This window comes from Larimichthys crocea, chromosome XVII (genome assembly GCF_000972845.2).
Source record: "Larimichthys crocea isolate SSNF chromosome XVII, L_crocea_2.0, whole genome shotgun sequence".
Lineage (NCBI taxonomy): Eukaryota > Metazoa > Chordata > Actinopteri > Sciaenidae > Larimichthys > Larimichthys crocea.
In genome coordinates, this window is record NC_040027.1 from 9264757 (window position 1) to 9336639 (window position 71883).

The following is a 71883-nucleotide window of genomic DNA, read 5'->3' on the forward strand; positions in this document are numbered from 1 at the left end:
CAAACTAGGCCCGCGGGCCAAACGGCCCGTCTAAACCTTGGAGTGGCCCACTCAACGATCCCAAACAATCCCTTAAACATGGCCTATTTTTCAAAATTGCATTTTCCTATTATAAAATATCCACACTTAATGATAAGCTTGGCATTCTAATTAAAATCTACCTTATTACGAAATTACAGTACTAGCTAATTTTCATCCCCTCACACAATGGTCCCCTCGTGGGACCTCTCCCCGGCGCTGGCTGGCCTCCGCGGCGGTGCGCTGCGACGCTCTGGGTTGGCTTGGAAAGGCTCGGGGGCGAAGGTGGCTCACGGCTCCGGCCGCGAGCTTTACAGCGCCCTCCTGCCTGGACCTCGCCGCTTCCCGGGGCCGTGGACTTAGTGCTCGCTGCGCCCTTTCCGTGACTGTCGAATCGCAATTTATCGCAACTTTCACTTCCTCCCGCAACAAAAATGTAAAAACAACTTTCACCGCAATTTTTTTGGAAAACCTCATGCAACATCAGACATTTAGGCCACAACTATTTCAAAAAAGCTGCAAAATCCTGGTGGGACTGATATCATTTCAGTTATAGACTGACCCCGGCCCCCCATCACTGAAAGGCAAGTTGATGTGGCCCGCCCGAAAAAGTTTGTGGACCCTGGGTTAGAGACTGTAAACAAAGGGAAACTGATCCACCAGCACCTGAAAGCTCGTTAAATTAAAGCTTTTAATACATCATTTTATTTATATATATATAAATTACAAGTTTGTGGGCGTGACTAAAATGTGCTGTCACTCAATCACTCTTACACGTCTAGTACTCTTGGTTCGTGCACATATTTTAGTAGGGTTGTGTTTGTCTGAGTTCGGAGTACAGCCATTGTGACTTTCTGCAAATGACGCACAATTTGCCTGCTCTCCTTCACAGAAAGTACCTGCAGTATTCACACAACAACATGATTTTTCAGCTGCCATTTTTCAAATGCGGATGGTTCTCCTCTTTCTGCTTCGTAGCCGAAATAACATTTCACACATGTCGCTTTGACCGTTATCAGTGCACCATCTGGGCGCTCGCAGTACGCAGCTTTTGCCCATAACTGACAGTGTGAACGCTCTCATGCCTCAAAAAAACGAGGTGAGTATGGAAGTAGCAAATTTAAGGCACAGCAATGGTCTTGAGAGAGAGAGAGAGAGCTGTTTCTGTTTCCATTCTTCATATGAAAGCTGATCTTAGCAATGTTCTGGCTCTAGTTGGTAATTAACACGCAGACATGAAAGTTGTATCGGTCATTTCTGTCTGAAGTGCTGAACCTTCATCTGCATCATGACTGGCAGATGCTGCAAAGAACAATAAGCCTTTGTGTGTGTCAGCTGATTTCACCTGTATGTAAGGTGCAGACGTGTTTTGTATCTTTCTTTACATTTCTTACTGACTGGGTCCTGGCTTGTATTGTACTCACTTAGGAAATGTTTCTGTGTTTATTGGTACTGATTGTATTGGTGTCACAGTACTTTTAGTGTCTGGCTGGCTCCAGAGCAGTAAATATCCTCTCGTATTCCTCTTTCTGTAGTTTTTTTATGGGTGTGATCTGTCCTTTATGTGTTGCTGACTGACTAAATTTCTCCCTGTGGATCAATGAAGTGTATGTTTTACCACTGTCAATGAGCAAATGTGACTTTTATCATTGTAAGTTGTGTACAACCTGCTGAAACTTGCAAAACTCTGAGCAGAAGAGTTGTTTCCTGCAGTTTGAACTTCATGTAAGACAGCCATGACTGGATTCTGCATCCAGCACGTCAGCCCTTAAGGTGATGAAGTTACCAGGTTGTTTGTGCTAAACAATAGGCTCACAGTACGTAATGTGGTTCTGATTCACTTTATCTTGTAACGGCCGAACATGCTCAGTAAAAGCGTCAAAAGGCAGAAACTGTGCTGCCTGCTCTGATGTGGGAAACAACATAACAGTATGTATCAGTCAACACAGAGACACGTTGACACGCCAAGATCAAGCATTGCCCAGGGCAGGAAGACTGGTATCTACTGTCCTGCCTTAACTGCCCTCATGTTGTGAAGTACGGGAAAAGGAGGTCAAAGCCAAGAGCAACCACAAGCGGTACGTAGAGCATGACGAGGCCAGAAGCAAATAACTCACAAAGGCATACCTTCACATGACAGTGACAAAAATACACCCTTAACTGCACTTCATTGACTGTACTCTCCAGTTTATATCATCCATAATACTAATTTTCAGTTTTTAGTTACAACTTGTGCCGGAAAACATCATACCAACTCTAATTCGGAATGGCAGGGAACCCCCAGAGACTTGAACTTATTTGTGCTGTCACACAGAACAGCTGTGGCTTAGTTGGCAGAATGGATCGTCTACTAACATCTAACGGGTTGCTGGTGTGTTTGGGCAAGAACCGAACCCCAGATGCTGGTCGATGTGCCACGAGTGTGTGTACGGTGAGCTTTGTATCATCGCAGGCACTTGGACAGAAAGCTGCTTCTGATGGGCAGTTGGCACCTTGCACTGCCAACACTGCATGAGCGTTTCGCGTTAAAACAGTTTGAGTGGTCGGTAGAACAGAAGAAGCGCAATGTAAATACAAGTTTAGCCTCTAAGTTCAGCTGTTATTTCATTTTTTTGTGCTTTGATTTGGATTGAAAATCTGCTTACAATTGTATTATTGAACTGGGACACAGCTAATAAGATCAGTCAGTTCCTTTTCTAACACAATGAACTCTGTATTCTAGCAGATATGTAAATGTGAGCACGGGAAGTTGATGATGCGGGGGTGTCATCCTCACGTAGCCTCTAATAACCGTAGGAGGATGTAGTCTTTAAAAGTCTGCCAGCACCTTTTATTTCTTTCAGTGTCTCTCGGGTTCGATAAAAAAACAACAAACCGACCTTTGTCTGATCAATATACAAAAGCCTTCTCGGTTTATACTGTTAATAAAACTGATTTTAAATCACGTTCATGCTACTGTGATTCGGGTTTCTCACGCATACTGCTCCATCTCTGGATAATTACCGGGTAATTACTTTCTTCCTGATGGGAAGTAAAGTAATTGCTGTCAACTGTAGCAGCTGGTGTTTTGGACCACAAGGAAGAAGAAGAGGTTTTTAGGCCCAGGGTGTGGGGGAATTCTGACAGGGAGCTTAGCCAGTGTGGTGCCAGAACTGGAGCTGGGCAAGTGGGCAATGACCGGACTCAGGTGCCTTTATGGACATAATGACAGAGGTAAAGAGGAGAGAGGTGTCCCAGCAGAGGCTTCTGGGACTGGGCGAGAGCTCGGCCTCTTGCAGTTGGACTAGTAAGTAATGTGTCAATCGGAAAAATACCAATTTCTACATAAAGCTGCTTAAATTTGTCTCCTGCCCTCCCTCAGTTGAACCTTGCCTGGCTAAATAAGGTGTTGAAGAACAAGCCCGTTGGTCATGACCGGGAATCCACGTGAGACATGCAGAAACAAGCGCAGCTGTCCTGTTGGTGGGGTTATCCCATGTTTGTTAGTTGAACTTTAATCACAAGTTGCCACAATGGAAAGTAAGTCAACAAAACACAAAAGATTTTAAAAAAAAAAACAAAAAGAAGAGGAAGCCCAGAGGATGATAACTGTGAACGGCAACGAGGGCGGTGGTGATACGAGTAGCAGTAGAGTGTCATCGGCGTATACGCAGACACAAAGTTAGTGTGTCTTAAGTATTGAAATGCAAGTACTTGAAAACAGCTCTAAGCTCTATTAACGTTGTTTTTTGGCTTCATTTTTAGGTTAGAGCAGGGGTCTCCAAACTACGGCCCGCGGGCCACAACCGGCCCGCCTAAACGATTGGAGTGGCCCACTTAACGATCCCTTTAAACATGGCCTATTTTTCAAAATTGCATTTTCCTATTATAAAATATCCACACTTAATGATTAAGCTTGGCATTCTAATTAAAATCTACCTTATTTACGAACTATTTACAGTACTAGCTAATTTTCATCGCCTTACACAATGGTATATTCTGACGTGACTTTGCTCGTGATCAACTTCCGCGCAGATTCAACTCGGTGGGTCAGGGACGGCCGCACGGTGTGGGAGGATCCCCTCGTGGGACCTCCCTCCAGCACTGGCTGGCCTCCGCGGGCACATTTCCTCCGCGGCAGTGCGCCGCGACCAGCTCTGGATCGGCTTGGAAAGGCTCGGGGTGAAGGTGGCTCACGGCTACGGCCGCGAGCTTTACAGCGCCCTCCTGCCCGGACCTCGCCACTTCCCGGGGCCGTGGACTTAGTGCTCGCTGCGCCCTCTCCGCGACTGTCGAATCGCAATTTATCGCAACTTTCACTTCCTCCCGCGACAAAAATGTAAAAAGCAACTTTCACCGCAATTTTTTTGAAAACCTCATGCAACATCAGACATTTAGGCCACAACTATTTCAAAAAAGGCCGTGAAATCCTGGTGTGACTGATATCACTTCAGTTATAGACTGACCCCGGCCCCCCATCACAGAAAGGGAAGTTGATGTGGCCCGCACCGAAAAAAGTTTGGAGACCCCTGAGGTAGAGACTGTAAACAAAGGGAAACTTGATCCACCAGCACTCTGAAAGCTTGTTAATTAAAGCTTTTAATACATCATTTATGTTACACAATCACTCCGTTACACGTCTAGTACTCTTGGTTCGTGCACATATTTCAGTAGGGTTGTGTTGTCTGAGTTCGAGTACAGCCATTGTGCACTTTCTGCAAATGACGCAACATTTGAGCTCCTCTCCTTCACAGAAAGTATACTGCAGTATTCATCACAACAACATCAGTTTCAGCTGCCATTTTCAAAAAGCGGATGGTTCCTCCTTTCTGCTTCGTAGCCGAAATAACATTTCACACTCGACTTTTTCGCTTTGACCGTTATCAGTGCACCATCTGGGCGCTCGCAGTACGCAGCCTTTTGCCCATAACTGACAGTGTGAACGCTCTCATGCTCTCAAAAAAACGAGTGTGAGTATGGAAGTATGCAAATTTAAGGCACAGCAATGGTCTTGAGAGAGAGAGAGAGAGAGAGAGCTGTTTCTGTTTCCATTCTTCATATGAAGCTGATCTTAGCAATGTTCTGGCTCTAGCTTGGTAATTCACACGCAGATATGAAAGTTGTATCGGTCATTTTCTGTCTGAAGTGCTGAACCTTCATCTGCATTATGACTGGCAGAACAATAAGCCTTTTGTGTTGTCAGCTGATTTCACCTTGCATGTAATGTGCAGACCTTGTTTTTGTATTTTCTCTTTACATTTCTGTACTGACTGTGTCCTGGCTTGTATTGTACTCACTTAGGAAATGTTTCTGTGTTTATTGGTACTGTATTTTATTGGTGTCACAGTACTTTTAGTGTCTGGCTGGCTCCAGAGCAGTATAATATCCTCTCGTATTCCTCTTTCTGTATGTTTTTATGGGTGTGATCTGTCCTTTATGTGTTGCTGACTGACTAAATTTCTCCCTGTGGATCAATGAAGTGTATGTTTTACCACTGTCAATGAGCAAATGTGACTTTTATCATTGTAAGTTGTGTACAACCTGCTGAAACTTGCAAACTATCTGAGCCAGAAGAGTTGTTTCCTGCAGTTGAATCTTCATGTAAGACCATGCCATGACTGGATTCTGCATCCAGCACGTCAGCCCTTAAGGTGATGAAGTTACCAGGCTTTGTTTGTGCTAATACAATAGGCTCACAGTACGTTACTGTGGCTCTGATTCACTTTTATCTTGTAACAGGGCCGAACATGCTCAGTAAAGCGTCAAAAGGCAGAAACTGTGCTGCCTGCTCTGATGTGGAAACAACATAACAGTATGTATCAGTCAACACAGAGACACGTTGACACGCCAAGATCAAGCATTGCCCAGGGCAGGAAGACTGGTATCTACTGTTCCTGCCTTAACCTGCCCTCATGTTGTGAAGTACGGGAAAAGGAGGTCAAAGCCAAGAGGCAACACACAAGCTGTACGTAGAGCATGACGAGGCCAGAAGCAAATAACTCATGAAGGTATACCTTCACATGACAATGACAAAAATACACCCTTAATCTGCACTTCCTTGACTGTACTCTCCAGTTATCATCATCCATAATACTAATTTTCAGTTTTTAGTTACAAACTTGTGCCAGAAAACATCAATCCAAACTCTAATTTCGGAATGGCAGGGAACCCTCCAGAGACTTGATACTTATTTGTGCTGTCACACAGAACAGCTGTGGCTTAGTTGGCAGAATGGATCGTCTACTAACATCTAACGGGTTGCTGGTGTGTTTGGGCAAGATACCGAACCCCAGATTGCTGTCGATGTGCCACGAGTGTGTGTACGGGTGAGCTTTGTATCATCGCAGGCACTTTGGACAGAAAGCTGCTTCTGATGGGCAGTTGGCACCTTGCATCTGCCAACACTGCATGAGCGTGTCGCGTTAAAACAGTTTGAGTGGTCGGTAGAACAGAAGAAGTGCAATGTAAATACAAGTTTAGCCTCTAAGCTCAGTTGTTATTTCATTTTTTTGTGCTTTGATTTGGATTGAAAATCTGCTTACAATTGTATTATTGAACTGGGACACAGCTAATAAGATCAGTCAGTTCCTTTTCTAACACAATGAACTCTGTATTCTAGCAGATATGTAAATGTGAGACACGGGAAGTTGATGATGCGCGGGTGTCATCCTCACGTAGCCTCTAATAACCCGTATGAGGATGTAGTCTTTAAAAGTCTGCCAGCACCTTTTTATTTCTTTCAGTGTCTCTCGGGTTCAATAAAAACATAAACGAAACACCTTTGCTGATCCAAATCAATATAAGCCTTATCGGTTTTATACTGTAAAATAACAGATTTTAAATCATGTTCATGCTACTGTGATTCGGGTTCTCACACTATGTAACTGCTCCATCTCTGGATAATTACCGGGTAATTACTTTCTTCCTGATGGGAAGTAAAGTAATTGCTGTCAACTGTAGCAGCTGGTGTTTTGGACCACAAAGAAGAAGAGGCCCACAGGGTGTGGGGGAATTCTGACAGGGAGCTTAGCCAGTGTCGTGCCAGAACTGGAGCTGGGCATGTGGGCAATGCAACTGGACTCAGGTGCCTTTATGGACATAATGACAGAGGTAAAGAGGAGAGAGTGTCCCAGCAAGAGGCTTCTGGGACTGGGCGAGAGCTCGGCCTCTTGCAGTTGGACTAGTAAGTAATGTGTCAATCGGAAAAATACCAATTTCTACATAAAGCTGCTTTAAATTTGTCTCCTGTCTCCCCTCAGTTGAACCTTGTCTGGCTAAATAAGGTGTTGAAGAACAAGCCCAGTTGGTCATGACCGGGAATCCACGTGAGACATGCAGAAATCAAGCGCAGCTGTCCTGTTTGGGGTTTTATCCCATGTTTGTTAGTTGAACTTTAATCACAAGTTGCCACAATGGAAAGTAAGTTTCACAGAGGTTACTAAGCATGACTTTTTTCTCTAATTGTTTTGGGCTGAGTGCATGGGTATTTTCCACAGTCTGTAGTAAACACTTACACACAACAGCTGTGTTGGTTTTCCACTCTGCCACGTTGAAGTTATGCTGGTGGTCTTCCTTGACATGCACGCTGTTGTTCGCACCTTTCCTCAAGCACTTGAAGCTTCATTGTAGCTTCAGGCACTTCGCTAAGCATAAAAAAACGAAAACCCTGGCCGGGTTAAAAGTGCAGCCAGGCTTTATGAATACCACAATGTACAAACACAAAGAGGACAAAATCTGCTGGGAATCACCTTCTGCGTAAGGCCCTCTGGACGGACCTCGTGCCTTAGTGGAAACTTGGCTCTGCTCTTCATCCACTTCCAAACAGACGGCTGCTTACACACTAGTCTGCACACCATAATAAACACACGAGGCGAACACAGTGTTTTCACCCAGAAGAGCTCCAAACTGGTGCAATGGAGAGAGAGAGGGAGGCCGGTGATGATCACAACACAACAATGGCAGGTGACGCAGGCGCATATAGGTCACATAATCGAGAACAAATCGTGATTGTTCTTGACATATGCGTGTCCTGTTCCTTAATGGGAATGGCCCCTTCACTGGTTTTGGGATGTGATGTCGATGTTACTGGAATAAGGAGTTCAGTGTGCATAAATGGTCGGTTTCTCAAGCACAGGCTGGAACATTACCTTCAAAATGTTGTCCAGTTATGTGTGCAGATTGTTAAACCGTTGCTCGGATTCACGACGTGTTGCAAATCATGAGATGTAGCCACCTAGACAGCGTGTTGCAAATGTTCTCTCATTTTTAACTGTTATTTTTGCACTTCTGTGAACATCATAACATCCAATCCAGTTCAGCTCAATATTATTTATATAGCGCCGAATCATAACAGACGTTATCTCATGACTTTTCCATATAGAGCAAGTCTGGACGTACACTTTATGATAATATTTACAGAGACATAACATCGACCGCATTCATTCTTTTTATTTTTAACCACTGGAATTATTTTGGATCTGTGCTTACTTTTCCACTGCTGCATCTCGTAGACAAATTGTGCATCTAACGGAATGGCAAATTCATGAACGCAGCTTTGCATGCAAACAATGAGTGAATGGAAAACACGGCACGGTGGCCAGTGTGCATAAAAAACCGGACCTGCAGGTTTAGCTGAACAACACTTGCGCATTTGATACGCAGAGAAAATGTAAATAATGGTGGTAAAGTGCAGATGTATTTTCAATTTACGACAGCTGTCACGTTTGGTAGTCAAATTGATGTTCTGCGGTTTAATCAAAGTGAACTGCTGAATGATCTATATGAAAGACAAACAACGTTCAGTGTGCTACCAGTGGAAAACATTTGCTGCTAAAGGCCTGAGGCAGTTATTTAATATCATAACATAATAGAAGGTGAAGATAAATCTTTATTTTGAATCTACAGTAACCATCCCTAACCCTGATCCCTGTTTTTCCACATCTGCATTGGTTCTTTCCAGGTGCTCCGGCTTCCTCCCACAGTCCAAAAGCCTACAGGTGTGAATATGAGCATGAATGGTTGTTTGTGTGTGTTGGTGACTTGCCCAGGGTGTGTCAGGGAATCAGCTCCAGCCCCACGCAGCCCTCATAAGGATAAGCAGTCATAGAGAATGGATGGATGGATGGATGGATGGATTTGCACTTTTATTTTACAAATACTGTAGATGAAATCTGAGGTGAAAGAAGTCAAATGTAGGTTTTTGCTTTAAGATTGCACAGTGTACAGTTTAAGTATTAACATTGTTTATTTGCTACATTGGCATAGAAACGTTTAAAGTTACTAAAATTATACTAAAAATACTCAAAGTCCACATGGGCTCAGGTCTCTAAATCTGAGATAATAATTCTTTTAGGCGGGTGGTGAGTGAATGATTTATGCATACATGTGGATTTGAAAGAGTTTGGAGCCAATCTGCACATCAGTGTCCATAGCATTTTCTCCTCTGGCAGCGATGCTGAGGTGAAGCTGAGAGGGAGAAACTTTATATTTTCTGTCAAAATCAGCAGGAGAAGCACGTAGAAACAGCTGTTTGCGGCTTGCAAGCACTATCGCTGTCTCTGTTTTTCCCCTCTCGGGCTTCTCTCCAAAGATAATGTTAACGAGTTCGCTCAAACATTGATAGGGACGATTCGGTCCTGCCAAAATATTAGCAACATCTCTACCATCCATATGCAAAACTACGGCCTTGGATGAACCGACGAGAGAATCGCCAAATTCTGCAGCTCTCTGAAGTTTGTTAGCAGATTCTGACTGACTGAGCGGTTTGTTTTTTTCCTAGGTTACTGACTGAGCTGCTGAGGAAAGTCAAGTCTAAGCTTGTTTTTAGCTTGTTGTGGATTTTTTCAAACACTTTAACTGTACACCAGAAGACTTTGACATGCTGAGCTTAGAACTGGTCGATGGTCAAACGTTTTCCGACGTTTAGGTTATGTAAAACTAAGATTTCAGACATAGCACTGGACTTTCGTCAATCATTGGCTGAACGGCTACCAGCTGACCAGTAGCATACAGGTGTGAACTTCTCACCACCACTGCTGCTGATACCCTCATGCCAGCACACTTCCCCCCCACCCCTATGGTGCTGAAGCTTCAGGTACTGTTGACATTAATCTTGCGTCCGTGCATGTGTTTGTTGACGGGGGGATCAGTTCTCCTAGCAGCAACGGATTCTTTGAGGTCCTTCAAAGAGCAAAGCCCATTTTTCCGCCAAATCTAAACCGTATAACTCTTTGCTATAAAAGGTCAATCCCTTGACTGAAGCGTTTCTGACTGACCTGCTTTAGTGTGGTCTACGGAGAGAAGTTAACACTAGAGGAATGTAAAACAATTCATTCAGCAATGCAGGCGTTTCTGTTTTTAAACACCTGATGAAGCTGAAGAGGATGTTGCACCATTATCTTTGTACCAACGCATCTCGACATGCCATTGTTAAGCAACTCTTGATGCGTCCACACCCTGGTGACTCATTCACTGAATGTGAACACTGCAGGTAGTGTCGCAAAGTCACAATGAATCAATTGTACTTTAGAGATGTGACACGTGTCACATGTCACATATGAGGCTCAGCTGTTTTTTTTGTATTCCTTTCATTTAGAAAGTAAAATATAAAGTATTAATCAGTGCCTGGACAAATGCAGAGCTGCTCCGGCTTTGCAAAACACTCTGAACGTAAAAGAAGAAAGAAAAACCGTGAAGGAAGGTGGGAAAAGTTCCATCACAGGACTTTATTTTAAGAATAAGCGCATTGAGCCTGCCATGCACGTCACATCGTGACCTTATGCTTTAAAAAGGAAGCCCTCAGGAAAGTTAGGGAGAGAATGTTTATGCAGTGACAGCCTATCATTGCCTCGGGCCCTGAGAGTCATACCAGGGTAAGTCACTGTTTACACAGCGAGAGCCAATCGCGCAAAAGACCTGACATTTCCAAGACCCGCCTCTCCCCTGTCATGCTCCTGTGGCAGGAGAGAAACTATAAAGGTTGCCTGACGAGTCAAGAGGGAGAAGGAGAAGAGATTGAACCATGAGAGAGAACCTTGCCACTGTGTCATTCCAAAACATGGCGTCCACCGACTGCATGAAACCCAGCGACCTGCCCACAGAGAAGAAGGGAATGAAGTAAGTTAATGCGGTGTTTAATGAGAGGAATGCTTCTGGTTATGATGGACCTTATAAACAATATTACTCTGCCATTAAACCACTGATGATTTCTTCTTTTTCCAGGAGGAGAAACTGGAGAAACAGAATAGGATTTCTCTTGAAGTCAAACAATTCCCATTCGATACTCCATCTAATGAGAAACAGAACGTACAGGTAAGGCCGTTTTTATTTTGAGGATTACATAACATCTGATTTGTATGCATAACATCTCGTCCGTGCTTTATGGTAGTTCTAGTTTAATCAGGTTTTATTTCGTCTGTGTACCCATTATCCACACTTCATGGATTGACTGCTATGAATATGTTAATTTATGACTAAATAAAACCAGATTTCTAGAATTTTATACCTCAAATAAATTAGTTTAACTTCAGTGGAAGAGGAAGTTTTTGCAGTATTCTTTTAATTAGACCAAATTCGGATCATAGATTTGAGGATTTTGCATCGTTTCCCTCAGTTTGCATGTAAAAGCAGTGATTGCTTCATATTTACTTTGACACACTCCTTCTCCTTCACCCTCAGGCCAACTGCTGATGACGTAAACCAATGGGCACAGTCACTCGACACACTCCTCAGTCATAAATGTAAGTATCATTCAACGGAGTACTGGTGCACGGTTACATAAAAGAGCCTCAAAGGTCACACGGTGACTGTCCTTTCTGAATGACGGCGGTTTATTGGCCTCAATAAAACACTGTAATGTCTTTGCATTTACTTTATTTAACATTAATGGGCAAACAAGCGATGCGTCCCTCAGCTTGCTTTAACACTTTCCTCTGTCCTCCCTCCTGCAGATGGGAAAGCAGCCTTTTGTATCTTCCTGAAGTCTGAGTTCTGCGAGGAGAACATTGAGTTTTGGACAGCCTGCGAGGACTTCAAGAACCACAAATCGCACAAAGAGATGGTCTCCAAGGCCAACAGCATTTACGAGGAGTTCATTAAAAACGAAGCTCCCAAAGAGGTAACAGCTAGTTACTTGATTAGTTTCTGTATTTACCTTAAAGCTTCATCGACACACAATATGTTCTCTATTACGAATCTATATCTAATGCTCATTGTGATGTTTCTTTGGTCACAGATAAACCTGGACTTCCACACCAAAAATGCCATCATACAGAGCCTCCATGAGCCCACTGTGACTAGCTTCTTGGCAGCTCAGAGGAAAGTCTACAGCCTGATGGAGAACAACTCCTACCCCAGGTTTATCCACTCCGACCTCTACAAAGAACTGTGTGACGCCGCCAGGAGAGAGGGCAAAGCACACTGAGTCCGCCCGGTCCTGAAGTCATTTGTTTACTGCTGCGACTGTGTGAATAGACCACTGATGATGTTCATTCCAAGCACCGCCTCGGGGATAATAGACCCCGAATGCAAATCCGCGAGCATAAACATTACCGGCGAGGGTGGAAAATGCAAAACTGAAGCCGTTTTTTATTCCGTTCTGCTGAGAGCTTTCAACAATGAAGCTGGGATGATTAGACTGGGTGCTATATGCTGCTGCAGGCAGCACACAGAGCATTTCCACCAGATAGGACTGAGGTTACATTTTCTTCACTTGGCCTTTACCTGCATTTTCTTCACCACGCTGTTAGAATTTGGTATTCTTAGCAACGATGCAGTTCAAGAAAATCTGTTGTAGTGCAAATGCATTCAACACAAATAAGACTGTCCACGTCTTGCCGACGATGCTGTTTGAATGTCTGTTGTGTGCCGATGTCCACTTGAAGACTTGTTTTGTTCTGTTTACGCAACAAAGTGCAATTTTAATTTATATGACAAAATTCACATTTTCACCGAAGACTGTATTTGGTTTGAAATCACTGTGAGAATGTTATGTATTGTAAATATTGTGACACCGAACATGCTGAATGTAAATTTATGTTTTAGGGCAGCTGGACTGCTCGAGAAATAAAAAATGTAATCTTCAATGCTGAAATGTCTCTGATGGACTTATTTTTGAATTCAGGGCAAAGACGGTTCACCGTCGACATGTTGGGGCAGCGGAAACACCTTTCAGGTTGCTATGGCTACAACAAACAGTTGCTTATTTACATCAACAGTTCCCAACTTGACTAAGTGATATTTTTTATGGATATTTTCTATTATATTATCTATTCAATAACTCAGATTGTACCTAATTACTTTATTTTTTACCTGTCCATGCTGCTTATACTGTATATATCCTATAACATATTCATAAACTGTATATATCCTATAGAATATTTATATTTATACCTGCACTATACTTATATATCCTGATCATATGTACATGCACTTCTGGTTAGATGCTAAACTGCATTTTGTTGTCTTGTTACTTTAGACAATGACAATTGACAAAGTTACATGGACAACAGGACAACTGATGAACTGTGCAATCAACACAAATAATGAACGCAATAACCGAACGACGTCTGTGTCAAATGAGGATAAATTTCCTGTGAGCTCTTTGGTTGTTTTAACTTTTCTAATGGAAGAAGAGGTCCTGAATATACCTGAGCTCAGGTCTCCGCTGAGCCCTCAAGCTTTATGTAAATGAAATTGAATTATGTGCACAATGTTTTAATGTTTTATGCAATGGGTGTATGCTCCTTTTAGCATATTTAGTATTTATTTTGATTTTAGCATATGTTTAATTTTATTTATTTTAGTACATTTTAATGTCTCAGGTATCTTTATTCTTATTTATTCTAGTTATCTTAACACTTACTAGTCACTTAACGCTAGGATTTTATTTATGTTGCACTGACTGACTAGAACCACTTTTAATCTCGTTGTACCTGTGACAATGACAATAAAGATCTATTCTATTCTTCTATTCTAAAAGATGAGATATAGACCTATTGTATTTTATTTTAAAACGACCTGGGTTGGGTTTTGTTTCCAGTTCCAAAGCTAGTTGCTAAGTTTCTTTGTCCACTGTTCAGTGCTGAGCAGGCAGTCTACAGAGGGGTAATCAGTGTTTTTCACTGAAAATAATATTGCTGACAGCAGTGAGAGTGAATCAACAGTACAGTTAGGATCCATAAAAAGAAAACAAAAAGCTCTGAAGAAGAGTTGGATGATAGTTTTCGTGGTTTTTATTTATTTGATCCATTGTTGATACTAAAATATGAATAACAGCGGCTTTAAATAGATTTTATTAAAACGTGTCTCATACAGACCTAAAATATGTCGTCTACTGCTAAAGCAAAGTGAAACAATATTTTTGCAACTTAGAAAATGTATTTTCCACTGCCTGTAAATCTTGAACATCAGAACTTGAAATGATTTAACGCAAATGTCCTCCGGCACTTTGGGTGTTTGGTTTAACAGAGAGGTCAGACACGTCAACATACTGTACACACTGATATTTTCAGAAACAACGTTCTCGATGTTCAGTTGCACAACAAAAACAACATTCCTCATCTTTCTGGAACATTTCATTCTACTTTGTGCAGCCGACGGAGGGGGGGGGGGCAGGCCACGACATCACCGGGTTCCCGCTCTGTAACGGTGTTTAAAGTTAAAAGACGGATAAAGAACACCTTTAATGACACCACCACTGTGTGTGTGTGTGTGTCTCCTCTCTGATACAGAGTCTGTTTCCAGTCGTGAACTCATAGTCGAGGCTGACAGTGGCCAGACACCCGGACGTTGCTCTGACAGGCTGACAGCTTCTGCTCTCTCCTCAGACCCGTGGCCTGCTGTCGAGGTGTAATGAGATCATCTGTTACACCAGCAGCTCTCCAGAACCGTATGCTCCGCTGGCCCACAGGTTAGAGGAGGAGCTTTATGATCTGAACATCAACAAAGCCAGACTTGCTGTGGAAATATGTGCAACTGTGTTAATAATAGATTATTTCTTTAGTATTGGAATTATAAGAAATCCCGTTCTCAGTCCCACCTCTTTGGTCCATATTTTCTACAGACATGATGAGTCATGATCCTCAGAGGATTAAGATCAGTGACCTTGATGACCCCCCTTCCAGCACCACCAGCTATTGGACGGATTACTATTGAATTTGCCACAGACATCCATGTTCCCCCTCAAGATGAACTGTAACAAACTCAGTGACCCCTTAAAGCAACATCGTGTACCTTTTCTGCCAGATTTTAGAAGCATGAGAAGTACGCAACACTTCGCGGCACTAAGTCACACGCCGGCAAACTTTTTTACTGATTCCGGTGAAACTGGATCATATTTTATGAAGAAAATGTTTTCTTGTTTTCTCTCTGACGTCCTCCGGATGCTGAGCTTCGACTCTTTGTGATTTACAGAGTTTCCAAATGCCAAATGTAGCTGCTGCTACCTAAGAGCAGCGTGGGGAGTGTTACTGTTTGTACCACAGGCATTTTGGACCACCAGGAAGAGGTTTTCAGTTCCAGGCACAAGCGGATCCTGACGTGGAACAGAGTGATTCTCGTGCCAGAACTGGAGCTATAGGCAGGCGAGCGATGTAACCGGGCTCAGCAGCCTCTGTGGACATTATGGCAGAGGAGAAGAGGTCGACGGAGGAAGCTAAGAAAAGACCAAGCGATAAGCAGCTGGAGGATTTCTCTTTAAATCGCCTCTCTCAGGGTTTCATCGTTTCATTTTCTCCCTGTGAATGCTACTTATGAAAAGCCATTAATCATCTTTATCAACAAATAAATACCAAACATTTTCTGGCTCCGGCTTCTCGACTTTACTGCTTTTCTGTTTTGTATCATTATAAAATTGGCAACTCTTTATTCTTTTGCAGCTTCAGGCCATCTTAGGTCCTTTTCTTTATGTTTTAACAGTCTAAATGATTCATCAGGAAAACGATTAAAAGCAATTAATAGCTGTAACATTAACGCTAATGTTATTTTTCAAGGACTTTTTCCTTGTCTGGGTTTGGGACCGCTGCTTTTTATGGGCCTCTCAAGTCTTTTCAGACACTGTACCAGATAATGAGCTGAACAAATAAACTTTCCTTGACCTTCAAAGTAAGACCACGCAGCACACATTCCGTTACGCAGAAGTCTTTGCTATTTTTAAAAGACCTAATTCTTTTTCGTAGCATCCGCACCGTTGTCTGCCTATCGCCCCATACACGTTATGTGACGTCAACCAAGAGAAGAATAAAAGAATGACAAACGCTGATAACAGCTGGGTTTGACAACGAAGCAGCGAAGGTATTCACCTCGCCAGACTGGAAGCACCATCGCCGTCAGTATGTTTGGTTCGCTCATCATGCTATCTGACCTCAGATAGAGGAATAAAAACAGACACACTGTTCTCTCTCTCTCTTTCCTGCTGGTAGTAAAACCTGTGAGTTTGCATTTGTTGCCATGAAGGATCTTGGCAACTGACTACTGGGATCAGAGCCAACCAGTACTTAAGGTGTGTATGTAAACACTGGAGCCAAAAATAGAAAAAAGGAGCCACGTTCTGCTTCGGTCAACAGACTGCAGATGCGTCATACTACAGCGGACTTGAGACGCACACTGTGTATGAGTATGGACGCTTTGTGTCATACGGATCAGAACTTTTGATTTACAGGCCGCTGCAGACTCCCATGTTCAAAACAACATGCTGCTACGGGAAGTTATCCAACAAACACACAAGGAGTCTGTTCTTAATGATGCACTTATAAGGACTTTGCAGCTCGTCAGCGCGCTCTCATCAGGTCAAACAGTTGAACACCGATGAGAATGTGAGCTCAAGTTTTTTTTTTAAAGGGTTTGATATCCGTCCTACTAAAGATGTTTTGTAGGATCTTCACTTAAACAAAAGAAATGTTTTTGCACTGTGGTGTAGAAACAATGCCACATTGCCAAACATTTCCTCTGTTTGACCAGCAGGTGGTGGCAAAGATCTACCACAGAGTCTGAGTGGATTTATTTTTTAGATTTTTAAAATAAATATCTGAAAATAATCAAAACATTTCATTTAGAAGTTCCAAAAAAAATTAAACAATTCACAAACATCTAGGCATTTTATTATGAAAATAAGACAGAACATAATCTGAGCACATCTTTCCTTCTATCATGCATTAGAGCTGATGGACACACACATGGACAGTCTCTCTCTGCTACACCTGCAGTGCACTTCTTAAGGTCTGGATGGTTTCGACGTGATGCGACGGCGGCGACGTGCCGCAGACCATCCGTGGTCTTTAATATGAATATGACAGATGATGTACAGTATCTGTATGTGGCTCAGTGATGAAAGAGTGACTGGATTCTGGATGTGTGTGTGGGTGTGTGTGTTGGCTTCTTTGTTCAGGTGTGTTGTCATTGTTTACTTGGCCTCCTGGGCTTTTTTGGCGCTCTGTTTCTCCTTCGCCTGATGAGAAAAAAAACACAACAACCCGGAGACGTTTTCATTAGTGTCCAGAAAATTCCAAGAAATTAGTTCAGAAAACTGTCTTGATGACTCTAATCACAAAATATAACTTGTACTCTGCGGACGTTTCAGTTTTAATTAGCGTAGCTCATTAAAACAAGAAGAACTTATTAATGAACTCATGGCATGTTTGTCAGACATCACGTCTGCCCTCTAGTGGGCAGAATAAACACTGAAGCATAGGGGTGCGGTCCAATAGTCTGTTTTGCTCAGGAAGGGTCCTAACCGAGTGAAATGACCCGGAAGTCTTAATGTAGCCGCCGTGATCAGAGCTGTTAGAATTGTTATGGAAAGGAGCTTCAATGCTTCCTTTATTATCTCCTTTAGCAAAGGATACACAGGACCATCCTTTACAAAAGGAAAGGACAGTATCTAGGAAGTCTCAGATGAAGCGTTTTGTAGTTTATCTTCTGAACTTTGTAATTTTACCACAGATCACGTCATGACGTAGTCTAGTGTGATTCTCGTGTCGTCTTCTCCTAACTCCTTATAACCTGTCCTTCACATCCTTCCTTGACCTCGTGACACTGAGGTCAAGGAAAAGTGCTTAAGACTCTTCGACCGCACCCCTGATTTTCTAGACATCACTGCAGTGATCATTTAATTTCCTTCAGAAACTACTGGAAGACATCTCATTAAAAAAAATGACATTTTGAATCATCTCTCCGACACACAGAGTAAATGCTGTGGAAAGAAAAGAGAAAAAGAAAAAGAGGAATACCTTCTCCACCAAAGGTATTAACTGCTGGCACTCTGCCAGCGTCTTCAGTAGCTCCATGATGAAGGGAAGGTAGTTGTGCTTTCGTCGGATGTTTTCGATCTAAGAGACAACATAAACATAAATCCAGCGAGTGAGCGGAAAACTGAGCTCGACCGATGTCTCCGAAAGGAAATGATGAACGCGAGCCTCTGCGGTTAGAGCACACGCTGAGCTCGTGGTAAACACAGCCTCGGTGTAAACTGTTATTCAGAGTTGCACGACGAGTAGCTCCGACCGACGTGCTCAAGTCGGCGTGACGGCACACTGTGCTCATCACAGAACATATTACTGCCAGGGCTACAATAAATGTGAAAGTTTCTTTATTTCAGAAGTAAAATTGACTGGTTTATTTTCAGGAATAAAAACATTTCCAAAAAAGCAGTGGGAAACTTTCTTTAATGAACAGACTCCATCACGCTGTCAGACCGTCCCCGTTAACACAGGTGCCGCCTCGTCCGCGTGCAGAACAGTTTAGTGACCACGACTAAAGGCCGACTAACGCGGAACGAAGCTGAACGTTTTGTAAAAACTATTTTAGAAACGATTACATCTTTTTCCAACACATTCGGACTTCAAACTTTACGCAGTTATCGGAAACGTTTGGATCACATCCTCCGTCAGCTGCGTGGTGAGTCGGTGACACAGCTAACTTAAAAATAAACCTGACGGTCAAGGAGGTAGTAACTAAATCTGTCCGTGGAAAAATCTGCACATATCTTAGTCACAGGATTGAGCAACAAGGGCAGTTTTGTTTTGTTCGTATGTGTGAGATCTCTAGAGAGCTTTAACGTTACTGTCTCTGCTGCAGGTCGCTACGAAGGGTCAGACTACTTGCTGGAGTAGTAAACTGGATTCCATTAAATACCGACATGACTGATTGTTTTCCAGGTATTAGTCAGAACACACTTGATGTATTTCCATGGAAACGAAGAGCCAGAAACGAGATCATTCTTTACTTTGATTACATTATTATTGTTTTCATATCACGGCAAACGTTACATAAAAAGGCAGCACCGTTGCTGTCGAGCAGAAACTCACCTTATATCTTTTAAGTTTCTGATTTTCCTCTTCGATAAGGAGCTGGTACTTGGCGATCTCTGATTGGATGGAGCTAAGAAACGTGCTGCTCTGGTCTGTGTCCATTGGTTCATCCTGCGAACAGAAGGGGGCAAAAAAATAAGTTTCGATATGACGAGGATGCATCTCAAGCAACTGAACAAGAGTGATTTAACCACTGGTCAAGGTTTTATACAAAGTGCGATGACGAGTACATAATGTATAAGTTTCATTAATAATAAGTGAATAAGGCTCAACTCCTTAAATATGTCTGCATGAGGGTAATCACTGTGGACCTGAAGCCAAACTGTATTTATTCATGAGTGAAGTTGAACCTTGTGTTTGCTGACCTCCAGTGGTTGAATGCTTCACCTTGCTGCAATAATACAGATGTGGTGATCAGTACATTGTTTGCTTTGCTGCACCTGTAACCAACCACACCCAACAGTGGTATTTACTCCACTAGGTGTGGCATCGTCAGGTAAAACGGACAGTCAGTGAAAAGATTTTCAGCTTCAGGTCAAGTAACTATTTGATCCTTCTATTAAACATGTTTTCATAAAGGTGGGCTGTGTATGCAGCAGGAAAACGCTACGCGACGCCCATCACTCTCCTTCTCTGCTGCAGGAACCCTCATCACGCCTTCATCACCTTCACAATCGCCTACAACAACAGTATCCTCTACAGAACACCACCCAAAATTTAAACTCTAGTAGATCTAAAACTGCTCGCCCACGTCACCCCAGTCCTCCAGGACCTCCACCGGCTCCCCGTTTCACGGCGCATTCAGTTCAAACTCCTCCTCCTCCTCTTGCACACAAAGCCCTCCATAACCAGGCCACTTCCTACCTCGCTGACCTACTCCATCGCCACAATCTGTCCCGTAGCCTCCGTTCATGTGATCCATGACTGTACCGACCTTCCAACACTCAAATCTCTGACAAAAACACATCTTTTTAAAATAGCTTTTAATGTTTAGCTCAGTCTGATGTGTTGTTGGTGTGCAGTTTTATGTTGCTTCGATGTGTTTGAGTATCCAGAAAAGCTCTTAGAAACATCACACATCTAAATATCCAGCCTCTGGACTGTGTTCACCTTCATGACGTCACATCTGTAACACTAAAAGCTGCTGATAGACAGGTCTCCTGTTTCAAAACATTGCAGGATCTTGATGATTCATAGCAGGGCTGTCCCTAAAATACACCACACTGTTCGTCTGCTGGAGCGTAACGTGGTTATGATCTCGCGTTTGGAAGCTGACATTTCACATATGTAGCCTCACAGGGAGAAAGTAAAAAGATACATTATTCTTTGTCATGTGTGCAATGGATTTTTTTAGGCTGCCACTCACCTCAGTGAGCTGAGTCTGGAGCTCTGCAATTTTTCTCTCATATATCATCTTTCTGTCTGACACAATGGCCATTAAGTTGAATCGGATCTCTCCTTCGCTGTACCTGCAGAGAGAAACAATACAGTTTTACACGGGTGCAGAATGAGACACTGTCAAGAAAATAAAGATAGTACAGTATTCGCTACATACAGAGAGAATACTCTTCACGTACGAAGACACTCACTTCTGTATTCTTTTCTCTATCACCGGGCGGACTGCGCTGATCCAGTCATCCTGGTTGCACGCACCTGGTGAAAAATACGAGACGGGTATAAATAAAACTGTAGATGTTCATATGTGCGGTTACTACAAGCACTGTACATCATCATAAAAAAAACTGTTTTAGGAGAAATGGAGCCATTGCCAACGAGACAGAAATCACACTGACTGACCTTAAACATGAAGCAATAACAAAATGACATTTTTTTCTGCTTACCCAGGTCAATTGGTCCTTCCCGAAGTCCGTCCAACTCGTATAGCCGACCGTTTACGGGGACGTAGCTCACAAAGTGAAAGGCGTCCTCGTCCTTTGCTGACGACTTTGCATCAAATTCAAACATTTGCTGTCTGCAAATAAAAAAAAACAATGCACAGAATCTGAGATAATTATCATGCAACCAACAAATAATGATGTATGTGTTCTGTTTATTCTCCTGGAGCAGGAAAGTAGGACTGCATACACTTATGCTAATAAACAAATGTGATGTACATCTGTGTCCTTAATAATGATGAAACACTTTTATTTCTCATTTATTCAAAGGAGCAGTGTGGGATTTAGTGGCATCTAGTGGGTTAGTTTCTAATTGCAAACCTGTCGCCTCACCCTCTCCTTCCCAGTGTGAAGGAGAAACTACGGCGGCCACGAAACATGTTTAGTTTCTACTGTAGAAAGAGAACTTGTGGCGTCTGTGGATATAATTTCATTCTAAATGTTACGCCGGCCGTCGTCTCGCCCTGCAACATCACTGTGTGTGCTGTCTCATGTATGCCAATTCAGGTGTGTGATCACCGGGCCCCCTGATTGGTCCCCAGCTGACGAGGCGTGGCCCTGATGGCGCTGTTTCCTGGAGGCCCGGAGAAGTCCAGGAATGGATTCTAGTTTTTAGATGATTATACACTAATGAAATCAGAGCTTTGCATGTTAGATTCTATTTCTGTCCCTTAAATCTGACACACTAGAAATTATTTTTGGGAGTTACCAACAATTGGACCGACCTCACACACGCACCTGTCTCACAAAAAGCAGACTCTTGTATTAGCAACAAACGAGTTCGTCCGAGGAGCTAAAAATAACACGGAGCCAATCAAACTGAGCCTCTCCAGCTGGATGCGATACGAGCGGGAGCTTACCTGGCAAAGCCGTTGTGAACTTGCCGGATGACTTCGGAGTTGCTGAGAGCCAAACCTTTCATCTGAGGAGAGCGGGAGATGCAGGATTAGAACGCTGACTGTAAAACCGCTGAACTTAAACATGCAGCAGTGTTATGACGGGCTGCACGGGAGGCGTGATATGTTCATGCATCAAATTAGTGTTTCAATTTCAGTAACATTAAAGAGTACTAATTAAAATAAATGACTCATTTGTTGCTTCGCCATCATCTCATCAATATACTGATTCTTGTGTGCAGCCGTTCACGGCCTGCTTGTTTTCACCATTTAATTAGTTGCTGCCATAAACTCATTAAAACAAATAGACAAAAATACAACAAAGTAGTTTGACTAGGCGGAGGAAGTCTCTGGATTTTTGAATTTTTCAAAACCAAAGCAGAAACTGAGCATCATAAATCAGTTCCGCCCGGTTTCTCTGAATATTTGTGGGACAGACAGACTGAGTCATCATGGTTCTGAAGGTAAGAGGATAAAACTGTCAGAGAAAATCACTAGATGGAGTCGGGCAGTAAATTACTGCTCCCAAAGGGAAAGCAGTTTTAACATTATTTTTAGAAAGAGTCATGAATTATGTATTTCTCATTGAGTGCTGATGTCACGTAAGTTAAAAGGGAAGGTTCAGAGTCTCTCCTACATGAAAACTAACACAAACTATATGATGAAACGCATCGACATTCAAATCCCGAGCACAAACAAAACAAAAAAATACCGTGGACGTACAGCAGCGTCGAAACTCTGCGAGAACTCTCTGAACTCCGTCAGCGTGTCGCCGAGCAACATGTCAGAATGGGAGCAGTTGAGCAGAACGCTGACGATTGCCTGGGTGGCACAGGCGTTGTTAATGACCTGAAAACACACAGATAAAAAAATACAAATTAATAAAGTGAAGAGATTAAAAGAAAAGAAACATTAGATCGATGCATGACGTGTTTATAAAATAAAGTTTCAAATATAAGAGCAGCACGTTAATACTCCTTAAGATCTTGCAGAGTCTTTGATGTGGGCTTAGTGTCAAAGACCCGGCCAATTTCTCAGTGCAGTTACCCTCTGATGCACCTTTTTATTCTTTCTATATGGGCGGCAGTAGCTCAGTGCATACAGACTTGGCTTGGGTGGCTGGTTCAAGTCCAGCATGGAACAAAGTATGGTGGTGGACTGGTAGCTGGAGAGGTGCCCGATCACCTCCTGGGCACTGCAGAGGCACCGAACCCCCGCACAACCCCTCACAGGGCACTGCCCATCACTCCACCACCTTCTCTCCACATTTGCACGTGTACATAAACATATGTGTGTGTATGTATTTCGGGTTAAAATGCATGTAAGACTGAGTGATCCCTAAAGGGATTAATAAAAGTTAGAAGAAGAAGATATACTTTATTAATCCCCTCAACAGGGAAATTCTTTTTTTTACTCAATTTTTTAAATTACATGCATTTTGGGGAGCGGTTGCAGGGGGTTCGGTGCCTTGCTCAAGGGCACCTCTCCAGCTACCAGTCCACCTTCCATGTTTTCGGTCCATGCTGGACTTGAACCAGCCACCCTCCGGTTCCCAAGCCCAGTCTCTATGGACTGAGCTACTGCCGCCCAAATATCTTCTTCTTCTTCTTCTTATTGGAGATATGCATAAGTCAGCAGCTATTACTCTGTGTCAGATTCATGAGATGCACCTCAACTCAACCTTTATTTATAAAACAACTGAGGTTGACCAGGTTAATACATATAACACACATCATGCCATAATTAGAAAAGGTTAAGATAAATGCTAAGATATTTAAACTTGGTTAAAAGCCAGGGAGACAGTGTGTTTTTAGGGAGGATTTAAAAACCTCAATCCAGCAGATGGCATGGGATGTGCCATGGCAAGTTATTCCAGAGCCTAGGGGCCGCCGCCACAAAGGCTCGGTCACCTTTGGTTTTTAGTTTTATTTTAGGGGCGACGAGTAGCAGCTGACTAGAGGATCTCAGAGTTCAGGAGGAGCTCGGTCAAATACTCGGGGGGCTGAGCCATTACGAGCTTTAAAAACAAACAGTAAAAAGGTGCAGGCTGAGCCATTACGAGCTTTAAAAACAAACAGTAAAAAGGTGCAGGAGCGAGCGGTCCAGGCCAAAGTAAAGCGAGTTGCAGTAATCCAATCTCGTATTAATAAAAGCATGGATTACAGTTTCCAGATCTTTATGTGGCAGGTATCTTTTTACTTTTGATAAAAGCACCTGGTCAGATACAGCCTACGTGTTTCTCTTTAAACATGTTTACCTGTTTAGCAAAGAAGATGTGGTCCAGCCTTGAATCCTGAACGATCGACCCTGCTGGCTCCTCACCTGGCTGCCACTTGAAGAGGAAGATCAGCCCGTGGACTGGTCTGGAACAGAACAGATGCATTTAAAAACACATCTCTTCTTTTCTGATGTGTGTAATGTTAATGAACCTACTTCAAGTTGTCAAAGTTCTCCGGCTCCATGCTCCAGATCTCTTCAACCTGGGCGCCTTTGCAACCTAAGATAAGATAAGATACAGATAATACTTTATTTATCCCACAACGGGGAAATTCACGTGTTAACAGCAGCAAAAAATAAAATCAAGGAGGGAAACATATTTCAGGGTTCCCACACCTTTTTCATGAACAAATTCAAGCACTTTTCAAGCACCTTCAAGCACCAGTTTTTCCATTTTTCCAGCACCTTTAAATAGGTAGCCTACTAGTTGTGTTTGCCATGATGGTCATGGGAAGCGCAGCGGTGCCACTGTATGGCACAATAATAATATGGGTCTAATTAGCATTATTTCATATGGTGGTAGATTGACTGTTTAGATTTTTAACTAATTGTGAATTGGCTTGTATTTGTCAGCTTGTGAGCGGTGTATTGTGTAATAACAGTGACAAATGGACATCACACAAATTTCAAGCATTTTCACAACCTTGAAAACACTGAATTGAAATTCAAGCATTTTCAAGGAATTCAAGCACCCGTGGGAACCCTGATATTTACAAAAAGTACTAAAGTAGAATGTGCAGATTTAAGAATGTGCAGACCAAACCTGGAAACATTGATGATCCGGCTGCAGAGATCAACAACAACAACAACAACAACAACAACAAACCGAGCTTCACGTCACGCGCCGTTGTTTTGAACGCTGACTAATGCTAGGCTAGTTAGCTTTAATTAACTCATCTGGCTAATTATTATTATCATCACACCTTCATGTTGGAGAGCGGCGTCACTGCCGAGAGTCCACATGCTCTAAAATATAATATTAATATGAATAAAATAACATTTCCCTTCTCGCATTATTTAAAAAAAAGTGACCGTTAGCTTTCTAACGGCTAGTTAGCATTAGCACCGTTACATTGAATGAGCTAGCACCGGGAGCTAACGGGCTCACTCACCGAAACCTTTGATGAGCTCCGTGAACACTCCGGGGTCACTCTCCATCAGGCACCACTCTCCCGCGCTGCCGGCCATGCTTCACCGTTTACGTTTAGTTTAAAAAAAAACCCGGTAACGGAGGTGCTAACGTCTCAGCTCAGCCGCTGCTAGTCGAGAAGCTAATTTCACTCCGGAGTGACGTCACCAGCGTGATGCAGCAGCGGCGGGTATGTGAGGGTGCGCTCGTTTTAGCGCAGAGCGAGAAAGGCGGGCATAAGTCGGACCAAACAAAACGTGACTCCAAACATCAAACATGAATTATAAACACGTTTCTATGTTTGCTAATTAAAAACTAATTATGAAAAACACACCGCTGAATGCAGATTTCTTGTGAAATTATATCAATACCCGCCCACCTGCGAGGAGAAGAGTACAAAATGAAGCGCTCTTCGGTAAAAGATACAATAAAGGCAGGTGGTGAGACTTTCATTCATATTTATTAACCATAAATAAACATTCAAGGCATTGAGAAAACATTAAAGAGCGGTTATGACTTAATGCACAGGCAAATAAAAGTTTATGTTCTTAACACCAACCGGCGTCAGGATTCATTTTACACTTTAATAAACCGACTATCTGCATAAAAATCAAAGAAACTCAGACAAACAGCTACTGCTGCAAAAATCTCACACACAGTCACATAAAAAAAAAATGCTTCAACAAGTTAAAAACATAACTAACATTTCCGGATATGATGCAACATCAAAATACTAAAATGTAAAACAAAATGATCTAAAATGAGTCGATAACCGCATGATGTTCACTGTCCATGCAGAAGACACACATGAAGCAGTTCCACTATTCACAGGTTGGCAGCTTTAATAATGATACTGTACATCCCTGGATGGAAGAAAAAAAAAGGACACAGCCTATCGTCAAGTAACCCAGACGCTTTGATGAATAAATAACATGTTCAAACAATGTATAACTTGTAGCACAAGATCAAGCGTGCATTTCATAAATACAGGATTGAAAAAGACTACAAGAACCGCTAGTCATTTGGCGGACTCGAACCGCCCGCTCCCGGAGCCCTCGGAGCCGGTGGCGGCGCAGCAGGGGGCGCACTGTTCGATCAGAGGCACCAGCTTTCCCTGCTGATGGAGCTGTTTGGTGTCGGAGCCACCCCCGATGCAGTTCCCGTTAATGAAGACTCTCGGCACCTGAAGCACACAAATCATATCACGTTATAGGACGATGTGAGCCACATTTTGAAGATTGCAAACTTTAAACTTTCAGTATTTGGACCAAGTAGCTCATGAAGAATAAAGGTGTGCCAGAATAAGTTCTGCAGTTCAACATCTCAGATATATATTTAATCAACATTTGGGTAAATAAAAAAAGTGTCAGCCAAGACTTGGATCGGGATCAGGGTCAAAAAAACTTTCTACAGAGCATCAGAGATAATCTGTGCGTTAAGTAACAGCCTGTTCACCCTGCTGCCGTCTGGAAAGTGATACAGACGTATCTGCTGCCATGACACCAGACTACAGAGCAGCTCCTTTCCTCAGGCTGTGAGACTCCACGAGTCATCCTCCGCACTCCGCCATAAATAATAGTTTGTTTTAACACAGGATTACAGCGTGTGTTTGGTCGTACAAGCCCGTGTTGTAGAGTGATGAATAAAAAATGCTTTGCTGTCCTGTGCTTGTGCTTAATTTTGCAACAGTTCATCAAAATGTTGGGGTTGGAGTCTGCAGTGAAATAAAGTAAACGCTGTGTGTAGGACTTAGGAGGATTTATTGGCAGAATATCACATATTTAATGCACATAAGTTTGTTCTCATTAGTATATATTCACCCGAGTCATTGTTTCACACCATGGAATGAGCTCTTTACATCTACACAGGGGTCCTCTCACACCAGGTCTAATAGTAACTCTCGCACACATGCACTTGATTAAGCACAGGAGCTGCTTCAAACTGTTCTTCTCTCACAGAATTTCAAGTGCGTCTGCAGTCGTAAGAGGAGGAAACTGAGACGAAACTTGCTGGTTTGCAGAGCGACAAAGTTTGATTCAAACCTTTAGGAAGTCAGCCAACGGAGGCTAAAGAGTGACAAAGTCCATGAAAGGTGGAGTTTGTAGTGGATGAATGGGTCAAAAATAAGACTGTCGCCAAGGATACCAGGTTTAATATCCCATGTGACACCATTTGTCATTGATATCAAAATGTTATTTTTCTTAAACTGCAGTAAATTTGCTACGATTAAAGACTACAGTCTGAAAACGATGCAGCTTGCTCGCTTCTTTTTCTTGACTCAGACATCAAGATAAACTCTTAATTCTTGGCTGCTCCAAACAAAAACACTGAACGCGTCAACCCAAATTTAACCGAGATGCCGAGCTGCCAGAACAAACAAGCTTTCAAATATCCATGTTTTGTTTCTTTTTCTTTTTTTAAATAGATGCTGAAATAAGCTTGTGAAGTCTGATCCCCAAATACAAACACGAGGCTCTTACCGTTCTGGCACCGGTCACCTGAGCTAAGGCCTCTTGCAGTCTCCTCCCATCGTTGTGCTCGTCCAGTTCGATCACTTTGTACGTGGCGCCAATTTCGCTGAACACATTTTTGGCCATTTTGCAATAAGGACAGGTGGTCTTGGAAAATATCACAACACAGTTCTGTGACACCACTTCCTGAAAGGTCAGGGAAAAAATAAGATTTAATTAAATATCAGCAGAACACAGAAATAGACTGCACACACCAGGCTTGAAGTGAGCTGCTGGGCAAAGGCAAAAACTTTTTTATTAAATATTCCCAAGGTTAATCAACAGTGGCAGTTCGTGCACAAACAGAACTTGATATAGACATCGTGGGCAAATGACTTTTTTTAAAAATCATACATTTTCTAAAGGTTACAATTCAAATTTAAAGCTCACATCTCATCAGAAACTTCACGTGGAATCGGCGCGCTACATTTGTGATATTTCAGAGCCTCGTCTGTCGCGGATTTGGGATATTGTTGCTCGTTGACATGCTCAAAAATGTAAATGAAAACAAAATCTAATATACACTGGAGCACACTGCTACGGAAGCCCTAAAAGGCCATACATACATACATACATACATTTTATTCTACCTGTTTTCCCGTGATAACGAGATAATTAATTTGAGATCTCGAGAAAACAAAACAATAGTCTATTGTATTAAATAATTGCAGGAAACATCATTTAGTGTAGCAATGTCAACTGTGGTCAAGTGAGCAGACGTTCGTCTTTTCCTGATTTCAAGTGCGCCCGTATTACAGAATGTATGGCAAATGCATGTAGTCCATGATACGGAGCGAGCAAACCTATTACGCCACTGTAAAATCTCTATGATCCATAATTTCTGACAAAGGTTGATACACTTGATCTCAGGACCATCCTGACTGTTCACTCACTCAGTATAAAGCATATTTACTGTATCATTTTGGAGCAATTCAGCCTCAAAGTTCATTATTTTGAATTGAAAAAGGGCATTATGTGCAATATTTAATTTAAAATCTCTTGGGTCCATAATTTCTGAGTTTCCTGCAATGATTTAATACGCTCGACTATCGTTTTATTTTCTTGAGATCTCAAATTAATTATCTCGTCATTACGGGAAAACAGGTGGAATAAAATGTATGTATGGCCTTTGAGGGCTTCCGTACACTGCAAAGCCAAAAGGAAGGATGATTTCACGAGAGATCTGAGGCACGCTGCTACATACCAAAAGGTTTATTTAACAAGCATCTCACTTACCTGAACATACTGGACGCAGGATGTGCCGGAGCCTCCTGTAGTGGAGGAGGATGTGTAATTCCCCATTCTGAAACAGACAAAGCACAATATTGGCAAACATGCAGCACTTTAAGTCACATTTATTCCACTGCCATCTATTAGAAAGAACACACACACACACACTACAAGGATTCACACAGCACAGCACGTCCAGGTTCCTGCAGTGACCTTAAAAACGTGAAGAAATCACGTGGAGACACGCAGTGAAGGCTGATAATAAATAAAATCAGATTTAACTGGAGGATAAATGCTGCTCTGAAAACACCCATGTCGACTGTAACAGTCGTTTCACAGCTTATGACGCCTGATCTACAACTGCAATAAGGTTTATGTGCCGGGTGTAATCCAGGATTAGGAGTAACACATGCACAGGTAATTAGCTCAGATTTGATATTGGGGTAGGCGACGTGTTGAAGTCCATTTAAAATGTGGGGAAATAAAGACTTACACTTTGTAAACCATGGCTGTTCATGTTTAATCAGAGATGACCATAATTAATACAATTTCCAGCTCGTGTTTCAGTTAAATCTGGACAAAAATAGTGAGTAATTAATTAGTGGCGGGTCAAATGCATGCCGAATTATCCACAGGAGCAGGTTGATTCTTAATAGTTAAAATTAAAGTGTGTTTATGTGTTAATGAGGCTTAAAAACAAATCAAACAAACAAACACAGAGACGATTGTTTGTGTTTGTTGAAGTCCATTTAAAATGTGGGGAAATAAAGACTTAACGGCGATGTGAGGAGGGAAAACACTTTGTAAACCGTGGCTGTTAATGTTTAATCAAAAGGTGACCATAATTAAGACAATTTCCAGCTCGTGTTTCAGTTAAATCAGGACAAAAATACATTTTATTAATTAAGTAATTAATTAGTGGCGGGTCACATGCATGCCGAATTATCCACAGGAGCAGGTTGAGTCTTAATAGTTAAAATTAAAGTGTGTTTATGTGTGAATATGAGGCTTAAAAACAAATCAAACGTTAAATCATGTTAAATTCTTATGGAGTACGTCAGCTCTGCGTGGTGACGTTACGCTACGCACGCTTCTGTGAATGGGCTACGTTAACTTAGCCTCGTGAAGCAATAACAACAACAACAACAAGCAGCGATGTTGTTCTGTGTCCTGACGTTAACAGCGTCTCTCTGTATCTGCGTAATAACGACCTGTTTTTGATTTATTAATTATTTTTAGTGAAGTCAGCGGGAATGACCTTCGGCAGCCGGTCCACGCCGCGCGGGGAAGAGATCCAGCCCGAGCCAACATGGAGAGACAGTGAGAGAGCAGCCAGAGAGAGAGGAGCTGCTGTCCGGGGTGAAACATGCGGTTAGTGCACGCACAGGTCTGCAGACACACACACACTAACACACACACTCACACACACACCTCGTGTCTTATGCACTGTGTTTATGGAAGCTTACCTTACGTGACCACCGGAAGCACTTTGTGACGCAAGCCGCAGTTTGAACGTAGTCAACAAAGAGTGTCACGTGGTTACACAGAAAAGGCAATGTGTTAATTAACCAGGTCTGACTTTATGAACATTTTTATTTTATTATTATTGTCTAATATACAGTGATCTCTCGTTTATCGCGGGGGATGCGTTCTAAAAAATAACCCGCAATAAACGAAATCCGAAAAGTAAGTTTTTACAATTATTATACATGTTTTAAGGTCGTAAAACCCCTAACCACACACTTTTATACACCTTTTTACACGCATTTTGTACAGTACTCCCTTAATCAGGACGCAGAACACATGTGCGGTTCTCCCTTAGCCAATCAGGACGCAGAACACATGTGCGGTTCTCCCTTAGCCAATCAGGACGCAGAACACATGTGCGGTTCTCCCTTAGCCAATCAGGACGCAGAACACATGTGCGGTTCTCCCTTAGCCAATCAGGACGCAGAACACATGTGCGGTTCTCCCTTAGCCAATCAGGACGCAGAACACATGTGCGGTTCTCCCTTAGCCAATCAGGACGCAGAACACATGTGCGGTTCATACTGTACAGCATGCTGTAAAAATAAAGCGTGCAAAATTACACAAAAAAATCCGCGAAACAGCGAGTCCGCGAAAAATGAACCGCGATATAGCGAGGGACGTCTGTATTATTTAAACTCTGCATATTTCTAGTATGTACCAGTATGAACTCATAAAAAAGAGGTGTGGATTTTCTAGAAATCTCTGTCTCTGTGTTTGTTTATGTTCAAATGATCATGTCTGAATGACGTGGAAACAAAACATAGCCACCACAGAATCCATTTATGTTCATCATACCATATAGAAAGTTTAAAAAAATGCTTAATTATCAGTTACTTTGTTTCACATAATCAGTTGGTGCTGTTATTAATTTATCCTTTTGATCAGAGTTGAGATTTCTCTGAAGGCAAAGCAACATGTTTACCTCTTTTCTATGTGTTAGAAATAGCCAAAATCACATTCACTTTTATTTATTATTTAGCAACAATGAATGTAATTTTAAAGTAGGATGTGATAGACAGATAGATAGATAGATAGATAGATAGATAGATAGATAGATAGATAGATAGATAGATAGATAGATAGTTTATTCATCCCAAGCTGGGAAATTACAGTGCAGCAGCAGCATTACAAACAGTGACAATAGACAACATAAGAATACAAATATAAAGAACAAAACTATACATAATAAAGTATCAAAATGTCAATAGTAAATAAAACATATTGTACAAGAGTATATACAGCAAACTGGCAGTGTTGATTTGGTGCAAAGTAAGAAAGGAGAAATGTGCAGTGACTGTAAATTATGAGCTGTTATTATACAGTGTGATGTCATGTGATGTTCATTGTGTTGCTGCTGCTGAGTTGCATGGGTCCTTGGGTAGCTTCAGGCTGCTCACTGGTGTCATTAATGGGATTGTTTGTTTCCCTCCTCACATCTATGTTTTTTTCAAGAGGCATGTTCGTGATAGAGAGTGCCATTTTTTGTCTATCTACAATTTGATGCAGAAAGACTGTGCCTTCACCAGACCTTGTGCCTTGGACCAAAGAAGAAGTTCCCAGCTCCATTATTTTTTGTTTTGTTTTGGAAATTTCTCCTTAAGGATTACCTGATTTTTCAATCATTTTGCTGCCTTTTTAAAGGGTCCCCCATGGTACCTTTTTATATTTTATTTTATGTGATATTGTATATTGGGAAATTAAAGAAGAGTACTACAATTTGGCATACGGTGTTGTACTTTTACATAAATTGATGAAAACTGTATTTTATCCAGGATATTATATCGGGTAAAATATGCCCAACGTTTGTGATGGTGTTACTAATTTTAACGTTAGTGTTCTAGGGTTAAATGCATATATATTACATTACGAATGCAGTAGCTTAGGGTGGCTGGTTCAACTTCAGCACAGACCACAGTATGGAGTGAGGACTAATGGTAAATGGACCGTACTATGTGTGCTCATACACTGATGCGATTAGCTGCCATGCAAGGTGTCAAAAGCTCATCAGTTCTAGGAGCTGACCGTTCATACATATTCACATACCGATGGCGCAGGTTTAAAATTTGGGGCTCAGCATCTTGTCCAGGGAAACTTCGACATGCAGACTGGAGGAGCCGGGGATCGAACCGCCAATCATCTGATTAGTGGACGACACGCTCTACCTCCTGAGAGCTGGAGAGGTGCCAGTTCACTGCCAGGCACTGCTGAGGTGTCCTTGAGCCATGTACTGAACCACTAACCACTATGTGGCAGCCACTGACAGCTTAAAGGATGGATGCCGTCTGTGTGACATCACCCGTAGGTGTCTGAAGAGCCGTCTTGAAGCTGAAAATATGTGGCTGTTGGCAGTCCTGCCTCTTCTGCAAAGACGTGGATCATCTGCGGACTTGAGGCGAGCCAAATGACGTCTAGGTGCTCAAACAACTCATCTGTAATGGCACTCACCTGTCAGTCAAAGCGGCCACGCTGTTAATTCTGCACAACTTGAAGTCTTAGATATAATTTGAAAAGGTGAGTTACATAAAAATTCACCCTCAGTACACTTATCATGAACGTAACAGGCTGAAAGACATTAGGACGAAGAAAAAGAGACTGTCTTCTCTGTTTGTCTGGTCCAACTTGCCAAGTTGCCTCTGTAATGAGCGATGCACCAAAATCCACTTGTGCATGTCTTCGATCAGGATTAGTACCAGACTCTGACAGGAGTGAGGAGTCTGTAATAGTTATATTACATTAGGCAGCACAGCGCTCCACAAACAGAGAGAGGAAAGACAGACAATTACACAGAGGGAGAGAGAGAGACATGTAAACCAGGGAGAGCGGAGAGGCTGAACCTCCTGGGGGATGATGATCCATCCAAGCGTCTGGATGAGGCACTGACAGCCAGGAGAGACAGAGAGAGAGAAAGAGGCTCCCATTGGTCCAGTGGAGAGGAGAAAACTAGAGAGAGAGATGCATTTGTTGATTTGTCATTGGGAGGATAAACACAGAGTATACCTAAGTACTAGGGTTAAGAGATTGATGAGACTAAAGGATGAGGATAATGACAACAGGGACAAGGCCTGAAGTGTCACAGGATGTGCATTGATTGAAAGTTACGACAAAGATTTAAGGCCTCATCAGAATCAGACTGTCAGATATGAACAGGGAGATTATTCCAGAGGAGAGTGGCACAATAGGAACCTCTGGGGATTTAACGCACACGATTGGATATAAGGTATAATCAGATCAGACATCAGCACATGGCAGACCAGACAGCAGAACATTACGCATGCATGAAGGTCTCTGCATCAGGAAAAAGGAGACGTTTGGATCAAACACTGATATATTTGACTGTTAAACTTTGAGGAATCACACAGTCGTCAGTGGTTGTTGTTATGTCAAGCAGGCCCAATGACAAATATCTCTGTTTTCTGAGAATGCAAGAGCAGGAAATTATGTGACATCCAGGATTTCACAGCCGATATACAGGCCCCCAGATCATCAGCCTTTACGGGCACATACAGCCGAGTATCATCAGCGCTGTCTGTACACCACAGGCATCAAAGCTGCTACAAATGCAGATTATTTATCCTCAAAGGTTTTCATTTCCCCTCCCTCTCCAAAAGCAGGAGGAAATGCATTAGTTCAGAAGTACCTATTTCCCATTTACCATGTTATCCCAGAATAGGCTCCCAGGCTTGGGAATCAGTCACAAATCTAAAGATGTCTGATGAGGCCGCACCAAAGTGCTTCACTTCAAATACGTTCTCTTTTTCTTTCTCCAAAGCCAAGAAAGAAATGCATCATTTCAGAATAGATTCACGCCATCAAAGAGATTTGAAGTTGCTCTGGAGTGGGTAATATCTTAACACAAATCCAGAAATGTTGTGAAGGACCACTGAGAATTGCGTCAGGGTCGAAAATGTGTAGCTACATGCGATAAAAGACAGGGAGGATTGGTCCGGCTGATCTCTGCAACCTCAGTCATTTTTTTTTGATAGAGCCGGGGAGAGCTACAGTATTAAGCTGCAGTCTTCATCTCCCTGGATACATTTTAAAGTGTGAAACCTTTTTTTTTTCTTCTTGTAAGAGGTTAAGCGCTCTCTTTTGGGGGGAAGGCTCGGCCCATTATCTTTATACGAGTGCGAGTGTGTTCGGATTACAAATCTTGGAATCGTCTCTTTCTCTGTTCAGGATTTCAGTAAACCAACATAACCTGTGCTGGCTGGGGTCATGGTGAGAGAAGGGACTGATTTCCACTGGCTGGCCAAAGGGTTGCCATGGCAACACCCATCTCTGACAGGGCACATCACAACCTCGTGAATGGAGACACGTCTAAATCCTGTGTTTCTAAATCGAGAAACAGACAAAATCCTCCGTCACTGGTCAAATGTACTCATCATGGAGGCACCTTCAGCCCAGTTCTGGTTTAGAGATAACCAGCAGGAGGAAGACAAACCTACAGGCACGAACACTAACGAGTGTTGAACGGCTCGGTTAATATGATAACGGGCCAAAACTCTTATAAAGTGACAAGAACTCAGACGGGCATATTTCACATACCATTTCAGCCGCAGTGAGGAAAACGTGCACGCCTCCCGTCATGTAAAACATGTCGGTAACGAGGCATGGAAAAACATTTCAAGCTGCGATGAAATTGTGACATGTGGAACCGGTGGCTGTTGACAAATTGTTGATGGTCGGTGGACTTACCGTGTCGCTGAGCACCGCAGAGAAACCTAATTTATGACACATGTAATAGGAAATGCATCTATAGAGTCTCCTGATGTAGATGTGGGCACCCACGTACACAGAAAGACCATGCCAATGCTGTGATACTGGTTAAACAACATACACCACAATAGAAAGACATCAGTTACGAATAATTAGTGATAACGAGCATATAAATAGATTAGAAGCTCAGGTCACTTTAAGAGAAACTTAAAGATTATTCAGAAGACAGACTCGCTGTCATTTGCTGTGGATCATTTGTCATGGGAAAAGAATGAGCAGCCATTAGTGTGATCTATATCACACATCTCATTGGCATTAGGCCTCTGACGCTTCACTTTGACAAATTACAGGCAGCGTGGGGCGAGTTGTTGACACTGCCTGTTCTGGTTTAACACTTGTTTGCGATACAAATCACAATGTGCTCGAGCCGACTCCAGCATATGTCGCGCCGAAGGGGAGACTGCTTATGGACTGGAAACCTGTCCATCACGGCGATAGTAAGAAGAGACTGTCACATTCATGCATATCAGCAATTCAGCACCTCAATTCCACTTGATATGTATCTTTAGCTCGGTGGAGGGAAAGCCACACAAACACCCAGGTACATGTTCTCCACAGGGAGGTATTAAGTGTTCATATTTGTTGTGAAACGGCCACGCTGGAAGGCGATAACAGCACACGTTTGCAGACAGTCTCTCCTAGAAGAGCGCTCGCAGTGTTGGTGTCTGTTGTGCACATGACAAGTGACAGCAATAGTTGTGTAAAGAATGAAAAAAAAGAAAGCGAAGGCAGACAGAAAGTTGGTTATTTGAGGATGCTTTTAGAGGTACCATTAAGTTCTCCTTAATGTCCTTCTAAATTCAAAGATCATTTGTCCATTAGTTTGCCATTGAAGGTGGGATTAGTCATATTGTAGAAAGGGGGTTGGCTGTTTCCCATTTACGTCAGTAGCTGACATCCTGGGAATGGGACTTAATAATGTGGCTCGGAGTGAGTCACGCAACACAGCAGGTGGAGTTTGTAGCCTTTATGTTCGTTTTCGTGAATAGGTTTCTTTACTTTTATTTAAAATATATCTGACAGACCCCACAAAAGATCAATTAAAGATTTACAAGGGACTCTTAATAGACCTCTTAAAATACCTTAATTTGAAAAAAATCCGTCGGACGCAGCTTCTGACATCGAAAAGTTGCGAGGGGGGAGTGATGATTTCTCCTCGCTGTCTGACACACTCTGTGCATTTACATTTATTTTATCCACGGGAACAAAGGGAAGTTAACGATGGAGGCAAATTGCACACCACATGACCAAACTCTTAATGACACATTTGGTTCTGAGTCATTCTGGAAACACTGGAGCGTCCCGAGCAGCTGATCAGGACTTTTGGGAAGTATTTTGATGTCACTGTGGCATTTTTACAAGCAGCTCCTATAATTTAATATTGAGCGTTTCCTTTAGGCATTTTGATTTATAATGGAACGAGCAATAGTTTTCATTTATTTTTGCACACTTGTGGTGAAAACAAACAGTCCTCAATGTAATATTTCTTACCACGTCTATCATTTTATTTCTGTCATCTCAGCTTTTGAGCACAGAAAGTGGCGAGTCTTAAGATGTTTGCTTTGTCAGTTTCTCTCCACATGATTATATTTTCTCTACAGTTAGCAGTTGCTTCAGGGCAAAGCGGTTTGATACTATTGAAAAATCTCAATTGTAGTCTCCATTGATCAAAGCGTAGCTCTTGGCCATGGCTTGATTGAGTGCTGTGGAGTTTCTGCTTAACAGGCAATTGGCAAAGTGCATAATAACTCATTTTTAGTCAGTTCATCAATAAGCTAACACTAAAATCGATAGCACTTATCATGCGGATAAGTAAAGCGTGTGTCGCTGTGATTTTTCACTCCGTGCGAGTTTCAGTCAGGAGCTGCAGCCAGGCTCCTGATTTTTATGTGTTGAGAAAACTGTCAGTCAGGGCTGGCTGCAGTCAGGATTGTCTGGGTTGATTCCAGGTCTGCTTAAGACCATGTCCAAGGGGGTCAAGAGTGAGCCAACACTACGGACAGAGAAAACCAAGGCAGGCCAACATCAGCGATAAACCTGCAGCTAGGATTTCTCCAGATGTAAAAATACAATTCAGCTCTGCCATAATCTATATTTTTGATGGAAACATTCAATTGAATAACTCATTCTCACTCAGTGGAGTCTTTTTGGGTTTCTAGCCACAATTTTACTGGATGGTTCAGCCATTTCTGGCAAAAATTCTACAAAAACAGACATGGTAAGCAGCTGGCTGCTCAACCATCACACAGCCGAAGGGCCAAATATTTTGTTTTAGAAGTTAATGGAGACTGAAATGATGGTTAATGCTCGAGTAACATTTGTCAGGTGGCCAGAAACAAAGTTGTCTTATGACAACTTTCCATAATTGTGGATTATTATTATGGTTTGTTTCCCTCTAGTGGCCAGTTGTTTCTGCAGACAACCACAATAAGTTCTTCATGAAAAGATAAAATATAGTAAAGTAGTAAGAAATATATTTTAGAATGTTTTATAAAATATATAAAAATATCAAGTCTAATCTGAGCAGGTAAATCACAGTTTGGGAGCCCAGACTGAAAAAGCTCAGTCGGGTTCGGAACAACCAGAAAGCCATCAGGGGTTAGGAGGTCTATGAAGGAAGTATTAAAGTCAACAATAAAATGTTCAAAACAATGTGAAAATGAGCCCAGAAACGGGTTTTTGTTTACATGAACCGATGAAAATTCTAGCAGCGACCAATTGAAGGCGATGGTGGAAAACCAGTTTAATATCTCGAGTAGAGAGCAAAAATATCAGCATAGAAACCTCAGACACTAAGAAAGATCAATTTTACAAAAATCTTGCAGTTGACTTAATCTTATGAGATAGATTTCAAAGTATCTGCTTAAGAAAACTGGGTGTCGTTTAGAGAATCCGTCCATTAATATCAAAAAGGCAGAAAGTTGGTTATTTGAGGATTCTTTTAGAGGTACCATTAAGTTCTCCTTCATGTGCTCCTAAATTCAAAGATCATTTGTCCATTAGTTTGCCAATAAAGGTGGGATTAGTCATATTGTAGAAAGGGGGTTGGCTGTTTGCCATTTACGTCAGTAGCTGACGTCCTGGGAATGGGACTTAATAATGTTGCTCGGAGTGGTTCACGCAACACAGCAGGTGGAGTTTGTAGCCTTCATGTTGGTTTTCGTAAATGGATTTCTTTACTTTTATTGGAAATATCTGACAAACCCCACAAAAGATCAATTTAAGATTTACAAGGGACTCTTAATAGACAAAAACTAAACCCCTTAAAATACTTTAATTTGAAAAAAAAAAAAAAACTTAAATTCACAAATTTTAATTGCCAATTTTAAGGGGTTCGTGACTTCCCCCTTTCATTCATACATTAAATCAAAGCTGTCAGTGATTAAATGTAATTACGTACATTTACAAAATGTAGAGCTAGAAGTACAATACTGCAAACAAAGGTAAAGCCAGATAACACCTGTGAAAGACGTCAGAAAATGGTCTGGGGATCGGATTATCGCCCTCCAGGAGCTAAAAATATCCTTCGTTCAGACGACAGCGTGCATGCTGTGTAAGAGACACATACAGGGTTAGCGAGATAGATTTGTTTGGTCTCCGGGAGCTTTATTTTACATCAGGAGGCTTTAAAAAAAATAATAATCTGTGCATGGCAAGTGACAATCACTTGTGATAGATGGAGCCCAGCTCTCCTGCGTTTTCCTGGAATCTGAACTCGGTTGTTGACTGCTTATCCAACCACTGCCCTCAAAAGGCAGAGTGGCCTTCCAGTGCAAAACAACAGATACTATGGCAGCAATATATTTCTCAGACAGAACAATTTATGGGGCCATCACTATTAATCATTGCCGTGGAGCGGAAGATTGCCTAACTCATCCCGAGCCGCCATAGAAATGTAATTCTCTCACTGCCTAAAGTGCTTATAGGGCTGAGCTGCAAATGCGTTTTGCCCACGCTCGGGCTCGGTCCTACACTGGCATGGCAATAAGCTGTGTTGATTTAATATCCGTTTGCCGCATGCATTTTCTTGGACATGTAATCAGTCCACAAGGTTCCGTGAGAGGCTGTCATGAATCTCGTCGGCTGTACCATTTCCTTACCCCGCACCCCCACACCTCCACCTCCACCTCCACCCTACCCTTCCTCCTCCAGTGGACAATCACCGGTTCGCCAGCAGGACACGGCGGATCCGGCAGCCATTCCTGATTACGCTCATGACTCAGGTTGCCGATTGGCTGTCACAGGATGCAATCACGCATACAGTTTGCTTTCTTTTCTTTGGGTTTCTCTTGGTGCTGCAGCACTGTCTTCTGAAACTTTGTCAAAATGATTGAGAGCTTGCTTTGAAATGCAAATACATCTTCCGTGCACAAAGACTGAGAAAAACATACAAAGTTTTCTACTCCAAGTAGTACTGAGGAGAAGGAGAAACCACTGGTTAGAGGACATAGTTATAAAACTGAGATTTAAAAAATGGTGGGGTGATTTAAAGTGGCAGGATCTGTCTTGCCTCTCATGAGCCCGTTTGTGATGGGGACATAATTTTAGTCGCTCAGTTATTCCCAAGCAATGTGTTTCAATTCTTATTGAAGTCCAGGTAGAGTGAAGGTTTTGGAGACTGTTACGCCTCACCATTATCTTCCGTGACAGTGTTGACTTGCAGTAGAAGACATCTGCATGCTTTTAATTTATAAAGGGATCCAAAGAATTTGCTCTTGTTGCTCCCGCATATAGTGGACATTTGCAACATCACTATGTGTCGCCATGAAACATTTACCATGAGTCTTTGAGTGATTGTTGATGGCCTCGGCATGTTTTTCAAGGTTCAGTTCACGAAAGAATGGCACTGTAGAGTCACATTGTTTGGTTCTAACTGTGCGGGCCATTTAACACCCTGCCATGACCTCCTGATTCAACCACAATCTTCACCTCGACTTACTCGATTAGGTTTTGAAGAAGATACTTGACAAAATCATCACTGTTTTCTGGTTTCATGTGGGTCTCCCAGGTGAAAGCCCTGTGTTTTGTTAACCACTGTGGGGTATAGAAAGCTCTACAGACTGTCTATATGTGCACACAGCTGATTGTTTTACTTCGTCAATGTAGTCTGGTTACCTGCATGTGGGAATACCTGTGAGAATGCTACGGGATCAGCACCACGGACAGCGTTTCTGTGACAACATGAACCCATGTTAAAGGGCCAGCACACCTGGACAGGTATTTTCAATCATTCTGATTGGACCAAACTGATCAATAAGAGTGATTTATCCCACCTTAACAAGTGAGTGAGGGTGGTGTTTATCTATTCTGGTCTGCACATGCCCACAATCTCCCAGCAAATATATGATCCAACCATACACACTGTATGTTCCCCATTCACAAGGGAGCTGTTTTATTCCCTAGATGTATTAATATGCAAAACATAAAACCCACTGACAGTCTGCTTGGTGTGAACATTTTTCGAGGTCATGCCGTACCTTGGCAATTTTATGTCAAATCTGTCAAGTCTCCTCAGGTAATCCCCTCTGACTGTCGTCTCCAGTTAATTAGAATCATAATGTTATCACTCCCAAATCACATCAAGGCTTCACGGAAGAAGGCGTTTGTCTGATTAGTAACAAATAGCAATTAGTAACCTCAAAAACAAGTATTTTAGTCTAAACACTTGCACAGTCCCAGTATATCCTTGTGAATAGTATATCATTTGTGAATTGTTGTGGTGCTGTGTGTCTTTAGAGGTTTGTGGCAGCGCTTTTCTTTATTTATGTGAAATATTCTGGCGCTGGGCACGGGCTGTTTGCCTTTCCAATACATTATCAGGAAGCCCCTGAAACATAAGCTGATATACGTATATTTTTTGTGCATTTGCAAATCAAAATGTCAGCACAGGCCTTAGAAAATAACGTGGGCAACCAGTCTGAGATAACGGCATAAGGAAAAACAGGTTTTCTTATTCTACAGAAAGTTGTCATATAGATAAAGGATTACATAGAAGAAAATCAGAAACATGTGTCCACAGTTCCATTTGGAGGGTTTAAATGAATTTGGCGCTCCTCGCCCTGCTCATGTGTCATCTTCAGTTTTTAAATGTCTCCGTTGAAAGATTGGACATGGCTTGTGTCAGCTGAGACGGGCCGTGCTATTGACGGTGACATTTGTTTTAGGGAAGGTTACGACAATGTGTCAAGTAAGTATTCTCCTGACTGCTGTCAACACGAATTGCTGTTTTTGTTGTTGCTGTCGAGGGGACGGGCGGAGGGGCTGTTGACACAAATTGGATTGGTGGCATGTCAGGTTAGTGTTTGGAAGTCTAAAAAGGACAGGTCCCGATTCTTTTAACTGTGTGTGTGTGTGTGAGAAACAGTAAGAGGTTGTGTGTGTGTTTGAGGTTGGCGGTAGGTTTGTCTCCTTGTTATTCAGAATGAACGCTGACCAGTGTGTGTTTCTGTGATAGGAGAAGCGGACACCAGTTGTTTCAGTAGCCTGAGGTGTCGGAAGAGATTTCACAGCTCCTTGAGCACAGTAATCCTGGAGCTCTTGATACAAGATGGCAAATAAAACGGCCCCCCGGACGACGCTGAAACACTTACTGAACCCTACTTCCACCGATCTGTATCGCTCCGCAATGTGAAGTGCAGTTGTCCCCTACAAATAAGGTCAACAACATCTTGCCATACGGTGTTATTTTCTCCAAACTGATTAAAGGACCAGTGTGCAGGATTTAGTGGCGTCGAGCAACGAGGTTGCAGATTGCAACCGAATGAATACCTAACCTTCCAAGCTTGTAGAAAGAAGACATGCAAGAAACATGGCTGTGCAACGAGAGGTCTGCTGCATCTGTCGATCTGTCAATCTAAGGTAACAAACCAGTAACAATGTGTAGAAATTGAAACTTATGATCAAAAACAAGCAAGTCGTCAACTTTGCTAAAAGCCAAATATCAGGCAAAGTCAACAGCACAAGACATAGCAGCCAGCTAATACGTACTAGTCCGACAGCAAGAAGCATCTATCGTTTATTTCATAAAGTTCCCAAAGTCAGTCCCAGATTTTGTCTTCTGCTTCTTGTTTAGTCACTTTTCTCTTCTTAGCTTCGTCTGCAAGCATCCCCTTTGGTTTTTTTCCCTCTGTCACTATGTCATGGAGGCCTCCGTGCCTGGTTACATTGCCCGTTCACCCAGCTCCTTCCAGTGCCAGTTCTGGCAAGACACCGGCATCACTGCGTGTCAGCATTCCCCCGTAACCCCAAGGCCTGAAAACCTCCTCTTCTTCCCAGTTGTCCAAAACAACTGTGGTGCTCTGAGCTCACATTTCGGGAAGCCCAGCTAACAAATTGAGCTAGAGTTTTCTAACAGCAACTGTAGTTCACAACAGTTTACTTCACTGTCCATCAGGAAACTCTGTATATCACAGAGTTAATGACCCCATTGACCTGATTACACATCATGTACACATGTTGCTTAAATCAGGAAAATCAAAACGTATTTATGAATGTTTTGAAAATAGACGTTACATAAATGTTACACCGTGGTTCTTTTTTAAATGACACATTCACACGAGCTGCATATTAAATTGAATGAAATGCTCAAAGGTTCCCGACGTGCTTTTAAACTCCATCTTTGTTGCATTTCTATTTGATTGACATTTAAATCAAGAACGTGCTGGCGTGGTATTAAAAATCTCTCCATTGTTGTTATTTCAGCGTCTGAAACACGTAACAGTTTCGAGGTGACTCAAGCCATTAACTTTTTCTTTCTTTTCAAGCGCTTGATTGATATTTTAACGTCAACGCACAGAACAAGGTATGAGTGCATTATGAAAATGCAAATGTCTTGAATAAATGTTTGACAGTTTAATTTATTCTTTTGAAATATCACAGACTTTAATTCTACATTTAAAAAAAAAAATGCACTGGCTTTAATTTCACGTCAGCGGGGAACTACTTTTTCTGCCCGTTCTCTCTCAAATCTGAGTCAAAGCCAAACCAGGTGTGCTGTGTGTGTAATTTTGGTTTCAGACTGTAGAGGGCAGAGTTGCTTTGTCATATCACTCAGTAGATGCAGTGACAGAGCCTGACACTTACTGTTTCAGAATCCAACCAACTGCATGGTGAAACTCTTTACAGGAGACACAGCTGACACTTTTGACACTTTTTGGTACTTATCCATTCTGCTCATTTGCTTTGGTTTAAAATGAGGTTTTTTATTTCTCATTCAACACGTGATCCGTGTGGACAAACAGAACAATTACTGATACGGTTATGTAGCGCACGGCAGCGCCAAACATCAGGAGGAAAATGTAGCATTTATCTGTAATAATCCTCGACCCCTGAAGCTCAGTGGGCCAAGGTAGATAAGTAAACGGCCTGTCGCTGCTGCTGCTCCTGTGTGGGTGGCCTGCAGCAATCACAAATGACGTTCTGTTGGCTGTGGAAGCGTGGCGATCCATCTTCCCCCAACTCTCTCTTCTCTTCTTCTCTTCTCTTCTTTTTCTCCCTCCCTTATCTTTTTTAAGAATCCTTTCTCCGGTGCAGTTTTATCAGCTGGCTTCAGAGCCCCCCAAGCTGAGCGCCAGGTCTCCATGTGTTGCTTTATCTGGAGCAGGAATTACGTTGACCTTGCGGCAACTTAAACACTTTATCAGGAGCGCAATAATCTTCTTCTTCACGGGGGGAAAGCGCATCAGCAGAAAAAAAAAAGAGAAATAAACGAGTTGCGGGATAGCGGGTATCCAGGTTGGTGCTGTGGGGTTACAGCGCTGGTTGGCCTGGAGGTCTCAGCATGCTGAGCCTCAGTGTCCTCAAAGAAAGAAACCATCCATTCATAACTGCTTACAGAGGAAGAAACACATTAATAATTAATGTGTTCCATATGTATGAAATCAGGTACTGCATATTATGCAGGCGTGACTGACAGCGACTTTCATGATGCCACAGGAGTTATTTTTACACACGTGGTGTTGATGCAGGCTGATTTCCTACAACAGGATTACAAGTGTTTGATCAGAGGGAATGGTCTGCGCTGTCTGTTCCTATATAGACCAATGATTGGCAGATCTTTTTTTAAATAAGACTCTCCCATGAAAAGATTTTTGCATTCGTTACAAGTGCTCTATGGTAATAAGCCGGTTCCCCTGATGCATCTCTGAGAAGATTCTCCAGGAATGATGATCCCACTTATCGCTTTCGTCTTCACGGCTGATACTTCTCTTATCTTGCAGGCTCTGTTTCTTAATGTCCTCTCCCGCCACTGCGTTGACTGTACCCGCACCACATCTGAACGTTTTTTTTATTTTATTATTTGCATAGAAGACTCTGGAGGTTAGTTCAGGGAAAGTTCTGCATGCTCGCATGCTAAGTCTGTACTCAGTCACTTTTTGTCCTCTCATGCATGCTGCTCTCTCATCAGCTATCCAATAGCACAGCGACACACCTGCGTCGTCAGCCTATCATCCTCCTGCTGTCTGTTTGAATAGCTCTCTGCCTTCAGCTACATTCATGCTGCTACTGCTCTGCATACATCTCCACCTTAGCTTGAAGCTTCTCCGGGGTTGCCGCGCCTCGATCACAAACATCTCTAGACTTAATCTCCTGATTGAACTGCATGAAACAATCAGTCATTTAAAAAAATAAGCCTAAGAGCAGGAAAATAATCAATCATTAAAAATGATTAAATTATCTTTCTTCCTTTTAAAATGACTTTTACCCTGTGGGGGAACGTCTGTGGGTGTAGGAACAACACCAGCACTGCTGCTGTTTTCTTTTTCCTTCAGAGAAATAATCAATTCCAACTAGTTGTTCACATGATTTAAACAATGAAACATGGGCAGCACTGTGGCTCCCTGTGGGTGAGTTAAAGACGTGCAGGTGGGGCGCTCCGGTAGCCCACCTGGTAGAGCATGCGCCTCATGTATCAAGCCCGAGTCCTTACCACGGTGGCTCAGCGGCTGCTTGTCGTCTCCTCGCTCTCCCCACTGCATTTCCTGCACATTTCTTTCAGCTGTCTCTGTTTAATACAGCAGAAAATGGCAAAAGTCGTGCAGGTTATAGGTAATCATATTAGCTCTGGTGATCTGCCCAGCACAGGATACAGCTCCCGTGACCCTGCACAGGATAAATACTGTAGATGTAATGGATGAGTGGATGGAAATTGGACACATTAGCTGCTACTTTAGATATTTCTCTGATTTATATAAACTGCATGTTGGTTTTATAGCTGCAGGTAAGATTAATAAATCGGTCTCAGCTCCGGTAACTCATGTATGTGGAGTCCTCATGAGTGTTAACCCACTAAAAGTGGAAAGACAAAACTGAAAAAGTCTCCTCATTACTGTCCAACCTCAAAACCACAAATTATGCTCCGAGATGTGGAAACAAGAAAGAAAAGAGAACTTTAAAAATGTGTCTGTGACACTACATGATCCAATTATGGTTTCTGGCATAATAATCAATATTACAATATACTATACCTTGATAAAGTAATAACAAAAATAGTAAATGATTCTCACCCAACCGGCCGCAGCCTCATGTTAGTGCAATAACCTTCATTACTGTGATAACTGTCTGTGGCCGGAGGGGTACACCTTTGATTTTGTGCCACCTCGGTTTCCTTTAACTGCAAATTATTTTCTTTGAAAAATGGAGTTGTTCTGGAAAAGGGGAGCCTGGATTCAGCTGTGAATAAAGGGGCACAGTATTTTTTTTTATGTTGCTCTGATGCAGTTTTATGCATCTTAAAGAGAGTCCAGCATTTTACTATTGAACTTCCATAAAAGTTAAATGACTTGCAAGACTCAGGTAATAAAAAAGAGGGCAAGACTTCTTGACTTTTCATCTTTAGTGTGGGTCGAATCTGAACAATGTTGGATCCTTCAACTCACATAATTCACCTTAATATTTCCTCTTTACAGCCTTTAAACTAAAATTATTTGTCACTGTAGACTTTCTTGCATAGTCTGTTAGCATAGGACTAAAAACAGTCGTTTTAAAACTTGAATTCTTTAATCCCTACAAATTGTATAAGGTGCTGCTTGGAGGTTTCTTACTTTGAAAGTGTGAGAGGCTCTGTCGTTACCAAGTATGAATAGTGGAGATAACCAGTGTTAGCAAGCATTCACAAAGGACCATGACATACACAAAAAGAGCAGAGACATAAAAGAGACAAAATATCTCTGTTCACACTAGAATGCAAAACAGACTCCAAACCACCACGTGCTGGGTCCAAGTGCAAACCCAGGTGGACGTCCACATGGACACACAGAAACAGTTTTAAGAGAAAAGTTTGTGTGTGGACGAGAGGCCAAAGTATTGCTTTTCAGAAGTATCTGTATACATGTGAACAAGGCTTTCCTCTCTCTTCTTCTTCTGTGACAGTAAACACAACAACACATGACAACATTTTGACATCGTGGCTATGAATACATACTGCCACTCCCCACCGAGGAGCCTCTGTTAAGACGAGCTGCAGCTACACACAGTAACTCTCTCCAAGGGGCATAACTGTGCTTCTAGTGACTGTAAAACTACCTGAGGGGAGACATGGAGATCCGAACTGTAGAGATCACCGGGTTAAGATTTCTGACTTGATGAATATCCTCCAGAGCAACCAGAGGATCTTCATGATGCCTCTTAAACAGAAAAACACGATAAATGGACTCGTATTTACGTAGCGCCTTTCTGGTCGACCGACCACTCAAAGCACTTCTGCTGCACTTGTCACATTCACCCATTCACACACTGATGCAAAGTGTTCACACTCATGCTGAAGGAGCAATTTTGTGGTTTGGTATCTTGCACAAAGATGCTTCGACTGGACTGGTGGAGCCGGGAATGGAACCTGCAAACCCTGCATGACCAGCTCTTACCACCCGACGCTGGATTATTTTGAAGTTGCACATGGCCATGTGGGTTCATAGAGAACTGCACAAACCACAGAGTCAACCACACAATCAAATCGGGCATGAAAGTCTGCAGTGTGACGGTGTCGCCTCGCAGACATGCTCAAACCCAAATCATTCTACATGCTGTTTCCTCTTTGATCCTTCCCTCGGCGTATTAGTGTGAGCTCTGTGTGTGTATTAGCTGCTTTCTCACCCACTACGCCGTCACTTTCCATCCTCCGCCGCCGCTTCTTCTCTGTCATTAATATTCCCTCTCTCTCTCTCTCTCCCTCTCTCTCTCTCTCTCTCTTTCTATCCATCTCTCTCGCTACATAACTCAGGGGATCAATCACCGGTTGCCATGGCAATGAAACCACCCATGCAGGTGTGTGTGTTAGCCATCAGCTTGTGTATGTTTGTGTGTTTGCTGTAAGCTGACTGTACCTGCCCCCCCCTCCAGCGAGGCCCTGGCTGCTGATGCTGCTCTCCTCTCCTGCACTGCTCTTGCATCCGGAGTGGCTTTGACAGCTGTCTCGTCGAGATGCTCTCACCTGCCACACTCGGCTACCCTCTCAGCTCCGTGCAGAATAATGACCGAATTCAAAAGGAGGACAATAAAATAAATACACACACACGCAGCGCCGTCAGGCTCGTTTTGTTTCTTTTGAGTTAAGGGCACTCCAAATATGTGTGTGTGTGTGTGAAGGCTATTTATTGGAATAATCTCTGAAAAAGCTCCACGGTGCAGGAGCCTGTCATCACAAAACAACGTTTTGCCCCCCGTCATGGAGGTTCTGTCAGCACGTAGAGTTCAAAAAGCAGCTTGGAGGTTTTAAATCTTTCTCCCAGGGGTACTGAGCTATTAATCACGAGACGCCTCGATTGTTTTTGAGAGAAAATGATCAGAGAATAATCTATTTTTTCCCGCAGATCCGATGCAGCTTAGGAGAAATTTGATTCTCAAAAGTATTCGGCGTTTTCGTCATCCCTTCCCGTCTCTTTCATCCCTTCTCCTCCCCTTGCCATGTCTTCCTCCAGATTTCACACCTTCACTTATCTCTCCCCTCCCACATGCTTTTTCCCAGCTTGCTTTGTCACTTCCTGCAGACCCCCCACTTCATTTCTTTGCTTTTTTCCCCCTTTCAGCTTTCCCAGCGATGCGATGACTGATCCAGTGTATTTATAGGAAGAAGGCAGAGTGGATAATTGGAGTAAACTAAGACTGATGGTGCTCCCGTTTGCAAACAGTTGACTTCATTGACTTCCCCCCCAGAGTAGGACGCTGAACCAGTTACTGTTGACCATCACATACAAAAGTTGACCTTGTGAGCGGAAGGTTGCTGTGCATGGTAAATGAGAAAGAGGGAGGCTGGCAGAGACAGACTGCATCATATTCATCAGGCCTCGGGATGCACTACACCAACCGGCAACTAAACTAAATGAATTAATCATGATTTGTAATTGCAGGGAGCGCCACAGGAATGTGGTCATCGAGCGGTCAAAGGGAGGAAGCCAAAAACCGAACACCGGGAACTGGTACGACTGAAAACAAACTAGAAGACTGGAAGCGAGCGTGACCCCGACTTAATCTCTCTACATCTTTGGGTCAATTAAGTTAATTTGAGAAAATTAACCGAGTGAAGCATCTTGTTGGTAGATAATTTAGAGATTAAAATCACATTAATTCTCCTCTTGATGCCTGTCCAGCAATCATTCCACCGTCTGCTGATCTGATCTGAGTCTAACCCCACTTCCTTCAGAGGGAATGTTCTGATTTTCTCATTTTGTTGAAGATATTTTCTTTTTCGATCACAGAGTTCTGAAAAGAAGAAGAAGGTTTTGGACGAAAAAGAGAGGAAATATAAATTAAAAAATAAAAACAAAAAACCTCTCCAGGTGTGGACACGGGCTTTTGTTCCTCCAAACAAGAACGATTGATGCCCTCCTCTCCCTCCCTCCCTCCAGAGGGTAATATCGCCGAGACCAGGAACCAGCCGACCCTGAATTCCTGCATCACTTCTGAAAGTTGTGCCTTTGGTGTAACAGCAGCTGCTGCAGTTGCACTTCATAAAACGTTACAGTGGATGGCTAGCCAGTGAAGGATGTACTGAATAAAGAGTCTTCAGAGGTTGAACAGGCTGTTCTGCTGCACATCAAAATCTCTCAAAACTCTCCAGCCAGTGAAGTGTTGAGTTCTGTTCACCCAGACGCTACATGTCTTTTATTTCTGCACATGCAAAGCTTAGAAAACAAGGCTGTCTGCCTGGAAAGGAGATCAGGATTTGTATTTACATCGCGTCGTAATTCTTTTACTTAAAACAATTAAGATCCAGGGGAGTGAGCTCAGTCAATGCTTTTTGACCCATTTAAAGAATTCCTTGAAACAAGTGCTTGTGTCTTTAAGTACTGCAGCTCTCTCCACTATATCAAGATAACAGGACTTTTAGTCATTTCTTGAGATCACAATGTATCTAGGGCTTATATCGCAGCCAATTTAATATTATTAGAAGCAGTGCTGTGTAGTGAATGGAACATTTTTTTTCTCTTCAGGGTTTGTTTTATAAGAGAAAATGATTAAATTCTTTGACCTTTGGGAAGAGAATATGTAGGCCTCAGGGCTGGCTCTGCTCTGTTCCCCACTGTATTACACAAATCCACAAAGTCCACTTTCTGAGCTTTCAACCAGAACTCCTGGTCTTCATGCAATGGTGGGCATTGGTTCAAAGAATGAATTTAATGATTACGGTTTTGTTTTTTTATGGATTCAACTACAGTTTTAGACTTTTTAAAGTTTGCTTAGTGTTACGTTTGTGCATGTAAGGTAACACAACAAAGGAAAGTTGCCTTACAGGAAGAGGGCCAGGCAATCAACGCTGACACTAAGACAAGGGCGGGATAACAAGACACAGTTCAATAAGTTTAAAAAAACCCCTCCTAATCCTTAGAGAAGCTGCAGCCAGACAATAGTACCTTGTTTTTTGATATACAAGTCATCTTCAAATCTACAGAATCAAACCATCAGCAGTAAGAAACTTCGAGCCCGTTAGCTCGACTGCATGTAAAGGTGGATTCCATCGCTGTGTTTAAGGTCCAGTGTGCAACATTTAGGAGGCTCTATTGGGAGAAATAGAATATAATATCCATAACCATACCTTAAAATGAGCCCTTCACATCTATAGAGGCCGTCTCTTACGAAGTCTGCCATATTTAACCACAATGTTCCTACAGTCCAGCCACCATCCTCTCTCCTTTACGTTTCGGAGGGGAGGGTGAGGCGAGGGGCATTCATCTGGTTGCAATATGCAACCTCACTGCTAGATGGCACTAAATCCTACACACCAGAACACAGCGGAGATTCATAGCCTATGCACATAACCGCCGTGGAGTTACAAGTTGGGGCTAGGGTTGCGATGGAGACAATACGTGGAAAGAACTTTCTGATAGAGATAACCGAGTGTCGACAAAATTGCAGTGACACACATCGGACAAAGACGCATCCACCACTGCTCTCAAAGCGAATGTAAGAAACCCGGTGGCTGCACGGCAGTGGACAAATACTGGATGTGAGTCCAGTTCTGTAATGATGACGGTAGTCCGACGTCTCTCTGTATTACCATGTGTCTCATGTGTCCACAAACCATAAATCAAGCTTAACTCCATAAAACCGTACAAGACAAAAGGGGCAGTATTCCATCAAAGTGTGCATTCGTCATATCAGGAAATTTGCATTGCAGGATAGCACGAAGAGGAAGCTGCTAAGAAAATCCACATTACCCAGAAATGGTGCGAGGTGATGTTATTAAACGGCACACAGCGTAGTCGACAGATAATTACCAACACAGCTGGTTTCTGATCGCCGGCGATGAATATAATATATACATTTAATGTAACATAAACAAGACTACAGGAAGATCCAATGTACAGCTGCACAGTTAGACGGTATTACAGTCCCCCCCCCTACATGCAGCTTATGTACATATCATTGAAAACAGGCTGTGACTTTGCAGTCCTGCCTGAAATAGGAAGGTCGCTCGGCCATCGGGGGGGAGGCAGGTAGAATAGGTCTGAAGCCGGAGCTGAGTGAAGTCCAGGCCACCATGGGGAAGGGGAGAGCTGCCAGTTATAACAGAGAGAAGAGGGCTTGACTGAAAACATGTACAATACAAGGTTACACTTCCATTAGCGCCAGGGTTCTGAATTTGATATGAGCTGCCACGGAGTAAAGAGAGAGAGAGAGAGGGAGAGAGGAGGGATTTTACAGTACAGAAAAACAGAACAAAGTCATGCTGAAGTTAAACATTGGAGGTACTTTTGTATTTCCATTTTATGACAACTTATGTCCTTGTTTGGCTCGTTATTATCTTGTAACCTATATACAATCCTTAGAATTGGCTTCCTGGAATTTACAAAACAAATTAGCTCCCATTAAAATGTACATTCACTGCAGTACAACCTCTCCCCCTATACCTGATCAGTCCTGCTTTAAACTACACCCACATCATTACTGCTGTTCCGTACAGACCAGCAAAGCCATCAAATATTTTTATCACTGAACCCTCGACTGTTTTAACCGCCCTTAGTGCAGTGTTTAAAAGTTCATTTTAAAAACACTGGCTGTATTTTTTTCAGGATTTTAATGCTTCAGCCTAACACAATATGTAAATTTTATATCCCACACCGAGGCGCGTATTCTTGACTTAGTCTGTTGTTCTGGCGTTACACTATATAACATCACCTCTCTGACTGTGAAGCTGTGTTATTCAACACCAACCTACCAGTGAGTAAATCGAGGGTGCATCGTATCATATCTTATTACAGCAACATACATGTTAAACAATGAAGGTCTCAGTGGTGCTCCCACCTCATTACCTCTGGAACAGTCTATCCTCTGTGCTTGATACCTTTGCCCCTCTGTCTCATTTGCCTATACGCCTCCATGGTACACAGCTGAACTACGCCAACTCGAGGTTTTAGGTCAGCGCCTACAGAGGCTTTGCATCAAGACTGGACTTGGCTGTTCAATAACAAATGTGTCACGATCATATTCTCCACCAAAAGCTAAAAGCTCCTATTATACAACACAGGGTCATCAACACGGGGAAGGAAATACCAGAACTCTCCAGTGCTGAGACCACTTGAAACCACCAAGTGCAGCAACCTCTCAATCGCTTCCTTTTAATTCCAAAAGCAACACACTTCACGAACAGCTGGTCTCTGTTAACACAACGCAGACCAACCTACACCAACCAAACTCACTGAAGCCCTGAAGGGCTGTAGGTTCAGCGTTAGGGATCCTCTTGTTCATTATCTACCTCCATACTCTTGGCAACATCTTCTGGCACTATGGTATTAATTTTCACAGTTATGCCGATGATACACAGCTCTACATGTCCACGAAGCCCACATTCACTATCCCCTCAGGTACCCTCACCGCCTGTCTCCAAAGTCTGTGAGAGGACATAATATCCATGCTAATGTCTTTTTTCCATGTTCCATCATATGAATTGTCGTGGTTTTTGTTTTTATTGATTTGACCACTGACAGATATTCTATTGTAGTGATTTGATGGAATCAATAAACATTTTACTTATTTTACTTTTACAATGGTTGTATTGGCTGTCGCAGGTGCCTGAAATATTGGAAAATATTGTTAAAATTCAGATGTTGATTTAAGCTTGTTTGCCATTCGTGTCATTGAGGCAGAATATGTTTTATAGTGACCATTGCAAGTTCCAATTATCTGTGTTTTAAAACATAAGCCACCACCACTCTTTGGTCTGTCAGTGTCAGTGTGATCACCAGGTCTCTGTATCAGTGTCTTGTTACTCTACGTGTTTTCACATCAGCTCGTGTAAACTGATCCCCGTGTCCTACGTGACAATGAAATTGCATTGGCTCCGTACCTTTTAGAGTTATCGGCCATCTGCGTGACCAACAGCATGTTGTAAAGTTATCTTTCATAACTTTACAACATGCTGTTTATGGTTAATTGTTTTAGAGCACGCTTACGTTGTGTAGCTGGGTTTGCCTGGGACCAATGTGCTTATCAAGGGACAAACTGAGGTCTACAAGTCTGAAGTTTTAGGAGTCAACAGCACAGCGGCCTGAGCAACACAAGGACAACCAGAGTTTGGCTCCAGGCAATATTTTCAGTACAAGCACCATTCGTCATAATGCGTTTTTTATATGTACATTTGACTGTGTGTGCCGGTGCCGGGAACAATGCAAATGTTGACTTTTATTTATTAGGTCCGTGTCGAGGGAAAACATCCATGTGGAATTTCAGAAAATGGCAAAAACACTAGCAATGCACCGCAATAATGAAAAGTATGCAATTCATAATCAGAATAGGGTAGACTAAATATTAACTGAGTTTGTGGAAAGCAAACAGAGCCTTTCATAATAGCAACAATACCGAGAAGTGATTTGTTTATTGGCTTTTTCACATTTGTTGACCCATTTTCAGCCGGTTTTGCATTCAACTCTTTGTGGTGTAATCCGTGTTTGTCCATGTATTTAAGCATTTTGAATGCACAAGGACCACTTCTTCTTTCCCCAACAGGTCCCATGGGGTTGACTAATCAACAGTTTGGCCACATGTTTTTATTTATTCAGTATACAATGGTCCACTGGTTTAGTCAGACTCTACATTCATTATTCTGCAATCCCCAGACCATTTTTTAAAGTTTAGTTTGTGCGTGACCTTCATCTGCCCGAGCCTGAGTCTGATGAAGTTTGATTATCTCCTAAAAATGTCTCCTTATTATGGTTAAGACTCTTACATCAGACATTTTGATTTGTCAAACACAGGTGTTAATAAAGAATACTAATAATAATTATGGTGGTGGTGGTGTTCCAGTTAATAAGTCTTGTCTGAAGCCGAGTTTCCATCCAATGTAGGGCAAATATTAACCCAATTTACAGGAAATCTTCAAAAGGAAATGAATCCGTCTTCTATCCACTATTTGATATAATGTTTAATTATTATTACCTGCAGGAATATTACCACTGAAATGACTCAAAGTGTCAGATTCAGGGGTGTCCGTTTACAGAATATGGCAGAAATATAATATGCATGTGTTTGGATTAGTGTATTATCATCTGGAAATAAAACATCTTTATGTTTTTGTGACTTTAGAATGATGCAAAATAATTTTGCCTTAAAGTTTAACCAACTTTGACCTTTGAATGTCTTTGTGTGGTAACAGACTGTTCAGAGGAAAGAGCTATGTCTTCATAATTTCAGGATGTTAGCTTATTGATTGGTATTTTTATTGGCCGTGTTATTGCTCTGTCATTCTTACTTTTAAGAACAAACTCTAGAAGATGAAGTGAGTCTAACTGCCGCGGTTTGTTCCTTAAAAGCTGCTACATAGCGTTTTGTGTCACATTTCCAATAAACTGTGCTGCTTTCTGTTGCAAATATTGCTTGTCTGCAATTTTCCCAAATGTGTCATAAAAAGGCAAACAGGGCTGCAGCTAGTACATTTAATGACAGATCCGAGTACCAGTGGTTCAGTATTATTGTTATCAGTATTGTTCAAGGCCTGCCAAGGCACACCTTTGCTGTTATTGGATTATTACCATTGTTCTTAGCTTCCAGGTAGGGTAAGATCAGACTCCCTATTAAATTCATCTGATACACAAAGTTCTAGTTCTTGGTTCACATGAGTAAAAGAAGGAAGTTGGAGCTCCTAAATTTCTACTGGAATGCACGATGAAACCAGATTTCCAAAACCCCGACCTCAAAATCCAAGATTCATTCATTCCCAGCACAGACATCCCCCGACCTCAAAATCCAAGATTCATTCATTCCCAGCACAGACATCCAAGGTTGGATGGCCATGCTAAGTAATTAAGACTAAATATCAATGAGTAAATCAGTAAAATATGATACAGGACATCGCCCCATCCGTTCCTGGGAAAATTGCACTACTGAGTGCGTACGGTAAAAAGGTTTCCAGTTGCTTCCTTGCACTTCCTTACAATGTTTTTGGGCCCACAGAGCATGTGTACCAAAGTCCAGCCAAACCAGCTGACAGCGAGTACATCTGAGACTCCGACTGACCCAGCAGACTTCCTCTTGGCGCTCCACACAATGGAATGGGATATACAAAACATAAAACCCTTCTAGACTGCCCGTGCGTCATTGAACCACAATCCTGTGTGTGACACCTAGAAACACTTCATTTCCTGTGATTGTGTGTGGGAAAAATATCAAGGAATTAATAATTGCAAAGCTTGCTGTTTTTTTGGTTTATTAGCAAATTGGTTAATAAATTAAGCATCGGACCTGATTTTGGCGCTAAATGAAAAGTCAGGAAGTCACCAAAGTTTTAACACTTCATCCTGAGATGAACATAAATAGGTCAACCATGAGGTTACTCATTCATGATCTCTGGATGCTGCCTGTGTGTACAGCATTTCATGGCAGTCAGTTAAGATATTTCCGGCTGCTTGTAGCGGGCTGTACGATGTGTCAGGAGGCCTCGGTGGAAGACGCACACGTGGTTACGCAGAACAACTCGAATCCTCTCCTCAGGTTGTGCTTTTTTAGTTAAAATGATATCCTACAAAAATGGGTTACCAATAAATTCAGTCTTTTATACGTCCCACACGGGGGAATTTATCTTTTTGATACAGCCTGTTTGCATTCTGTAAATAATTACTTAGGCAGTGATGGAACCAACTCTCTTTGTTTGAGACTACTCATGCAGCTCATGTCTGTGTGTGACTGCACTGTACTGGTATATTGTCGGCCGCATTGTGAACACACTACACAGTGTTCATGCTGTTCTTTCTGAAATAATCTATTTTTGGCCAAAGGTTGAATCAAAAAACATCGGTGAACATTTTCTATCTGTAAACATCGGCAGAGATTTGAAGGCTGTGTATTGATGCAGGGAGATTCAGGTATTTTATTTAAATCGCTGTTACTGATTAGAACACATTCAAGGGGCTAATCAGCAAAGTCACCTGCTGCTGCTGCTGCTTTACTGAAACTTCACGACTCCTCAAGGACACATGCTTAAACGGCTCGACTGCAGGAATGAATGGACACTGGGCTTTGTTCAGGCTGAAGGCGAATCGGCTTTGTCTCTCAAATCAAGACGAATCGTCCGGAGATTATTATAATGTGCTCAGATTGGAAACTCTCTGCATGGATTGCTGTGGTAACAGTATCAGTATAGATGCATCTATAGAAATCTGTAGGAATCAGGTTTTTCAAACCACGTGGTTTGGATCCAGTTCACAAAAATATTTATTTTTTAATTGTCTAATCTTTCTAAAAGCATTCTGGATATGCCAAAAACAGATTTGGTCTGCCAGTCTGAACAAGGTCTCGGCATGTGAGTGTCTTTGCTGTTAACTTAATATAACAAGGTGCCGTGCATACTTGTCTCTCCTGACTTTCATCACAATAAGGTGTAAAGTCCACTCACATCACATGCCAACTGTCCAGACAAGTAGTACAATTGGCTATGCATGAAAACGTCGGTTCATTCTGGTGCTTCTGATGGACTTTGTGCCTTTGTAAATGTTTAGCTCTTGGTTGCATGTTATAAAATAATAAAATAATAATAATACAACATTTAATACACATCTGACATGCACACACACCACAGCTCAGCCTGAACTTTGCCTGTGCTTGATTTGAGCCAGTATAAATAAACGTGGTTTGAGGAACAGACGGACATTGAGTACTGTATCAACAGCTCTTTCTCTCACAGACATGTGGCACTGTGGGCCAGTCCTGTTTTCGTAGGAATTTTGTCTACATTGGTCCAAATTTGCACTTCATGTCCTGTACCCACATACAGCGCCAGTGCAGGGATTAATGTTTGCTGTGCTGCATATGTAATGAGGCAGAAAGGGAGGTTAGATTTGCATGCTTCATGCAGGAGACTTGAGTTTGTGTCCCATCCCATCACAGGCCTGAAGGAAACACTTTCCCTAAACCTAATCAAGCCATAGTTTATCTGCCTTTTCTTTCTCCTGCTTTACAGAGTACTGCCTTCCATGGTGCAAGATCCAGAATTTATTATTATTTTTTTAATTAAGCTTATTTTATTTTTATCAGAAGCAGATGGAGCCTAAAAATGTGTATCCAAATTATCTGTGTGTCGAGTTCATGTCGTGTGAGAAAGTAATAATTTGTCTGCAGCTGCCATCATTGGCACCGGCAAACGTGCAAATGTGAACAAATCTGTAAATGTGTTTGGTTGATGTCGCGTGGATGTGGAAGCACAGCTCTCTGAATTATGGCTGTCAATCAAAAGTTGGAACAAATTCTGTTTTGGAGGTAATGTGAGTCAGTGTGAAATACAGTGGGCTGTGACTGTCACGTAGGGACTGTGATCCATCCGTTGGTGGTTGGTGTAGTTATATCTTCCTCTGCAGTGTCATACACTAACTGCACTAACTAAAGCAGCTTTTTACAGAGTCAACAAATAGCCTCGTCTCTGTTTGCTTGACACCTCCATTTTTATTTCTCAGCGTAGATCATCGATCGGTCACCATCAAATACTTAATTGAACTTTATGTCCGAGTTTCGATTTAAAATGTGACAGCCCTGCTGCAAAGTGTTTTATGACATCCCGTCATTGCAGCCAAACGATATTCATAATGCAAGAAGTTCTGACAACAGCCAACTCGCCACTTCTTGTTGTAGATCACAGTGGATGTCTAAGAGCGCAGTTCCCATCTAATCTCCCCTTCATTTAAATTGTCAGTTGTCAATAAAGTTTAATAGATTAGAGAAGGGCTTTGATGCAAGCAGAACGAAATTATTAATATGGAGGAAGTTGAACTTCCACATATGGTTTGGGGGCTGGTTGGAGACTGTTCCCAAAAAATAATCAATTTTATCTGAACATACCAAACTACAGGCTAATGTGAGATTTGTTTTCCCACCTGTATTTTGCAAAGGCCCGCCCTACTTAACCTCCGATTGGCTGGTTGGTTAGGTTTAGACACGAGGGGTGATTTTATGCACATTATAAAACATTAAAACTACATTTTGGTGTTCATAAATATCAATTTTTGTACATATAAATACATTTTTAGCAGTTATGCTGACACAATTCATAGTTTACCTTCATTATTTCTGCTTAATAGTCACTAAAATACCTATATCTATGTTCTTTCACATTATTTGCACTGAAAGTCATATATTGTTGTATGTTGGACTGCATTCTCCGCTAACAAAGTATGATAATCGACATCACTTGTAGCATATGGCACACATGCCATAAGACCACAGCTGGACTAGAAATCTCCAGAAATGTTGGGACCTCATCAGATTTACGTTGTGAATCCAAACGTCTAGGTTGGGAACCATTGGTATATCGGTTATAACCACTGGTATACCTGGTAGTGTTGTGCTTGTAGGCTGAAGGTGTGACAGGTGTGTGATATGAGAGAGCTTTCATTTGTTGGCACCAACAATCTCCTGTGCTTCATTTCGATAGCCGTGCTGGACCCCGTCTGCTCAAAACCATGCGGCCATAGTCACAACTGTGACATTTAGTCTGTCCCTGATGATACTAAACTATTTAAAAACAGACAGTGAGAAAAGCCTCGAATATATATAGTTTGTCTCAAGTTGTCTATTAGGAATGAAGTGAGAACTGGGACTTATATCTGCTCCAATTTCAAGGCTGCCACTTTTATTTAGGCCCCTTGTGCCGTTATCTTGATTCCGGCATTTTGTTTTAATGAAACTTTGGATGCTACAAGTTAGCGCGCAGCATCAATCACCTCAATTAGGCAAGAGGGAGCTTTGGTTGTAGTGTGTGCATCCTTTATTCCTCCGTGCTGCGAAGAGATACCTTTTAGAATAAAGTGAACTTAAAAATGCTCTACATCTCCGTGTCCTATATTCACTTCTTTGGCATACATATGTGCTGCTTTATAGCTCATACACTTCTGCAAATGTTGGAGATGCTACATTTTCCTGTCTGGATGTTGTCATTGTAATTCCTGCTGTAATTTTTCTCTCTGCGCCGCACACATCTTTTCTGTTTTCGTCCCTTTCTCTTGTGCTACAGTTAGCCAAGGCCGTTCAGGAGAAAGGAGCGCAATGTAAGATTGTCAGACCTGTCTGCCATCTGCAAAGAGGCTTGTCACAATCTGTTCCCTCAGCCATATATCTGGCTTCCTCCTGCAAATGGCTGCATCCTCTCCCGTGTTACATCCCGCCGCCGGTATCCACCAGCAGGGTCTCCTGAAGGTCTTGTGAAGGAGACAGCGGCGGGTCTACGGAAGAGTTTGTGGATGAAAAGTGTCTGTGAGAGAGGAGGAGGATTGAGGTGTGTGTGTGAAAAGAGATGAAGGGATTGCTGCCAAGCTGATGTCAGCATTAGGACTTAATCTAGCAGCCATTGACAGTTTTAGCTGCCAACACTTCTGATCACTGGATCATTTGACACAAATACAGTGTATAGTGATATAAATTTCACAGCGGACACATTTTTGATTTATTGTTTTAATTTTGGCTGATGTGTCAAAAAACAACAATAGCTCGGTGTTATTAAGCCCCCAAACAGACTGCGACATCACTCCGGAATGACTTCCTCCGTCAACGTCCTCTTCAGTCTTTGTCGCCTCTGCCATTATTGTCCATAGAGGCTGCTGAGCCTGGTTACATTGCTCGTTTGGGCAGCTCCGGTTCTGTCACGACACCTGTGACGCAAACGCTCACACTCGCCTGGCTTTCTGGCTACAACAGCAGCTACAGTTCACAGCACTTTATTTTACCATCCAATCGGGAAACTCTCTAACAGAAGGTTGTTGAGTAATGTCATATTTGTTATTATGTTATGGCTTAATCAATATATTGTAGATTATATTAATATCCCTATTGGTTTTAAGTTTTATAGAGCACAAGCACAACTCAAACTCAAGACAAATATTTAATCAGTGAGAACCACGATGTCGCTCCTCTTGAGCTAATTCTTTGACCACGGCCAAGTCGATATCTGCCATTCTCGCCTAAATTGCTGGAGGTCATCGCCCTCATTTTCATTCAACGTTTCGGGCAATACTTCCTTCTCTTCCTTGCCAACAGTTCAATATCACTCTCATATCTGTCACCAAGAAGTCAGTTAATGCAGTTGTGTATCATTACTTGTACTGAAAGAATTATGTCTGAGACCTGTCATGATAAAGACAAAGAATAAACTGGTACAGGGTCAGCAAAATTAATTTAATACCTACAGAGAAACAGACTGTACATTTTGAGGACATCACTGGCTTTCTCCGCAGATTTGAACCTTTGGGAGAGACTGAGTTTGCGTAAGTTGATGAAAGTATTATGCACTAGAACAAAGAAATTATACCAAGAGATTGTTAATCTAAGTGGTAGGTCACTGCAAATGATGAATTGACCCACTACGGCCCTAATACCTTTTTTGACATTGGATCCCATGGTGACACTGCAGCTGTGCCCCAGTTCCAACCCATAAAGTATGCGCTATATATTAATCTGCAAATGTTTTGGCAGTTAAATCATCTGCTATAAATTAGAGCAGCACTAAAAAAAAGAAAAATGATATTCAGTATGCATCGGATGTCAAACTATTCCTTTGGAGTGCTGCTAACATTTGGGGGGGGGGGATGAGAACATTTCTGCCCCAGTAAGACTTTTATTCATTTATTTTGTTTGTGCAGGGTTGGGTAACGTCCAGGAACATTTCAAGAAACAATCACATAATGTTTGTTTGTTTTTTCCAGTGTGCATTGCATTGTGGGATCCCTGTGTCCATCAAAGCACGCTCAATAATCTGGCAAATTTAAGAAGAATACTGAAATCTTTGAGGAAGATTTCCAACCAGATTTTGAGTACATACTAAGGAATCAGGACACAGCTCAGATTTGTCTCTCAGGTCCCACGGCGAAAAGGTTTTGGGAGGTTTAGATTCCCCCCTAATTAAAATCGGTACCTTGCCGCAGTTCCCAAACGTGCACTACCAGACATTTGCCCCGAAGCACTAAGAAGGATTGTTACATAGCAGGAGCTCTGTTTTCCACTTTGCCGGATGACACCTCTGAGAATGTCCAGGGGAAAAAAAAGGCATTTTGTCAGGCTTATATTTTACCGGCACATAACCCAATAACCCTACTAATGCACTCTTGGCCTGTGATTTGTTCTCGTTTGTCGGTGCAGAAAGTGCAAGGGTAAACACGGTGCTGAAACATGAGCCTGGAAGAGGTGGAGGAGCTGCATCGGCTGCTGCCCTCCACAACCTCCCATCAGGGAGAGGGCGGACAGGCCTGAGGAGAGATAATTAGTGCTCCCCTCATTGATTTGTGTAGATTAATGTACTTAAAAAAAAATAAATAATAGGTTTCTATTTTTGCTTGCTGGCAATGGCACACTGTGTCAAGTTGTTCAAGCATAAATATCCAGTATCAAAAGGTGTCCTTTCCAACAGCCGACGGACAGGATTTGCTGCATTGATCTAATAACGCACGTTGTCACTCATTTTCTCAGATGTGTTTGTAGGTTCAGATACATAAAGGGGTGAGACTGGATGGTGGTAATATTGTACTCGAGCTCCTCTTTCTCTGCTGTCACCATCTGTGCTGTGAATCTCTCACTGCTGTAGTGTTTCTGCAGCGCTCCTGGCAGTCAGAGATCATCTGTCAATCAGTGTGGGTGCGATATTCTGACGTCTCCTTTCTTGGATTTCATCTGCTGATGAAGTTTCTCTCTTTGCAGCTGGTGCTTTTTCCTCTCTCTCTCTCTTTGCAGTTCTCTTTATTCTCCACAAACGGGAAATCTCTGCAACGCATGTGCACCGGACAATTCTTCACACATGTATGAGACTTAGCAGGCTTATTTTTCCAGGTGAGGATGGATCATACCTGTATCATACAGTGTGGTTTGTAAATATTAGAAGAGCAATGTATTTTTTATTGTTGTGGCTCGCTCCGCAGTCCAGGATGTTAAATATTAAATGAAACAATGATTAAAGTGGTTAAAGTGCCGGCTTTCAGCTTTGAGTGTCACTAAAAATCACATGAACAACGTAAGAGCTGGAGCTAGTTTAAAGGTCCGGGGTGTAGGATTCATCAGAGCACTTTCACACCAGCACTGTTTGGGCCGCTTTAAATGGATCAGAGTTCATTTTTCCTCGAATAGTCTGATTCATTTGGGCGGGTTCACTTACAGTGGGAAAGCAAACGAACTATTGTGCAAACCAAAGATCAAAAAGCCAATCGATGAGCCCAGTTTTCTTCTTCCTGGTGCTTGTTTTGGGCAATACCGCCCCCAAATCAGCAGCTGTTGTAACTGCATGACGTTGTCCAGGCGGTTTGGTCCGCTTTCAAAAGTGCAGTGTGAAAGTGAACCAAACCAAACAAAGGTTTGAAATTTTACAGCATTCCCCACCGAATTGAACCGAGTCCCCCGGACTAACCTGGTGTGAAAGCAACATTAGTGTCATATAGCAGTGTAGTTGTTGCCTTGTAGGCATAAAGGAGAAACTAAGGAGGCTACGAGATGCGAGTTATCTAGAGCCAGTGTTCAGTTTGTCCTTTCTGGGCTATAGAAACTTGGCATTTCATCGATATGGCGGAGGACGTGGGAGATGACTTGCAATGCATAGAAGTCTCATTTTAAAGATTATTTTTTTTGGTCTTTTATGCCTTTAATGATAGTACAGTTGAAGATAGACAGGAAGCAGGGGGCAGAAAGAGGTGGATGTGACACGCAGTAAATTAGCCGTCCGATGCGGAATTCAAACCGGGGCCAGTTGCAGCGAGGACTATAGCCTCCACACACGGGGCGGCCGCTTAACCCACTAGGCTACCGACCGCCCCATAGAAGTCTCATTTTAGACTAAGAAAAACATAATAATTGGTATCTTCAGGTGATTATACACAAACAAAAACAACATGAATATTATATTCTGTAAATAGAGCCCCCTAAATCTTACATACTCGAAAAAGAAGAACCAAAGACAAAACTGTACAAGACTAACATATTAACCAAACAAAAAGGCTCTACTACGTGTGCAGTTTTTGTAAATTTACTACAAAAATACAGTATTTAGAAACATGTATGTATATATATATATACTTTTAAAAGGTATACAGCTACCCAACTTCCTCTTACCTAGCAACAGATTAATGGGCTAGAATCAAAACTGTGCCAGTTAAAATATTTAAAGATTACATAATAACATTAAGTTAATAGTTTATTAGGTGTCAAATCCTTTGCAGCGACTGTTCAAAGTCTACAACCAACCCACCAGCATCCACAGACAGTCATCTGTCCTCCCTGGCGATCCTTTCCAGGTCTAAGACTGCTGCTCTCTTTGCCTTCTGCTTTTTTTCTGGGTCATTTTGGTCCTCACAAGTGCACAATCAGTTGCATTGAGATAAGATGAATAACTTGGCCCGTCAGTAGGTTCAAGATAATCTGCTGAATTGTCCTAAAAAGAGGGCTAAGAGTCTTTAAAGCCGAGTGTCAGCACTTTAACCACACAGCCGTTGTGCTGGAGTTAAAGAGAGTGGAAAATGTGCCTCAGTACCGATCTGCTGCACTGGAAGTCACTGCATGACATTTATTTGTGTGGAATGTCGCATTTTAAGATCATAATAATGGAAGCCGTATGTTAAAATTAGTGTCTGTGTGTTTTTATCCACTCAACACTGGAGAAATCACACCTGATCATATCACATGGCATTAAATATTCAGCTCCCGGTGACCCTTGCCTCCTCTCTCGCCCTTCGCTTTCTGTGACTAATGGCCAGAGCGCCACGCAAACAGCAACACACATCTTCACAAAGCCCTCCTAAGTGCCAACAGGCTTGGGTTTGTTTATCTGGGGCCTGGCAGCTTGGATGTCCAACAGTTTTTCCTGCAATGTGGAGCGTCACTGTCAAATTACATTCATAAATAGAATTTGGCTCAACGCTGGCACCACCCTATCATCGAGTCCCTGAGTCCTGGCTGGAATCTGCCATATATGTCTGAAAGTGTTTGGGAGTTCTGCCTTAGCTGACGGGGCACAGCGGATGTTCCCTGCACCCTGTAGAACTGGATTTGTGTGGAGGTTGCTTCAAGTACGTGGATTTGGGATTTTTGCCCGACAAAAGACGAAAACAGGAACTGTAGAAAAGTTTCGATTTTAAAGCTACATCTCCATCCGTTTTCCTCCACTTATCCAGGGTCGGGTCGTGGTGGCAGCAGATTCAGCAGAGCTCTCCAGACATTCCTCCTCCCATACATTTAAACATGTTTTAGCCACAAATCATGTTAGTTCCAGAGGCTATAGCAGTTTTACTAGGTAGGCCAGGGGTGTCCAAACTACGGCCTGCGGGCCACATCCGGCCCGCCTAAACAATTAGAGTGGCCCACTAAACGATCCCAAACAATCCCTCTAAACATGGCCTATTTTTCAAAATTGCGTTTTCTATTATAAAATATCCACACTTAATGACTAAGCTTGGCATTCTAATTAAAATCTACCTTATTTACGAACTATTTACAGTACTAGCTAATTTTCATCCCCTCACACAATGGTATATTCCGACTTGACTTTGCTCGTGATCAACTTCCGCGCAGTCTGCCCGGGGGATTCGACTCGGCGGGTCAGGGACGTGGGACTCGTGGGACCTCTCCCCAGTGCTGGCTGGCCTCCGCGGGTGCATTTCCTCCGCGGCGGTGCGCCGCGACCGGCTCTGGGTCGGCTTGGAAAGGCTCAGGGGCGAAGGTGGCTCATGGCTCCAGCCGCAACTTTACAGCGCCCTCCTGCCTGGACCTCGCCGCTTCCCGGGGCCGTGGACTTAGTGCTCCATGCGCTCTCTCCGCGACTGTCGAATCGCAACTTCCTCCCGCAACAAAATCGCAACAAAAATGTAAAAAGCAACTTTCACCGCAACTTTTTGAAAACCTGATGCAACATAAGGCATTTAGGCCGCAACTATTTCAAAAAAGGCCTGTGAAATCCTGGTGGGACTGATATCATTTCCGGTTATAGACTGACCCCGGCCCCCCATCACAGAAAGGCAAGTTGATGTGGCCCGCACCGAAAAAAGTTTGGGGACCCCTGAGGTAGGCCATAGTTTCCTTTTATTGAATTTAGCTATTTATTCTCTACAACAGCCACGTAGAGACGTATCTTGACTAGCATCTTCCAAACATCAAATAAGAGAAGAAACTAGTTGCTTATCTCATGATCCAGTGGAAATATCTCTAAAATGTATATATATATATATATATACAGTATATATGTATGTGTGTGTGTAAAATTTGTGATACATTTGGATGGAAACGTGGCTAGCTACTGCCTGGCACTGTGCTAATAAACCAAATCTCCTATTTATATTTTGTTATTATGTATTATTATGTTACGCCTGCCTTAACTATCTTGCTTTACAATGCCAGTCACTGTGCGTTGGCGTAGTTTTGAGATCCGTCTAGCTGACATTTTGCGTTGAGAGGCAGCATTCATTATCACACAAAGCCATTTTCTGTGCTTTGAAATATTTTATTTCCCCCTGCCGCAGAAATGAGCTAATGGTTTTCCAGTGGCATTTATCATTTTCTTTGTCAAATTCAGGTATTCTTCACCTAAAACTTCCGGTAGGATTCATCAGTCATGCCCACAGAGAGGTATTAGTCAGGTTCCAGGTCTGGCTGTTATGGAAAGGTCAGGAGATTTGTCTCTTCCTCAAGTGTATTTTCCTCTTCTGTGGTTTTCTGAGGAACAGTGAGCTGTGATGTTAAAGCCGGTCCCAGCCTCCACTCCATCATGGCAGACATCTCAATCCGTTTCCACTGTTAGCCTTTTATACCACGTTTACAGCAGCACAGATTTTCAATACCGATCAGTCACTGCTCCTTTCCTCTTCATTCATCACTACCTCCTTCCTGCTATTTTTCTCTTCCCTCCTCATCCTTTTCTCCTTTACAGCTACCTGCCATCACTCCCTGCTTCCCTACAATGCTTCCTTATTCCTCTCTCCGGTAGCAAACCAGTCCATCTACCTCTGCCTCAGCTTTGCCTCTTCTTTCCCACTCTCATTTTCGCCTCCCCCCCTCCCTCCCTTTCAGCTTTTCATCATTTGTTGAAGGGCTGAGCGCCGCCGGATGCTGGTAATCTGGTGCTCTGATTGCATAGGACATGCATGAATGCTACCAAACCTTGTTCCCAATATCCTCTCACTTTGAGTCATGACTTTAATCATTACTAATGGAGGGTGATGAATACCTGAGACTAGTTGAGTATTTCATGAATTGCACCGAGGCAGAAATTGGGCTTCCTTGTTTTCATATGTGGTGACTATAAGGTTTGGTTTAATATAAGACCCAAAGGCTGATCAGTGCATTGTTAGTGATACTCGAATATTTTTATTGATATTACGAGATATACTACTGAAACTGATGTTAAATCTCTTTTGTACATTGGGGTGATACCTTGTGGACACATGGCTGAGAGGGTTGTTACTTACTAATAAAACTGCAGTTTCTGCCATTAGAAATAGTAGTTTGACCAAATATTACAAGCTTAAACAAGTAAAGATTCGGATCTTATTTTTATGCCTCCTTAATTATTTTGTTGTTGACAGTGTTGCCTTGTGTTTTCTACTTAGCAACATCACAGTTTTCTTATTTTATTGTGCTTCCACTCAAAATGACAAAACAATGAGTCAGATTTAGAGATGAGAACGTGCAGCAGATAAAAGAGTAAAGTTATCTTGTAAATTCATACAAGAAATCTGGTATACAACAATTTTTTTACAAAATTTGAACAGCGACTGTGTAAAAGTTGGTTTACCTGGGGCAGATTTTCCACAGGCTGAACTTTTATTGACATAAGATGCAAAATTAATTTGTTGAAGGGTGCATTGACAGTATAGCAGACTCTAATCTGTTCAACATGATGTGGCTCTGTTTCTTTTTACCTTAACGCACTGCTAAACATGTGAATTTTAGAAATTAAAAAGGCTGTTTCTGTTTGTTATTTGTGGGGGGCGGTACTAAATCAGTTTGAAGCAGGATTGGTTAGCTTGGAGATCCTGGGCCATAAAACCAAACAGAAGCACTTACAGTTTCAATGGTTAACCAGCGTGGGTTCAGCTTCTACAGATTCAGCCAACACAACCACATTAACCAATGCTAATATCTAATATCTATATATAATAACAGCAACTGCATTAACCTTAACCGACCAGCCGACCATGGCTATCTGGTAGTGATGGGAATTTCGTCTCTTTTTGGAGAGCCGGTTCTTTTGGCTCTGGAGCTGGCTCTTTCGGCACCTCACATGCTATTAATTATTATTATTGTTATTATTATAACAATCGCTGTGCGAGGCCCTATTGGATTTCGAAAGTTTAAAAGTAAATCACATTTTCGACGGCCTATATTTACTCGAAAACTCACAAAAATCTGCCTACCCCCCCAAAGTTGGGTGTAAAATTACGCATTTTGGGGGTCTCGCACATGGACGTGCAAAAATGTCTCTACAGATGTATGTTTTCGGAGGGGGCCCCTCGTCACGGTCACTTTCTCAGAGCTGTGTGAAACCACAACGTTTTTCACGAAAGAACCTTTTGTGGTTGCACGCTGGGTGTGACGAACAGTACAAACTTCCTGTTTTCAAGCCCGTTAGGCCACATCCTGCCACAGCCTCCCACTCGAGGTTGCTGCATGCATTATACTTTATGTAAAAAATGGTCTGTAACAATCTCACACAGGTTCCTCCAGCTAACCAGTCCTGCTTCTGACTGATTCAGGACCGCCTCATTTAGCATATGTAGAAATATTTTTCATTAAAAAGTGTATTTATTTTCCATCTGTTTGTGTATTTATTTATTTATTTTTGCATTTATTCATACTGCGTTCCTCATACATACACAAATCAACAGCAGTCAACTTTTAAACTCATCATTATCAGATCCGACTTCAGGTAACCCGAGTCATTTACAGCAGATCGGATCATTTGGCTGCTTGATTTTATATGATGGAAATAATGTTTGTCTCAGATTTTCTTATGCATGACTTGTCTTGTTCATTCCTACCTTTCCTCTTCAATTTCTTGTTTCCGCTGAGTTCATCACGTCGCTCCGAGTACTGCTGAGCCATCAAGGCACCTTAACTGACACCTTGAACAGAACCTTTAAGTAAAAGTCGTGCCTTGTACTGTCAGCATCCACTCAGCTCCAGCATAACAGATTAAAGATGGTACATACTTCTGGAGAATTTAAAAAAGAATGACGTGATGTCTCCTTTAAAATCTTCCCAAACTAGATACAGTAGCTGCTGCTGCTGATGATGATGATGATTGCACAAACTCTCTTACATGGCTGCATACAGAGAAACAAATTAAGCAGTTGTTTCTTTGCCTGTGGCTCCAGCATCAAATCCTGCGCACTGTGTGGTTTATCTGAGATGAACATCTTGATATCCTCTCTCTCTCCGCTGTCTTCAGCTCCCTCCTCCCTTAAGATGCTTCTGCTTAGTGATTAGCGGCTTAAAATACACCATTGTGTGAACTTTACCCATTTTACAGCTCCCTAAACAGAATCAGTCAGTCGTACAGGTGATTAAAGTGAGACTGACAGATGTGTGGTGAGTTCTGTGTTGCACCGGTCCCTGCTCTCCATTAGTTTATGTATTACCCTGATCTGATATAAGCTACTTAAAGTCATCACCCAATTATATATGCTCTTTTTGTTGGTGGCTCTGCAGCACTGGAGTATGTATTTATTTATTGCCTCCCTCAATCCCAGCACATAAAACACACTAAAAAAGTTCAGTTCAAAATCATATGCATTCATTTTTAATTAAAATCTAAACTCGGCTATTTCGTTGCAGAACATTTTATATTCCCTGGGGGAAACTAAAGAGTACAATGTTTAATTCATTTTTCCATCAGCCTTGAGATTGTTTGTCTTCACAGATTTTCTACCTGACCTGAACTTCTCTGAATGTTTTTACTTCTGTTCTGTTTGGAAGTTAATGCATTTCTCCAAGGTCCGCTGAATACGGTATTAACTTTTATTAACCGTCAGTGGTTATGTTTGTGAAAAATGCACATTATTTGCCTGGTTTGTTCAGAACATTTTCCGATGCACAATTGTTCAGTAACAAAGCAACCAGTAGTTCTACCGAGTGACGCGTTTTGCAACAGTTGTTCGCAAACAGACGAAGGCAACGTGTTTATACCCACGCTGTAATGAAGCTGGTTTGAAATCCAAAAATATCAAGTTGGCCTATGTAATGAGAAAGTCAGTGTAGCAACCCACCCTGTCACAGGCTAAAACAATCATATTGGGCCAAGTGATATTAAATTTAACTGGCAGCGTTTATGTGTTTCCATGGAGAAATATGCATTTCAGTTTGCAGTAAGTGGAGAATCAAAGTATCCCAATCTAAAGCGGTCATATCTTTTTTCTGGTATTTTTCTTCACGGTACACTAATTTAGCATCAGGTAAAACGTTTTCTCGTTTACAACACCGCCGGGGTGGAGTGATTCCGAGAGCTGCTACATGCACTCGCTGATTACTGCACAAAAGCACGACTATGCTACATGCACTCGCTGATTACTGCACAAAAGCACGACTATAATCCACGAATACGGTGAAACCGGATCATATTTCATACTGAATATATTTGCTGGTTTTTCCCCCTGCGGCTGCTCGGCTTCAGCTCTGTGATTTACAGACTTTCCTGATGGACAGATAGCTTCAGCCTTGAAATCTTGCTAAAGCAGCTAAGTGCTAATTAACTCCTGCCAAACTGAATCTGCTGTTAGGAGGCAACAGAACCGGGCCACCGCCTCCGAGACCTCCGGACAGGGAATTATGCCACACTACGGAGGTGATTTACAGACTTTGGTTGTGGAGTGGTTGCTATGTAGTGAACTGTTAACTGTTCTGTCTGAAGCAAAGAGCACTCTGCTGTTGCCATGAAATGGAAAGTGTCAGGTCGTATTGAGCAGATTTTTCATCTTTGTTGACTTTGTTGGCATCTATTAGCAAGGTGTTAACTTCTTCAGTAATCAGCTGAAGTACAGCTTGTTCTTTGTTTGGTATGCAACAGTTGGGTGTAAATCTTTTTACAGCTCAACTTTTGAATGCAACACATGGGTAGACAACAAACAAACACAAGAAACACAAATTATTGGACGGGAGGAACCAGTCAGTCTTGTATGAAGTGGATGAAAGGAATGTACAGAATGACTGTTGTTCTGTAAAAATAAAGCACGATGCCTAGGTGTGTCCCATCCTGCTGTTGAATCTCTTGATTGGTCTGCAGCCCTGCACACATCAAGCAAAGCAACAGCAATGAACTGTGACAACCGTGCTAACATTATCAGAATATGGAAAACATATTTGATGTTTTGTGATTAAGGTTCCCCCCGATAAATCACACACACACACAACTGCAAGCGAAATGAATTCAGTACATTTAATTGTTAATTGATTCATTGCACATTTGCTCAAGTGCAGAGTCATACTCAATGTAAAGCTTTAAAAAATACAATCTCAGTCATCTCTGACGTGATTCTGAGCGGTTTCATGTTGACTTTTGTTTTTTTTTGTTGTTGTTGTTTTTTTCAAAATAAAATACAGTATATGACAGATAAACCTTTTTTTCTTTTGACTCGTATTCTTTGATAAATCTGTAAAGTAAACATTGAGAAACAGGGCAGCATAACTGGTCAACGTCAAAGATACTTTCATTCATAGTTAGGTAGTATAACTGTCGACATAATACATGTGCATTTCCCTTTTTGTCACCAATAGTGTCTTAACTTTTTATTTTTTTATACTTTCTAGAATGCGACATACTGTACTACCCTTCGAGAGGAGAGCCCTCATATTTACTGTAGCTTGAATTACCCCCTCTCTGTTGGCACCTGAATTATCATAAACACCACTCTTGAGCAGCAGCACTTTTTTGTGAATGCTCCATGTCACACGTCCTCCCTTTCAGAAATAGCTCAACAGGTTTACGATACTTAACATTTTTCCTCAACTTAAAAAAATAGTTTGAATCATTGACTGTACACAATACCAAAAAACAATGTGCTTTTCCCCCATATAGTGTATAGTGCTGAGTTCAACATGCCCTCCACCGGCTTTAGTTACAGTGCGCCCATCTCCCCTTTTTTTTTTTTTTTTTGAGGCGGGTGGTCGTCACAGGATGCATCAAGGAGGCCTCTCTCCGTGAAACTTTCGGTGTCTGTACCTGCCATTCTTTTCCTTGGCCATGTTGATACAGGCGTTGTGCTTGTTGCTCTGCAAGTGGTTCCAGTACTTGATGAGTTCATTGGGATGGAACTGATGGGATGTGATCAGGTGACTGTACTTACAACTGGAGTAAGACACCCGCCAATGGTTGAAGAGGAACTCGTTGGGAGGGGGCGCGGGGTCGATGCGTAGCTTCGCAAGACAGATCCCGACGTAAACGTCCTCCAGGTGCAGCCTGCGTATGCTGAG

General features: G+C 42.2%; 4 protein-coding genes across 6 annotated transcripts in view; 1 reads left to right on the forward strand and 3 right to left on the reverse strand.

The window, feature by feature from the left end:
- The first annotated feature begins 10961 nt into the window (after positions 1 to 10961).
- Positions 10962 to 13087, forward strand: LOC104935954 (regulator of G-protein signaling 21). The gene is made up of 5 exons (XM_010751871.3): positions 10962 to 11112; positions 11218 to 11307; positions 11674 to 11735; positions 11946 to 12112; positions 12230 to 13087. The coding sequence occupies exons 1-5, from the start codon at positions 11018 to 11020 to the stop codon at positions 12416 to 12418; spliced, it is 603 nt and encodes a 200-aa protein (XP_010750173.2). The 5' UTR covers positions 10962 to 11017; the 3' UTR covers positions 12419 to 13087.
- Positions 13088 to 17071: 3984 nt separating this feature from the next.
- Positions 17072 to 25690, reverse strand: uchl5 (ubiquitin carboxyl-terminal hydrolase L5). Its single transcript, XM_019266923.2, has 11 exons — positions 25482 to 25690; positions 24526 to 24589; positions 24350 to 24455; positions 22816 to 22941; positions 22057 to 22118; positions 21143 to 21273; positions 20891 to 20954; positions 20668 to 20770; positions 19299 to 19412; positions 18222 to 18320; positions 17072 to 17440 (listed from the first exon to the last, which is right to left on the reverse strand). Exons 1-11 carry the CDS (start codon positions 25555 to 25557, stop codon positions 17396 to 17398), a joined length of 990 nt encoding a protein of 329 aa, XP_019122468.1. The 5' UTR covers positions 25558 to 25690; the 3' UTR covers positions 17072 to 17395.
- A 249-nt stretch (positions 25691 to 25939) lies between these two features.
- Positions 25940 to 30826, reverse strand: glrx2 (glutaredoxin 2). Of its 2 annotated transcripts, none has more exons than XM_010751877.3 (4): positions 30705 to 30826; positions 29245 to 29311; positions 27979 to 28155; positions 25940 to 26681 (listed from the first exon to the last, which is right to left on the reverse strand). In XM_010751877.3, exons 2-4 carry the CDS (start codon positions 29308 to 29310, stop codon positions 26517 to 26519), a joined length of 408 nt encoding a protein of 135 aa, XP_010750179.2. In that variant the 5' UTR covers position 29311; positions 30705 to 30826; the 3' UTR covers positions 25940 to 26516. The 2 variants fall into 2 exon arrangements, with proteins under 2 accessions (XP_010750179.2, XP_019122459.2); XM_019266914.2 differs by lacking the exon at positions 30705 to 30826 and adding an exon at positions 30497 to 30696.
- Positions 30827 to 70835: 40009 nt separating this feature from the next.
- Positions 70836 to 71883, reverse strand: part of b3galt2 (UDP-Gal:betaGlcNAc beta 1,3-galactosyltransferase, polypeptide 2) — a 10374-nt gene continuing 9326 nt past the window's right edge. For both annotated transcript variants that reach the window (XM_010751869.3, XM_019266925.2), the window contains exon 2: positions 70836 to 71883. This exon is cut by the window's right edge and continues 1366 nt beyond it. In XM_010751869.3, the coding sequence (XP_010750171.2) occupies positions 71593 to 71883 (291 nt within the window). In that variant the 3' untranslated portion in view covers positions 70836 to 71592.

Coding starts and splice junctions, on each gene's coding strand:
- LOC104935954 (XM_010751871.3), top strand. CDS start 11,018: ATGAGAGAGAACCTTGCCACTGTGTCATTCCAAAACATGGCGTCCACC. Junction 11,113..11,217: donor ACAGAGAAGAAGGGAATGAA/GTAAGTTAATGC, acceptor TTCTTTTTCCAG/GAGGAGAAACTGGAGAAACA. Junction 12,113..12,229: donor AAAACGAAGCTCCCAAAGAG/GTAACAGCTAGT, acceptor CTTTGGTCACAG/ATAAACCTGGACTTCCACAC.
- uchl5 (XM_019266923.2), bottom strand. CDS start 25,557: ATGGCCGGCAGCGCGGGAGAGTGGTGCCTGATGGAGAGTGACCCCGGA. Junction 22,119..22,815: donor CGCAGAGTTTCGACGCTGCT/GTACGTCCACGG, acceptor CGCTCTCCTCAG/ATGAAAGGTTTGGCTCTCAG. Junction 17,441..18,221: donor TAATACCTTTGGTGGAGAAG/GTATTCCTCTTT, acceptor TTTTCTCATCAG/GCGAAGGAGAAACAGAGCGC.
- glrx2 (XM_019266914.2), bottom strand. CDS start 30,606: ATGTTTCACCCCGGACAGCAGCTCCTCTCTCTCTGGCTGCTCTCTCAC. Junction 29,312..30,496: donor GCGTGGACCGGCTGCCGAAG/GTCATTCCCGCT, acceptor TGTCTGTTTCAG/AATGGGGAATTACACATCCT. Junction 26,682..27,978: donor AGGTGACCGGTGCCAGAACG/GTAAGAGCCTCG, acceptor TGTGTGCTTCAG/GTGCCGAGAGTCTTCATTAA.